Below are 72,089 nucleotides of genomic sequence, written 5' to 3'. Positions count from 1 at the left end.
TGTCATAACCTCCTTTGTATGGCTGACCATTTCTCATTTTTATCATTCTTTATTTAACTTAAATTAAGCCAAATTAGATTTATAGAACTCTAATCTACATAATTTTTTAAATTCAAGAGAGTAAACAATAAGAAGAGTTTAATTAATCACTTAGTTAATCTTTCTAAGAAAGGTTGAAATGTAAAGAAGAGAAGGGGGTGTCCTTTTTATCAAAGGCATAGCATTTGAATTTAGTTCAACATTTGCAAAACATAAACATTAAGGAAACCATAGATTTTTCATTAAACAAGTAAGAGAATTAGCTTACATGGAGCTTGTAAGCTCTCCTTTGGCTTGAGGGATTGAGGGTTCTACTATTGTTTGAAGCAATAGTGGCCACCAATTCACTTTGGAGAGGATTAGGCCAAAAACAATTGAATTCCTAAAAAATTCAATGTAGATGGCTCAGGACAGAGTAGAGTAATAGTGCATAAACACCATTAAGCTTTTACAAAGGGGGAGGCTTCTATTTATAGGAAAAAGTGAGCCTCTAACCAAGCAAACTGATTCTAGAATTTTTCAGATTAGTTTGGTCAATTTTTGACTATTTTTGGGTCAGTTCAGCTTACTTTTTGGATCTAGTTTTGAAATAGGAGAGAGGAGAGATAAAAATCTTATTATTTTTTAGTTTAAAACTCCTCCACATATGTGAAATAGACACCTCCTTGAAGAGCCCCCTTCTCCCTACCAAGGTGTCAAAAATGTATCATTATACCCAAAATATCTCATTTTTTTAGTAATATTCATAGTTTTTTACTAATAAACCTTGTACTCAGTCAACTCTTCATCTTATATGAGCATTTACTCATTTTTGGGTATTTTTCTTTTATAAATTGGATTTATCTCCTCCCCACACTTGGATTGATCCTATTGGCCCATAGGAACCTGAATTGGACCATAATCCCAAAATTTTTAAAAATCCGTACCCTTAGGCTAAGGTCCTTTATACCTATTTTCAATTAATTTCAATTGTACATTGGAAAGTTCTTTTTGAATTTCTGTTTCAGGGGAAACCATTTTAGACACTAGGAGGATTTTTATATCCAAAAATATCTTAATTTTGAATTACCTCCCTCTAGACATTTTCTCTCTCCAAGCCAAAATAGGGTAAAACAAGATCTTTCTTTTATTTCAGAGAGGGGAATAATTATAAGATCAAAAGGGGAGGTTCTTACACCTGCACACCTCAAAAGCTTGAGGGAGGAATCTTACATCCTACCCCGCTTAAAAAACGCGAGATGTTCTCATCTTGCAAACTAGAGGACAACTCTTTCCCTTAAGATCCAACTGATTCTGGGGTTCCTTATAGTTTGGTGAACCCAACAGAATCCTGGGATAAAGATCCCTTATATAGAACTCATCATCAGATAACAATTCTTTCAGATCATATCATTCATATCCTTAACACAATAATGGTCCATTGGGCCGAAATTTCCATGTGAACAGTCTTCCATGGGAATTTCAATTATACAGATTTTTAATTTGTCATCCCTTAGCTTGATCCACTGGGTCAAGTGTTAACAGTAGCAATTTGTCAGCACAATCCACTAATCTCATAGTGTTTTGCTGAACTCATTATCGTCATTCCAGTTACAAACATCATCATAGGGACTCGTCCCATTCATGCTCATTGTGGTTTTGCTCAGCTTATCGCTTTTCAACCAAAATTCAAGAATCATCATTTTTCAATCAGAATCCAAATCAACTCATCAATTCTCAACGAGAGTTTTAAAATCATATCAAACCACATTCGAATTCATCATCTGGATAGCATTTTTGCTTATAATTTCAAGGTCTTAGATTTACTCATATATACTGCCAGTAAAGAGCTACAGTTATACCCTCAGTATATACGGGTAGTCACGGTCCTTAGAATTATAAGGTAAATACCATCATGTCTAGGCCTCAAGCAAGTCAGGGATTCCATATAATTGCGATACTTCCATCTGAAGACCCAATTACCAATTTATGAATTTCAGTTTGAATATTAATTTGTATGAATTTCATCACACAATTCCAACCTTTTACTGTTACTTCATAAATTTTTGATATTTTTGGCTTCTCAGTTATCCACTTTAGTCAATTCGCTCTGATACCAGCTGAAAGATCCCTGTCCCCTCCGCGCAACGAATTCAGGGGTGCTAGCAAAATGGAAGTAGCACTTCTTGCGGGGGACAGGGTCCCTCACTCGGGGCCTCGCCCACGGATATCCGGACAAGAGACTAATCCATCGGTTCTTCCAAAACCGAACCCAAAAAAACTTCCCTCGCCCGAAAAGCACAGGCGATTCCTCCAGGATAAATTTACTCTAATGTAGTCAAGAGCCTTAACTAACAGAACTGATCTGACCGAACCCGTAAGTCCCATAGTCAAATCAAGGAAAAGACTTGCACTTGGATCATAGAGACCAACGCTTTTTTCCTCATTGAGAGGCACACCCGTTGATTCTTTTCCATAGAATAATTTTTATCCAGGATTTACTTCATCTATCGTACCATAACAGAATTGAGTCTCATTTTAGGGATCCATCAGTCCAGCCTAACCCCATCCAGTCCCGTGGGTCAGCCAACTGCCCAACCACTGTAGTGATGGGATCCATTTAAGAATTTGGTTAGGTTTTGTCCCGGGTACGAGGGAAAAGAGTTCCCAGGGCCCCTAGCCGGATATTCATGCAAACTTAAAACTAGTCACACCACTTATACACCCAATATGAAATTGCCTTTTTCATAGATTCAGTTGTCTTTAAAACAATCATTTAATGAAACAATAGTATCACTGATTATAATCCTCCGAAATATCCGGTTGAATCCTAATTTCTAAATTTTCCTTCATCGGTGTACCTATGGCATCATTGGCAACCAAAACGCTCACCACCTGTCCACTCAGGGGCCTTCGATAGTTCCTAGCTCATAGTACCCGGCATTATTTTTCACTTAAAAAATCAAAATGGAATCTCCGTTGAAGATCAGCAAGATCAACCAACACATCCATATAAAAGAGCCATGGACTCATTCGTTGAGGACCAGCAAGGTCAATCAACCAGATCCATGCCCGAATTCAGAAAACAAGTCTTACTCCTTGTTCCAATATCTTCCACGACGTACGTGTGGGTATCTTTGGTGACCCCCAGAGCTCGAGCACCGTATGGTCAGCACCCTCTAGGATCCTTCACAGGTCACCTAGTGCTTCACTCATAGGCCGCTTCCTTAGTCCCTCATCCACCATACCTGAAGCTCACCATTTAAATCGAACCGAGGCTGGTCAAGACCTCGGCTGACCTTGCTACGCGAGACGTCCTTCGTTGACTCTCCATCAGCTGTTGCAACTTTATCAGTTAGGTCTCCAAGACTCCAAGGAAAGTTGAAGAGAGAGAGAAGCTCCAATCTCTCCAATTTGTATAAGTTCTAGAATTTTCCAGCTTCAGTTTGGCTGAATTTGGACAAGATTTGGACCAGTTTGGCTCCCTTTTTTATTTGGTTTGATCATCCAAGAGACAGGAGAGATAAAAATATCTTATTATTTTTTAGTTTAAAACTCCTCCACACATGTGAAATAGGCGCCTTCTTGAAGGCTCCCCCTTTCCTTACCAAGGTGTCAAAAATGAACGATTACTCCAAAATATCTCATTTTTTTAGTAATATTTCATAATTTTTAACTATTAAATCTTGTACTCAGTCAACTCTTCATCTTATGTGGACATTTACTCATTTTTGGGTATTTTTGTTTATTCATTGGATTTATCTCATCCCAACACTTGGATTAATCTTATTGGTCCATAGAAACCTTAATTAGACCATAATCCAAAATTTTTAGAAAATCTTGACCCTTAGACTAAGGTCTTTTAAATCATTTTTAATTAATTCCAATTGCACCTTGGAAAATTTATTTTGACTTTTTGTTTCAAGAAAACATATTTTTGATATTTGTAGAATTTATATATCCAAAAATATCTTAATATTGAATTACCACTCTCTAGAAATTTTTATCTCACTAGGCAAAAACAAGGAAAAATAATATTTTCTTGTATTCAGAATCATGGAATGATTACAGGGGATTGAAGTAAAGGCTTATTCATTATTTAAGCTGAGGAGGAATCTTACATCCTCTCCCACTTGAAAAACGCGAGATGTCCTCATCTCGCAAAGTGGGGATAATCTTACATCGTCTCCCACTTGAAAAACGCGAGATGTCCTCATCTCACAAAGTGGGGATAATCCTTCGCCAACTCTTCTTCTTTCTCCCAGGTGGCGTCTTCTAGAGGGAAGAACTTCCACTTTACTAAGAATATTCTGAGGACTCTGCTCCTGAGAATCTTCTCCCGAACGTCGAGGGTTTTCTCAGGTTGGAGTACCATCTGGCCTTGAGTCGGAGAGATCAATTGTTCGTCATCAAGCATGTGACTCGGGATGGGTACATATTTCTTAAGCAAACTAACATGGAATACATCATGTACCTTGAGATGGGGAGGCAAAAGAAGTTTGTAGGCTAGATCGCCCACTTTCTTTATGACAGCATATGGCCCACAGTATCTAGGAGAGATCTTCTTGTACTTCCCTAAGGATAAGGAACTTCTTTTTGGTCGTACTCGAATGAAGACCATATCTGATTCTTCAAACTCTCTCTTTGATCTCTTTTTATCTGCATACTGCTTTTGTCTGTCTTGGGCTACCTTTATATCTTTACGGATTGTGCTAGTCCATGTCATCAAGCATTTGTCTGGACATTTCGACTCTGATCAATGGGTCAGACCAAGTCAACAGTGTAAGGCAATCTTGTCCATACAAAGCTTTGAAAGGACTCATCCCAATGCTTCGATGATAAGAAGAATTGTAAGCAAATTCAACTAGATGTAAATGGCTTAAGCCGCAGCATGACCGAAGGATATCTTCTATTATCTGATTCACTCTTTCAGTCTGGCCATCTGTTTCGGGGTGATAGGCTATGCTGAGATCCAAGAAAGTTCTTACTGCTTTGAAGAATGCACTCCAGAATTTTGATGTGAATTTGGGATCTCTGTCACTTACTATCCTCCTAGGTAAGCCATGCAATCTAAAGATTTCTTTAAGAAAAACTCTAGCAACATCCACTGCAGTGTTGTTTCTTTCACATGAATCAGATGGGAAACTTTGGTTAGCCTGTCAACTACCACAAAAATGGGGTTGTAACCTGATTGCACTGAAGGTAATCCAGTGACAAAGTCCATACTGATACATTCCCACTTCATTTGTGGAATATCTAGAGGCTACAATTTCCCCCTGGCATCTTGACTCTCTCTGCCTTGACTCTCTGACACATTAAGCATTTTCGCACATGATCAAGTACATCCTTTTTAAGTCCAGGCCAGAAGAAGCTTTTCTTAACAGACATATAGGTTTTTATAAACCCTAGATATCTAGCTATCAGGTTATCATGGGCTTCTCTCAGAATTCTTACCTTTATTCCCTCTTCATTGGGGATATATAGCCGATTATTATAATACATGCATCCTTCATCCAATTTGTACCCAAGAACTCAACTCATTTCCTGAGGAGTCTTTCTTTCCTGCATCTATCAGAAGGATAGCAATAGGGGTAAAGAGTTTTTCCTCCATGATTTTCTCCTTTGCTTCACTGATCAATGGATTTGACACCACTATAATTGCAAGCAAGGAGGCTTTTCTGCTGAGTGCATCTGCAACCACATTTTCTTTCCCTGGTCGATACTTAATTTCAAAATCAAATTCCTGTAGGGTTTGCATCCATCTCCTTTGACGTATGTTGAGATCCCTTTGGGTGAAGATCCACTTCAGACTTTGATGATCTGTCAAATCAAGGTGAACCTTTGTCCCAAAAGATAATGTCTCCACAACTTCAGAGCATACACTATTGAGAGTAACTCCAAGTCATGGACGGCATAATTTCTCTCATATGTGTTCTGAGTTTTCTGGATTCATAGGCCACTACATGACCTTCCTGCATCAGAGCACCACCTAAGGCAAACTCACTGGCATCAGTAACTACTTCAAAGGGTTTGGTAAAATCTGGTAACTTAAGGACAGGGTTGGTTACTAAGGCTGTCTTCAGTTTGTCAAAAAGGCACTCTGACACATTGCAGTCCACTGAAAAAATGTACTCTACTTGAGAAGGTTAGTTAAAGGGGATGTTATTTGAGCATACCTAGGTATAAAGATCCTATGAAATCCCAGCATAGGATGAGAAACTTCTGACCTTGAGACAGGAGAACCCAAAGCTCAGTGTATGGACATAACACCTGTCCAAGAGAAAGATCCTACCTCTCCCACACACATTCACAAAAAGAAGCCTTGCTTCAAGGCTCCGCAACTTTGAGCCACATCCCAAGGCGAGAGGTATGCAACATCAACAAGAAAGTGAGCCCATGATCTCTCTAGATCCTAGAGCGGAAATAGGGCAAAGTGAAAGCCATAAGCAACCACAAATCTGGAGAGCCTTGCTTGTCTTAGGAGTGGTTGATTCATACAAGGCCCAAAGACCCATACAAAACCTAGAGCCAGGTCCATCTTCTCAAGGACTGGAAACATCATAACAAAGAGAAACGACCTACTCGGCCGAGTCTCATCAACCCAGTCCACTTGTATATCAACAATACCCACTACAGGGAGCATACCTATGATACCACATGGGAACACAAGGGGCATAACCTAACCCACCCATAAGACAAGGGCCTCCGATGGTTTATTATCCTCCTGGTCCCACTCTTCCTCCAATCATTCCTCAACCAACACCCACTCCATCCATGGCAGGGATAACACCAAAAATGTTAAGATTAGCCATGGAAATAGGGAGGGGGATGCTGTAGGCATCACGCCCCTAACACCAGTGCAACTAGCATGAGGACCCAAATTAGAGTGGAACAAACCCACAAACATCTCAAAGCTGATCACTAAATTTGATGGGAATGGAGACCCCATCTCACATTTGGAGATGTTCAACCAAATATGTGAAGCCTTTGGCCACATGGAAGATCAAGTTAAGGTGAGTGCCTTTGGCCTCAACCTAGATGGTAAAGCATGCCAATGGTTTAGGTCCTTGAAAGCTGAGGACAAGGCCGCCTTTTAAGCCTTGAAAGAGGCCGTTAAAGTAGGATATTCTTGCTGCCAAGGTATCAGATGGAGTCCGGTGGAGCAGCTGTACAACGTTAGACAAAGGGATGGTGAAACCATCCAAGACTATATCAACAAAGTCAGATATCTCCACTTTAGCTGCAGTGCCAGAGACAAGTTCTCTAATGAGAGATTAATAGGGAGATTCCTTGCACAATTCATTGTATGCCTTGGCCCATACCTCCTTCGAGCAATGTTGCAGGAGTGCTATGGATTTTGAGGACAATTTCAAGGGAGCACGTTCCTGAGAACTCCATGAGGGTACATCAGAAGCGTCATTCAAGAACACCAAGATAAAATCTGACGAAAAGAACAAAGAGTCTACATCTGGACAACAAGTTGAGCAGTTGGCCGCTCCATTAATGTAGCAGATGACCCAACATTGGAGAACCAGCCAAGGTCGGCATCAAGTCGGCCGCCAATCCCATCTCTATCCAAAGAGGGAGCTTGTATGGTACCCGATCTATCAAGCTAACCATACCAGCACGAGTGTCCACATTTGTTGCCCCATCCCACACTCTATTGCACATATTGCCAAAGATGGGGCAATCATGAAGTCACGAACTGGTATCAACAAAGGGCTGCTCAAGCCCGCGCTCTACCTTAGGCCTTGCTGGTAAACCCAAGGTAACCACTGGCTTTGCCAGCACCTGCTCTTTACAATGCACATCAACCAAGTCAAGAAGTGGCCCAAAGAGGAATTCTTAGGGTACCTAAAATGCCCTTACCACCCCTGGTTCTCCACCTCAACCCTCATTGCCACCCACGAATCACCCCAGTTCATCAGCTAACCTCGACATAAATCTTTGAAGAAGGGGACGCGGGGGGAGATTCTAGAAGTTCCTAACTATGAAACCCTTGAGCTAACAAGTACACCCTCTCAAATTCTAAGCCACTATGTGATGGAGGGAGACCAAATGTACCCAAAACGACCACCTACAATGCTACCATTGTGCAGGACCTCACTGAGTGGATGAGTGTCCTATCAAAAAAGGGATGGCAAGTACCTTTGTAGGTGCTTCTGCATTAACCCCTTTATACGTTGGGTGTGGAATTGACCATATGTATAAAGATTGTCCGCTGAGACCTGGAACAAAAGGGAAGACTTGTCAAGCCAATCCCAGCACCAGCATTAACTTGCTAATAAGTGTAAGAGACAGCTTCATCCACACGGTCCCTCTCAACGTGGTAACCAGATTATAAAACAGACAAAGGACCGTGCGCAGCTCATGCTACAGAGCAGAGGCATCAACCTCGTGAGACCAGGGACAGGAAAAGGTTATATCCTCAAAGAATGTCCCTGAATAAGCACTAGAAACTAGATGCAAACCATGAAGATCGGTAAGGGGGAGAGTCAGGTAGTTATCAAAAGTGGTTCGGAAGATGGCACAACACATGCATCAACCTCTTCGTCAAAAGAAGAAGATTTGCTATGCTCAACCACCTAAGCCAAGGAACCAATTGACACTAACCAGCTCCTAAAAAAGCTTGCCAAATATCCTAACCCCATAGAGGAGAAATAAAGACTCTTGGGCAGCCCAAGAATTAGTCAGGGATTGCCAAGCACAAATAGAAGACGAGCCTCCTACTACCTACCTTAAGCCATATCCCCATCAATCTCCCCCAACATGGGACCTGTAGAAGAAGCTCATGTATATTCATTCTAGAGAGATCCCAGGCCAGTCACCCCCATAGCAGCCACCAACAAAAACGGCAGCTCCCACTGTAACAACTAACCCCCACTAGGGAAACCAAGTAGCCAAATATCTCAGAGATCTGGGGGATGACCATCTTAAAAGAACAGATATAGAAATCCCCATCCACATACCGTATACACTTAAGAGCTTAAGATTAAGCCAAAGCGATCTTCCTCACACGAAACAGCCTCCACTCCTAGAGACATTGCTGGTCTCTCTTCCCTCCTCTCTTCTCAGATCCAAATCCCTATAGGCACCTTGCTTCAAGGTAGCCCAACCTTATGGGGAAAGATTTGAAAGATTGAATGGATGGACCCATGGAGCTATATAGCTCGAATGAGTCTAAGAAAGACGTACTTGTTGTACCCCACAAAATCACTGGCACCTCCACAGTTCGAGCAAATAAGCTTGGACAATACTTTGAAGGTGACAAACTCAATGTGGCTTTTTCGATGGCCTCTAGGTCATAGCAATCTTGGATGGGGGATCACGAGTGAGCATTGTTACAAAACAATGTTGGGAAAAATGGGGAGCACGTGCCATGGATGACACCACATTGCTAGTCAAACTTGCCGAATGAAGCCATAGCTAGATCCATTGGTCTACTGAAGGATTTAGAAATAAAGATCCTTGGAACTACTTTACCACCAAACCTTTGTGGTGGTGATGAACTTTGGACGTCAGCCCATTTCTTATGGACTGCATCCTTGGATGATCATTCATGAGGGAATCCAAGATGATCCATGATTAGGATACCAACCACATCTACATTCAAAGTAAAGATCAACCTACGCATGTGGAAGGTACATCCAATGAGTGGCAGAGCCTTTGCGCATGACTTAGTAACAACAACTAGATCCACTGTAGTCCATCTGTGTCAAACATGCCACAAGACACTAGATGATGAGAAGGATAGTGAGGAATGTGCACCTCTTCCGGAGCCAGAAGACTCTAAGAATCGGATGCATATCCGTGCCACCCTAGACATACTTCCTAGACACACGAAAATAAGGTTTGCTACTATGGCACATAGCCAGGAGATCACATCTCTATACATTCTTAGCACCGCATACCTGCCTAATGTTGCCACCACCTAGGAACTTGAAGAGGCCATTAAAGAAGAACCATCAAGGGAAACCCGCTCCCACAGGACTCGCAAGCCCGATGGATTCTCTAGGCCAAAATGATATATCTTCCCTGATGATTTAGATAACCACTCGCTAAAGTGTGTTGGGGTAGTTGAGGCACATGACCACTTCAACCAAATATGGCAAAAGGAGTTTGCCAATAGCTCCCTTCTAGTCCACACGACCACCCCAAAGCTGATGGAGCCTGTTGATCCCAAACCTGAACCGGAAAAGCTTTGCCGCTCTGCGCGTAGAGCACACAATAAGAAGTTAGCGTTGGCAGAAAAAGAAGCCAAAAGGCTAGTAGAAGAACAAAGCACTAGGGGAGAAGTGACCAAACAAAAGACCTCTTTATAGAGAAAGAGACCGAGCTCATCATTCTGCTTATAGAATTCTAGGATTACTTTGCCTGGAAGTACATGGATATGAAAGGTGTACCTCTCAATGTAGTCAAGCACACCATCCCGATGGTTGATGGAGCAAGGCCAGTCAAACAAAGGGCTTATCTTATGAACCTAAAATATTCCAAGATGGTTTGGGAAGAGATTGACAGACTCATTGATGCCATATTCATCTATGAAATAGAGCATATGGAATGGGTATCACTCATTGTGAGAGTGCCCGAACAGAATGGGAAGATGCGAGTGTGTGTGGACCTCAAAAAGGTCAATGCCACAACCATAAGGGATCATTATCCCTTACCCTTCACCAAACATGTGCTAGAACAAGTAGCAGGAAAGGAAGCCTACAACTTCCTTGATAGATTCTCTGGCTACAACTCGGTGTTGGATCGATCCCAAGGATCATCATTAAACAACATTCGCCCACTGAATGGGTCACTTATGCATACCGTGTCATACCCTTCAGGCTGACCAATGCCCTCGGCACCTTCCATCGTCTAATGTGCACGGCCTATAAGGAATATCTTTGGAAATTCCTTGAGGTCTTTATGGATGACCTTTTGTGTCAACTCCTCATGGAAGGCACACCTTGACTATTTATGTAAAGTGTTAGAAAGATTCAGGTTGTTTTGCATCTCATTGAACCAGCTCAAATGTCAATTTGGGGTTAGGCATGGAGGAATCTTGGGACACATTGTTTCTAGGTAGGGAATCTCCATGAATTATAGCAAGTTGTGGCCCATCCTTGAGCTACCCCCACCCCACCAAATTTAAGGGAGTCCAACATTTCATGGCCATGTAGGCTACTATCAGTAATTCATTTTTATGTATGCTGATATAGCTCGACCTCTTTATGGACTCTTGATCATTTCTGAGTGAACAGAGGAATGCCAACATGGGGTGAAGAGGTAGCACACTTTTTAGCCAATGGCTTACTAGTGGACCCCCTCCTAAATAATGACCGTGCCCATTGCCTAATTAACAGAGGCAACCTTCTACCAACTCATTTGCACGCCAACTCTATAGACAAGGGAAAGAAAAGATTCTTAGATGTTGTGTCTGTAAAGACGAATATGTCTTCCTTCTAGAATAGGCTCACTCTTTCTATGCTGGTGGGCACTTGCAGCTGATATCACTACACGCACGGTCAGGTTGTAGTGGCCCACCTTAATAGCGGATGCAACAGAATATGTCAAGCAGTGCGATGAATACCAACATGTGGCAATTCTCCACTTTAAGGACAACATGTCCCTGAATCCTATAGTGTCCTTAGCAACCATTTGAAAAGTGGGGCATTGATTTCATTGGGCCCATCAATCCACCAGAGCCAAATATACTCAAGCTAGATATATAATCGCTCCTATGGACTATTGCACTAAGTGGGTTGAAGCTCGGGCCACCCATAAAGCTAATGCGCAATCGGTTGCAAAATTCCTTTATGAATAAGTCATCACACGCTTCAGTTTCCCCTAGAACTTGTGAGCGACAATGGAATGAATTTCGTTAACGAGGTAATCCAATTCCTCTTACAAGATTTCCTTGTGTCACTCATAGAAAGTCCTCCCCCTATTACCCCCAAGCGAATGGCCAAGCTGAAAACATGAACAAGGTTTTGTGTGCCATTCTAACTAAAATTGTGGAGGCTAGCCACAACGATTGGGAACAAAAGTTGCCGACAACACTCTAGGCCTATAGAACTTCCTACAAGGTAGCTTCCAATGCCACCGCCTTCGGTTTGAAACGGTCATGCCAATGGAGTTCTTGGTCCCTAGCTTACGCATTGATGTACAAGAGAAGCTTATAGGAAATGTCTTAGATTGTCAGCTTTTTAAGCTTGAAAAGCTCGATGAAACACGCCTTCTAGCTGTATACATCATGATTATCGAAAAGCTAAGGCGTAAACGATGGTTTGACGACCAGCTAAAAGATAAACAAATGAACGAGGGTGACATGGTCCTCCTATTTAGCATGAAGACGCATAAAAAGAAACTCAAGCTCAGAGGCTTAGGACCCTTCTTAGTCACTAAGATAACCCCGCAAGGTGCTATGGACATAGAGACACTTGACGCTGTCGAAATGGCAGGCTATTTCAACAGTAGCAAATTAAAATGCTACTATGGCCCACTCACTAAAGCCACCCTACGGACCATTCATGACAAGAAACAACGAAAAAAGGACCATGAAGATATGAAACAAGCCACCCAACAAGAGGCTAAAGAGAGTCAAGAAAAGCTTCGATAAAAACAAATCATGGTCAACATGGCCCAAGTGGTAGACCTCGAAGAGGAATGGGAGGTGAAGCCTGCTCGGCTGTGGCTAGGAATGACCACCCCGACGAGCTTCGCCCAGCAACTAGCTCTTGTCGACATAGGGGATAATTACAATTTGATGTCTTATAAAACATGGCGTTCCCTCGGGGAACCTTCACTGAAAGATATCTCTCCCACAATCACACCAATGGCATCTCAGGAAGTTCAATGCTTAGGCATAGTTACACTTTTGTTCTACATTGGAAATAATCCCTTGGAAGGGAAGTTCTATGTGATGCCTGTAGGAACAATGTGTGAGGAAATACTCTCCTTGGAAGGCTTCTCTACCATGCCGTCGGCTGGGAGGAACTCCCCAAGGCCATCCAGCTCAATGGGCCAGAGGCCATACCAATTTTCATGCCTCCGTTGCCATACCCTCCCCAACCACCACCCGCAAAGTGCCATCAACTAGAACCCAAGGGCAAGGAGCTAACTCCCACATAAGAGGAGCAAGAAGCTGAAGAAGCAATATGCAAGGCTACAGAGGAGGAAAGGCGGAAACATGCCTTTTTTATCAGAATCTTTTTGAAATCCCACCCCCAGATAGCTCAGCTAATTTCCCTCCTCACTACACCAGAAGTAGGCCCCTCCTCTCCTCACTCTACTCATTTTAACACGCTAGAGACTCTCGATGGGCTTGAACAGGTAGAGCTTCTGGCCAAGTCAAGGATATGCTGAGAGTGTTCATTAGCCCATGGAGTAGTACCGAGGTTTGCACTAGGGTTCTCTCATATGGCCCGGGAGCTCATTACACAAATCACAGATTGTATATACCACCAATAGGTGGCAGTCATGGCCCAACAAGAAATGTTACTTGCCAAAGCTCACGAGAAGAAACAGACAACTAAAGATTTGTACACCACCAATCTTAACAACCTCTTGCTCCTCCACAACATGATCGATGAAAAGGAGCAACAGCTTGCCTAAGCCATCGAGACTATCACACAACTCCAGCACCAGCTCTAGCAAGCTCAAGAAGCCACACACAAAGGGCCCCAATGACCTCTCTTTAGCCCAAGCCGTTGCCAGAGACTCCTAGCACCGGGCTACTGTTTTTGCAAAAAAGAACCAAGACCCAGCTTGATTTCTAACGTTGCAAGGAAATCTTGGAGGAGACACTCCGTGATATGGAGTCCGCACGACGTGGCCAAGGCCAAAGGAACACAGCCCCCACCAACACCATATGGCCCTTCCTCCAGTGTAACAGAAAAAGAAATGTGGATGCGCTCATGGATACGGCAACGGAGCTGCCCCTCCTCGCCCTCCCCCCACAAAACCCCTTCCAGCTCCTCAACCTCCACTATCGTAGTGTCCGCCTCAACCTTCTCCAGCACAATATTTTTCTGGACGAGACCCTCTCCCACATGACCTATAACTATCTCCTCACCAAGATCCCCCTCTCCAGCACGACCTATAACTATCTCCTCACCAAGATCCCCCTCTCTAGCATCACCCTCCTACCTCTCTTCTTCTTCCAAGGGCTCGTCTCTTTCACCCACCCCCATATCTTCTACGAGATCCCTACCCACCCTCTCCAAGACACCCTCATTAGCTAGTGTCACCTACTCCACTTTGGCCAACCAACAAAACCAGTTAATCTCATTGACCTCTCAATTCCCGATGGCTTGTGTCCAGATACTCCTACTCCTCCGACACTCTTCAACATCTCCACCGTAGGGGTTGGCACATAGTATTCTACCTACCGCTCCCTTTGCCCACAATGAACGTCCTTCGTACTCCAGTGGCATTCTCATCCTCTAGCAAATGATGCCATGTACAGATGGAAGTAATGGAAGCCAAGGCATCATCCAGTTTGATGACTCGCATGTGGACTTCCCAAAGGACTTTACACCTAAGGAAGCTACGGAGGCAGGAGCCTTTTTCAGTTCGCATGGCCCCAAGGACTTCGAAGACAAAGCTCACGGTAGCGACCACGACGGCCATGATGGAGGAGATGACAACCAAGGGGCACAACCACCTCCACCCTCATCTCCCCCCCCTCATCAACCGCCACCCCCCAGTCTCTCTCAGTAGATCCAAGCACCAACACCCCACCAGCACCCCCACCCCCATCTGGCACATGAACCCTACCCCTCTTCCCCTCCCAATCATCTCCACCACTACGTTTTCCCACCCCACCCACCTCCCTCACCTCCCTCCTTATCCTTGAATTTAGGCATGCACACAGTCCTAACAGACTTACCTTCAATATCAGCAAAGCCTCCCCACATGCTTCATGCCAGCCTTACCCCATGGGAGCCCCTTCATCGCCTACCCCTCCACCCTCGTCACCATCTAATCACCCCTCCCCCCACCCCTAGAAGAAGTTGAAATTTTGCCCTCGCCGCCACTCGAGCATGAGGAAGTCGACCCTTCGCTCAATCCACTCAACTGGTGGGACCCTCTCGAAACAGCGAGTCATGAAAAATGTTCACGAGTCGTGTGTAGTCATTTGCAAACAACAGGCTATCCTGATTTTTCACTAGTCCTAAATATTGATCAATTTTACAATCTTTTGGAGACATTAGAGAGAACTGTTTTTATAACTTTTACAAAATAAGCATAGTTTCAGACTTCTTTTAAAAATTGTATATATTGCTAATTTAAAGGTGCTTTTTTTTCACTTTTCATGTCAAATAACAAAATGGAAAAAGCAAGGTCAATGACAAGATCTAATATTCTTTAAAACTACTAATAATTCACGCATGTCTATGTAATGTATAATACATTCTTTACTTTGAATTACAAAAATATGCTTTTTCTTCTATAAGAACTTAAGGTAGTGAGTACTGCAATCTATTAGTTTACTTTATTTTGATCTAATAGTTCGATTTAGAGTTACAGTCTTTGCAAAAACATAATTTTCAGTGTGTATAACAGTTAGATTTTGAACCATGAAAATGACAACAGTTGTCATTTTCAAAAATTGATGAAAATTTGGATTCTAGAATCCACTTTGTTGACAAAGTGAATTCTGGAATCCAAAAGACTAATGTTTCTATCATGACAATAAAATTTTTATCCAAAAAAAGAAAAATTTTGGTCCATAATGAGCAAAAAATCACTTTTATTAGATAAAAAATTTAGTTTGTCGGGAACGGTAAAAATTTTTATCGATGGAAAAAAGCCAACGGCAGGAAAAAAATTTCGTTGATATTAAAAAAACCCGTCAATGAGAATTTGGATTCTAGAATCCAAATTCTCATCCGATGAAATTTTTCCATCAATGAAAAAATTTCCGTCGACAAAATTTGGATTCTAGAATCCAAATTCTCATCAACGGAATTTTCGATGGGAAAATTTTTCGTTGATGAGAATTTGGATTCCCTCAAGGTAATTTTTTTTCCATTGACAGAATTTTTCCCATCGACAAAAATTTCAATGCATCGACTGAAATTCGGATTCTCGAATCCAAATTCTCATCGACAGAAAAAATTTCGTCGATGAAAATGTTTTCCATCGACGGACTAAATTTTTCATCTAATAAAAGTAAAATTATTATGGACCAAAATTTCTCTTTTTTCAAAAAATTTCACTATCACGATAGAAACTTCAGTCTGTCTCACGGAATTTTGGATTCCAGAATCCACTGTTAATAAAGTAGATTCTAGAATCTAAATTTTCATCAATTTTTCAAAACGACAACTATTGTCATTTTCATGGCTCAAAATCTAACTGTTATAAACCAAAAACTATGTTTTTGCAAAGACTATAACTCAAAATCAAACAATTAGATCAAAATAAAGTAAAGTGATAAATTGTAGTACTCACTACCATCTAAAATTTGACCGTTTGAATTGTTGGATTTCTATCTGAATCTAGAAACATCTTTGCTTTCAATAAACCTTTTCTATGGCCATGGACTCCATATACCTACCTATCTTAATATCAAAATATGCTTAAATTCAACCATTGGATCAACTTTGTATACAAAGAAAATTTATTTTCTTAGATAATGCACTAGTCCCATGTAAGAGAGTTTCATCAAATTATATTAGGTCTAAAAGTAATGTAAATTTTACCACCTATCAGTTTGTAGATAAAGTGCTACATACAACACGCAGTCTAGAAACGTGTATTGGTACAAAACTTATCCATGCTCAAGAGAAAGTATGATCTAGAGATGCTTAAACAAAGCAAAAAAGGAAAGAAAAGTGTAATTCATCGACCTGTAGACATGCTTAATTTGTATGATATAGAAATTCTTATGTATGGATTTGAGTTAAAAAATTATGTGGACACTTGCAAAAATAATTGATATTTTTAAGCAAAAGGTCCAATGACTCTTCTAGTTGATTGGAAGAGTTTCTTCTCCTTTGTAATTCTTTTTTCAAATTGGTATTTTTGGATTTAGAGTAAAATGTAAGTAATATTTTATGCATTTTTTTCCACAAAAGTAGTGGTTTTTTAAAAATGTTTGACATGAAAGTATGTCTTTTGTCTCCATAAATTTGAAAAAAGGTACATTTTTTGTTTTTTTTTCAAAAATGGAGTTAAGTGAATGTTCGCACAATTTTGTGAACATTCATGACTCGTTGTTTCGACAGAATGGAGTCTGAGCAGGCCATCCAAATTTTGCTCGGTCGACAACTCCAAGAGGAGGCGATGCCAATCACCGGCATCATGGATTGCATGGACATCCATGTCCTGTCTCCGTACTACATAGAGGCCAAGTATCGCACCTGGTGATGAGAGCATCCACCTCGACAGCAAGGAGACTACTATCAGCCACCCATTGCTGCTCGCTCCATAATTGTTGATCTCATGAGCGAGCAGCCAGCCTGGAGGTGACCCTTTCTACTGAAGCCCTTCATTCGGGAGACATATTGCAAGGCATTGCGCCCCCTTCGCATCAACCCAGAGTACCTGCCGATAAGAAGAAGGTAGGCTTGGAACCTCTTCCACGAGGAGCAGCAAAAGAACCCAAAGCTGTAGTTCAACTTTTTGTGGCTCGCTCCTCCAACGCCCCAACAACCCTGCACAAAAGGGAGGGGGTATGATAACCACTCTGGTTAACATTACTTTTCAAGCATGGCTACGATCATTGTAACTCATCTTTTGTAACCGCGCAAAGCGCTTAATGTTAAAAGAGACATGGGATGATTGAGCTTACGACTTGTGTAATGCCTGTCATAGGAAAGAGTTGTACATAGAGCTAGGAAGACTAGTTTTGGGCCCCCAATTATAAATGGGCGGCAAGACATTGTAAACTAAGAGCTCTTGTACATAAGACATTTTAAAGGGACAATCCCATTAGTCTCATTTACGTTTTGCCTCTCTCTCACTCACTCTTATGAGCTTGTGGATGCATGCTTGCTTGTTGTTGCTTGCATGCTTGCTTGTTGTTGCTTGCATGCTTGACTGTTGGTGTGTGCTTGTAGGGATATGGTGCTCTAGCTTCTCTCCCCTCTCTTTGCTCTCTACCAAAGTCCCTCTTCCATACATGTGGCATGGAGTGAAGGTTGAGCTTTCCACCATAGCTCCCTCCTTCTTGCTCTCTACCTAGCTCTTGAATCTCTACTTGGGTGACACAAGTAGAGGTGGAGTGAACCCTTAGCGGCTTCACATCAAGGAGTTAACCCCATTAGGGTTGGCTAAGTGCACATCTCCAAACTCGACCCTTGCATGTTGTTTCTCTTCTTCTTTCCCTCTCTATTGTGTGCAAGGTAATATGTTAGGATTAACGATTGGTCTTGTGTTCGACCAACTATGATGAACTGATAGATTTACTATAGAAAGGTGATGTATTTGTTGTTACTGATGAGGGTAAGCGAGGGAGTAGACTACTATCTCATGAGTTGCACTAGGTGAAAATGCATCCTCAACCAAGATACGACGGATGATCATGGGTTTTCTTTTGATGCCCACAACATGATTGTGGCAAGCTAGTTCTACTAGTAGATCTGACATCATTGGGGAGTCTTGAGTTCTAGGAGGAGTTAGAGGTATTTCAATACTCTCATTGAGTGCTTGCGATCAGGCTCACTCTTGATCGAGTATAAAGTCAAAAACATGGATCTTACCTATGTTTTCACCTTTGAGTGGATGACCATGAGAGTATTCTGGAGCATTTGAGACCTAGAGAGGGTGTTGATGGCTAGATATCTGATAAGGAGTCTACTTACCAACATAGTACTTTGTTCATTTCATGCTCGGGGGGTGCACTGTGAAGAAATCATATGTATTACGTGTGTTCAAGGAGTATTTAAAAAACCCCTTACACTTACATACTTTTGTGAATAAAATGACCCCTTTTTCTTTATAAACTTATGGTTTTTTTTTCTAAATTTGGTTAAAAAACTCCCTCTTTAAATGTAATTCCATAAATTTTTTAAATTAATATACCCCTCCTGATGAACTCACATGCTACACTTACATATTTTTAGGTGAAGTCCCTAGGATTTCATGGTTATACTTTTAGAGACATTTCATATTTTTTCATGTTGACATTTCTTCTATCTCGATTTTTTGTTTTTACTTTATCAGTGCGGTTGATCTTGATTTTATCTTTGTACTTTATCAGTGCGATTGATCTTGATGATCGATTATGCTATGTTGATCATGGCTCTGAGTAAGTGTCTCTTTTATTTTGTACAACAAATTTGTTTTAAGATTTCATATTATTTATGGTCCTTCCCACATGCTGGAACATTTGGTCACCATCGAACGATGTTTGGGTACGATGGTAACCAAACTTTGCAAGCATGTGGGGGAGGTCCCCCCACATGCTTCCAAATTTTGGTCACCATCGGATGATGTTTGATATGTAGTGCTGCCCCACATGCTTGCAAAGTTTGGTCACCCCATCAGATGATGTTTGATATGTAGTGCTGCCCCACATGCTTGCAAAGTTTGGTCACCCCATCAGATGATGTTTGATATATCACAAGTAACGAGTGTGCATTTTTCAAGTCTCCTTAGTGCTTAAGAGGCCCTGGAAATTTTTCTCTCTTTCTCATGCCATCCATATCATTGTACCTAAACATCATCGTCTGTTAGTGTAATCAAACTTTGTAAACATATGGGGAGGGTTTCCCAGGGCCTATCAAGCACTAGGAGACTTGAAAAATGCACATTGGGTGTCAATTGGCATATCAAACATCATCCAATGGTGACCAAACTTTTCAAGCACGTGGGGGAGGACCACATATCAATCGTCTACCCCTGCACATGCTTAGAAATTTTTATCCTCACCAATGGACAATGCTTTGGTATGATGGCATGAAGAAGAGCAAAATTTCAACAGATAACAGGATAGCCAAAGTGCAATGAAAAAAAGCCATAAACCTTAGCTTTTCCCACTTTTGGGGTATTGCTTGCTTTTCCCACTTTCGGGGTATTGCTTTACATATTTTTAACCATATCAAAATCCTTAAGGTTTGTACAAATTTTAAAAAAAACCTAGCCCAAATATAAATGCTAATGGGCCTTTACACATGAAATAACTTTGTGCACATTTTCACATATAATAATCTTGTGCACATTCGCACATTCCATTAAGATGTTTCCTGCATAAATTAAATTAAGCATATTTTTCTACGATTATTAATTCATAAAAAATATGATAAAAGATATACTTGTAACAGTCCTCCCGTTTGAGGAAGTAACTGTCCTCAGTTGTGTAGAAGAAAAGTGCTACAACAACAACATTATCCTCGTAGTTATCGATGTCATAATCTGCAAGGTAAACTCTGAGAGGTCCGAACATGGCTCAGAGGAACAAAGGCATGGCTCAAAGGTTCTTATGGACAAGGAATACCAACAAGAAAACTTGTGCGGCGATACCTAAATTGGTGATCCTCACACTCATCATCAAATCAGAAATAATATGCACAAAATAACCTATCAACATGAAATGACATACAATTCTAATATATGATTCACAAAAATGATCACCATCTTCACACCACCGCTCAATCCACCGGTCATAAGACACCTCAATCTGTACCCTTGTATAGTGTGACACCTCAATCGGTACCCTCGCACATCTCGTTGGCTATACTCATAGACATTGTCCACATTAGTTAAATAATTTATTGAACACATCAATTAATCCCAACGTCATCTTGAGCTATAGACAACCCATAAGTATTCAAATAATAGCCACACACATGTTTTCCAGGCGTAAGCAACCCGAGAATCACCCCTCCATAATACAAACTAACTAAAACAAATAGTGGAGGCCCACATGCATGCTATATATGGGTGCCCCCATTATACAGTTGCATAAATGCATGAGAGGATGGCTTCATGATTGGTGTGGAAGACTAGATTTACACATAATGCATATGGAATGAACCAATCAAATGAATGTATGTAAGCGAATCTAAGTGTCCCATACCACATAGGCACGTTGCACATACACACATAGGATGGTCAAAGATACAAGACATAAATGTGTATGGAGTAAGTATATGAACCAAATCTGATGTCCCATACCATTATATTAATTCTATACATCACTTTCTTCAGAATAGAAGTTTGAGGCAGAGTGGCCAGTTCCCTCTAAAACTTAAATTCCGACACAAATTTTCTCTATCTACAAATTTTATTTAAGTTACTGAACTTGAACTACTCTTAATGTTGAATCTATGGTTTATTAATTAGGCTCTTAGGTTGTAAAAATGTTATAGTGTTAAGCTATGGCGGACATTGAGACGTATTACTTTTTACGTCATATAATTATTTTACGTATTCTGAGTCATGGGCCAGGCTTGTCGGCACCACATGTAAAGGGTAAGGGGATTGGGTGATCGCCGATGAGAGGCGCACCTCGAATTTCATCAGGATAAGGGGTTAGGATCGACCAGCCATGTGTGGGCACCCATGTGTGAACGGCCAGGTCACATATAAAAGTCAAATGTAACCTAAAACCTCTCATTCTCGGAGTGTTGAATACAAGGAGTGCTCTTGCTTCATCTTCTCCATCTCCTTCCCTAGGGTGTGTGTGTGTGTGAGAGAGAGAGAGAGTGTTGAATACAAGGAGTGATCTTGCTTCATCTTCTCCATCTCCTTCCCCAGCGTGTGTGTGTGTGTGAGAGAGAGAGAGAGAGAGTGTGTGTAGCAATCGAGCATTGCGTGGCGGCACGGCGGTAGAGCGACGACGACGGCTCCTTCATCGTGGCACGAGAATCCTTCACGACAGTGGTCTGAGCGGTGAGTGACACACCATTGCTCCCTGTTTTGAGCTTGCTAGTTTCCTGGTTGCGTGCTTGTAGCCATTCGTGGCTTGCACACGACGGTGCTTGGCAAGTCCCTAGCTCTGACACGTGCTTGTAGCCATTCGTGGCTTGTACACGATGGTGCTTGGCAAGTCCCTAGCTCCGACACGTGCGACAAGAGCGTGCATTTTTGGCGTCGCTGTCGGGAATTGCCCTGCACCAAGCTCTAGATGCAGCTCGGGCTACTATTTGAAGTCTATTTTATCCTGCAAGAAAGGCAAAGAGAGGAGTGTTTGCGTGTATGCTGCTATTGTGTGCAGGTTTGTGGAGCTGTGTGTGTGTTTGCTGCTGTTCTTTAGTCATTTTTCAGTTATGTTTTCTTCACTTTCTGCACATTTCAGTTGTGTTAGCTGTTAGTGTGTACGTGCACGTGTGTAGACAGAGGAGGGTAGAAGATCTGCTACGCGCTGTGCTGCTGTGTTGGCAGCCGCAGAGGGCGCCGCGGTGGCAAGCGGCCAGCCCTAGGTGCACATGAGCTAAAACAGAGCTAAAACATTATCCTTAAGATTTATTTTTCTAAAAATATTTTTTAAGTTAAAAAAATTAAAAAAATTAAAAATTTAAATCAACCCAACCCGCATGGAAAGAAATTTTTTATTGAAAAAAAAATGAAAAAGAAAAAACCCCCAATTGACCCCGACCCCGGCCTTGGTCTCTTGATATATATATATATGTAGGACAGTGAGCCTCCATAGCTTTCTCTCAAGTGAAAGCTTAAGGGGAGTGAAGCTTTATATATAGTTTACCCCCCAAGGAGTGGAGTGGGCATATGGGACAAAGCCTTCACCTTTCCCCCCACAGGCACCCTTGGACTTTCTAATTTAAGCCTCACACCTAGGCATAAATAGAGTGTTATGAGGGCCACGGGAGCTCCGGATAGGCAAACACGGTGCTGTAAAGCACGCTAGGACCCCTTGAATGATACGCTCGTCTTGAGCTATCAAATGCCTTAGTCCAGTTTCGACCATAATTAAGGGGGTAAAAACGGATTGAAAACAAGACAAAAACAAGTAAAAACGGGGTGCGAAACACCTAAGAAACCACTTATGTGGGCTTCAAGGGTAGATACTAACGCCCGTAGGATACCCACGTTACATGCATCTATGCTCTGGTCGGGTGCTAGAGTTTGAGCAACTAGAAAGCGTTTCAGTTTATGCAGGCTCACACCATCCCTCCACGTTAGCATCTTGGCCTTCAGTTGGAACCCAAGGAAGTGCAACCAAGATCCACGACGAATAGCGGGGCTAGTGACTCGTCCTCTGACTCTGAAGTCATAGAAGGGCATCCTACCCAGAACTCTGAGGAAGAAAAGCCAAAACGTGCCAGTTTGGGCCCCACAACCTGGATCTAGCATGCTTAGTCGTCTAATAGAGACTCTTAGTAGAGCTACGCACTCTGAACCTGCGACAAGTGAAGTAAACGAAGGAGGCAGGGAAGTAGATTCGCCATTCACATCTCATGTAGACCCTGCCCTCCCAAAGAGTGTCCATGTGAATATTCTACCCACTTCATTTAATGAAGGCCCTACTGAGCTACCACCTTCTGACGCTCTTCCTAAAGTAGAGGCCCCTAGAAGTAAAACAACAAGAAGTGACATTACGTCCACTTCGAGAGAACCTTTTGGCACGCCAATAAAGGCAAAAGACTCCTATGACTCTGATGTTTCTTGTGTCCTTAAGCTCTTGGGATTAGCTTGTTCTTAGAATAGACACATTGTGGTCATCTGTTTATTTATTAAGCTTGGTAATTTTCCTTGACTTAGGCCAACTGTAGACCTTGATTAACCTTCGACACCTTGCTAACTCTTGAATTACTTTCAATAGTTTTAAGCTCATGTTAATTTGCTACGCTAGCTCCTTAATGTGACCTCTTAAACTAGGTTCTCATGGCATACTTCCATTGTGGTCTAACATGCTTGATTTTATTTTTGATACACTCTATATCTTTTGAAGACCAAGCATGCTTTCACTCTACTTCCCTATTTTGCAGATACAATCTACCACAACAAACCCTGTCGGACTTACCGTACCATAGCTTTCGAGGACGGAATCTACATCAGGAAGGGGGGCATGTTAACCTATGGCAGACATTGAGACGTATTACTTTTTATGTCATATAATTATTTTACGTATTCAGAGTCATGGGCCGGGCTTGTCGGCACCACATGTAAAGGGTAAGGGGATTGGGTGATCGGTGATGAGAGGCGCACCTCGAATTTCATCAAGATAAGGGTTAGGATCGGCCGGCCATGTGTGGGCGCCCATGTGTGAATGGCTAGGTCACATATAAAAGTCAAATGTAACCTAAAACCTCTCATTCTCGGAGTGTTGAAATACAAGGAGTGCTCTTGCTTCATCTTCTCCATCTCCTTCCTCCCCAGCGTGTGTGTGTGTGTGTGTGTGTGAGAGAGAGAGAGAGAGAGAGAGAGAGAGAGAGAGAGAGAGAGAGAGAGAGAGTGTGTGTGTAGCGATCGAGCATTGTGTGGCGGCACGGTGACGGTGGCGGCTCCTTCTTCATCGCGGCACGAGAATCCTTCACGACGGCGGTCTAAGCGGTGAGTAACACACTATTGCTCCCTGTTTTGAGCTTGCTGGTTTCCTGGTTATGTGCTTGCAGCCATTCGTGGCTCACACACGGTGCTTAGCAAGTCCCTAGCTCCGACACATGCGGCAAAAGCGTACATATAGAAATACTTATGAAAAAGTTGTATAAAAGGAAGTGAATATATACATACCTCCATCGTTGTGGTGGTGTCATTGAAATTATTTGTCAAAAGAATTTTGACACTCAAAGAGACGTGAGTTGTTAAACAAAATTCATGAGAAATTTAACATTATAATAGATAAATTGATTATGGATAGGAAATACTAACCTTGAGTTGAAAAGCTGCTAGATAGGAGGTGAGATTATAAATGAAGAGTAGATAAAATTGATTTTTCAATACATCAAAAGTTTAAGCACAAATATAAATGTGAATGACTAGTAATAATTCTAACAATCTTGATTAAGTAAACAAGTCTAGATGATGAAAGATTAATTTTCATTTGAAGTTAAAATAAACTTGAATAATAAACATGAAACTTAGCAATCATAAGGTTGAGGTAAGCGTAAGAGAGTCGTACCTTATATATATTCGATTGCAATGATGCTCTAACATTAAGAAAATTGAGAAGCAATGCGAATGGATTGAAATATAATTATTTTTCCAAACGTAACTAGGGTTATATTAAATTATGACTTTATAATAAGAAATATAACTTATAGTAGTATGATTTGAAATTCTATGTATAATTATTTAAGCATGATCATTATTGTAAGAATAGGGATGAGAAACTGACTTGGAAGGTGTTTAAATCACTGTTTGAAAGATAAATTTACATAGAAATATTGGGAAAAAAATTATTTACTAAGTTATAGAGGGTAGAAACTTACTTGTAAGTGTCGAAAAGCTTTGCTACAAAATATAACATTAAAAAGACATAAATATTGTAAGCATATGTGATGTTTTAATTATGGAAAATGGAGGAACTTACTTGGGAGTGCTGGAATCATTCTAAAAGAGAAATATTATTGCACATGCTACATGGTACCAAAAAATTTAAAAGAAGTTCCAGAATTTATATATCTTGAATTAATTACTGTCAATTTTAAACACATAATGCAATTAATGAATGGGTTGAATACGTACTCATATGATGTTGGGGAAGCACATCTACATGGTAAAAAATCCTCTACATCTTTCGGCATCGATCGTGAAAAAAGATGCACCACGTGTGTTGGAAGCTCTCAGTGGTGTGATGCACATTGATCCCCACCTGAGTGCCTAGTGCCCCGACAATAGAAAAAGGTAAAAATGGCGGGTCTATAGCACAAAAACTCGTAGGGCTGGTGGAGGCCGCCTCCCCTGGTCTTAGAGACAACCTCGTCCAGCACCATCGCCGGATGGTGGCTAGTGTAGTCAACCTGCTCTCCCAAGACAAACTCTATGTACAACTGCTTTAGAAAGTAGATGGGGATCTATCGATTGTTTGACATCCTCTATATGTGGCAACATAGTGATTATAGATATGTGCCACCATAAGAGGATGAGAACACCATGAAATAGTAATGGGCTTTCTTACCCCAAGCCACATCCCATGGCTATCAAGAAAAAGGTCCAAATATGCTCCATCTCTAATAGGTCCAAGCTCACACACCTGATGATATATCAAGTGGAGCAAAATATCCACTCATCTACAAAAACAACATCGTGAAGGCTATGAAGGGATGAGAGCATCACCATAAATTGTATGTCTCTAGCACTCCTATAGATAACCACTAACTCACGGTCTATCTCTACAATGAGGTCCATAATCAAAGAGATACCCTCCTAGTGTGACTCCATGCTAGACCCTAAGCCTTATATAAACGAGCGGGCCAATGTGAAAGGCTACTAGTGTTAAGAAAATACTAATCTAGCACTAATGAATCTTTAAAACACCACTAATGTTGGATTCAAAGCTCAATAATGGCACTTCAATCCAAGAGAGAACACAAAGGAGGAGAGAGTGACATAGTGAAAACGACGTAAGAGAATGAGGGGGAAAAAATACTTAGGACTTTTATAATCTCGTTCGAGGTCACATGGCATAACTTTTAGGGTTTACAAAATGAACGGCCCTGATATATGCATGGTTTTACGGTTGGTAAAATGAACGGCCCCGATGTATGCGTGGTTTTAGGGTTGGTAAAATGAACGGCTTAGATTTGTTGAGAGTATCTCAATTGAGATACATGGACGGCCTGATTACAACCATGTATCTCGATTAAGATACATGAACATCTTAGATTTGTTGAGAGTATCTCGATTGAGATACATGGACAGCTACGATTACAACCACGTATCTCGATCGAGATACATGAACACATGAGATTGCATCTCAGTATCTCGATCAAGATATATCAATGGCAAAGATCGCATCTTGATATCTTGATCAAAATATGTCAATGGTTTGAGATCACATTTCCATATCTCGTTCGTGATACGTGGGATGGTTGAGATGGCATCATTGTAAATGCTAAATATACATCCGAGTGGGCAATCATGCATATGTTGAGACCGAGATCCCTTGTGACATTGATGTGGATCCTAGTGGCCTTAGTATCTCGATCGAGATATCCAAGTGGCGGTGACATGTTTTAGTAACATGGACCATGATCGAGATACGAGAGCCCTTCCGAGGCTACTGGCATAGCGGTTATTGGTATCTCGATTGAGATATTAGGCTATTGGCTTGGGGGACACATGTCAAGTTATTAGTGATGTTCATATCTCAATTGAGATATCGTGCCCGTGAGTTTTGCTTCTTGCATTGATGTCCTATTTTCCTTGAGAGTGAACGAAAGTGACTACCCTTACCTTGCATCCGCCCCATCTACCGCATCCCATCCTATGCGGTAGCATGCTTGCTCTTTGTTAGCACCATCTTTAGGGTTTGTTGCCTGCTATGTAGTCTTGTTGCAGGTAAAGCTCATCTAAAATGTTTACATCATTGCACATATGTTGGAGAGAGACTCATGCCTAGAAACTTGTCCATAATGTTTAACATCAATGACACTTGTTGGATAGACCTTAATGTGCTATGACTTGGAACATTTATACTATGAGGTATCTATAGATGTAGAGCTCTAAATCTATAGACCTTAATGTGCTTTACGACTTGGAACATTTATATAATGAGATATCTATAGTAGATGTAAGCTCCTACTTAAGAAGTAGGGCTTAGAGAAAAGTATTAAGCTAGGATCGATTTGAGTAGAGGTGGCATGCATCCACATTGCAACCTCCATTCATGGGAGTTACCCTACTTTGATCTCCAGTCATGGGAGTTAATATCGATTTGAGGAGAGGTGGCATGCATCCACATTGCAACCTCCACTCATGGGAGTTAATATCGATTTGAGCAGAGGTGGCATGCATCCACATTGCAACCTCCATTCATGGGAGTTTCACATCTAGTATCATGGAGTTCACAACTAGTTAGAATAAATCCATTCGAGCATGGTACATGCAGCAACAAGTATTCCTTTCCTTTAATTTCTGATGAAGTATGGCTTGAGGTTCTGAAAGGCACGGAAGCCGATGACGATTGAGGGATGGTGTGCTTTGAAATTCATTATTAGTAAAATTAATATTGATAAAGTCTTCAATTGAAAGTTAGCAACCATAAACACACACAAGAGATTTTCAAAATTCCTAAAGTAGAGCTATATGCTTTGTGTACAACATGAAGCGCAACTGCAACTCATAATAGGTACAATGGGTGAAGGTTCTACTAGATGCAATATAAAAATGCGATGTCACATAATGTGGGGATAATCAACTCACACAAACAAAGGCTAACCAGAGCCTCTTTCTCTTTGGATACTACATGAGAACAACTAGTGCAAACATCGATGTGAAGAATGGAATCTGACATGTTATAGGCTTGCCTTGGGAAGAGAACCAATGCAGTGGCATATAGGTCGGCTTCCCTCCTAAAGTTTCAAAGTATAGTGCATGGATTGCTTAACTTATAGTGTTTCTTTTTGCAAGAAAGATGCAAGATTGTTTAACTTATCGTTCTTTTTGCAAGTAAGGTGCAAGTTTGTTTAACTTATCGTGTTTCTTTTTGCAAGTTAGGTACCTTGTTTTCTAAGAAGGTCTCTTTTAAAGTTGCCTTTGGGCAAAATTTTTCTTTGCCCTCCTAGTTAAAATTTTAACAAAAAACAATTATCTATTTAAGTGATATATTTTATTTTTTAAAATTACACAAATAATACCATATATAAGTTTTTTTAAAATTACACAAATAATAACCATATATTTCCTTGAAGGGTGAAAAAATATAAACCCGTCTCTTGCTGAATGACTGCGAGCGTCGACCTTCATTTGTTGCCGCAGACTGCTTGCGTCCACATGACACGAACGCAAGATTCCTACCAAAAGCGAAAGCCTTCTCTCACTTCCAGCTCCCTCGCGTGTCTTGCCAGCCACTTCGTTTGCTGCCGCCTCTCTTCTCTCGGAATCATCAATCGATTCTCATCACACACGCCTATCTACATTCGTTCTGGACACTAAGACCTCGCCTCTCCTCCACAAACATTAACTATCTGCCTTTATACCAAAGCCAGGTCAATATTCATCCGTGTACAGGTGGTTGATCTCTTGAAATCAATCTGAGTGAAGCAACCCTGCACATGAATGAACGCGTTCCAAGTTGTTGCGTGGGCCGGTGGCTTGCATGCGGTGAAAGGCGACTTCTCCTAAATGTAAGAGCTACCAACACGACAACATGTCCTCCTACCGAATTTGCGAAGATTAGCGGCTTCTCTCTCTCTCTCTCTCTCTCTCTCTCTCTCTCTTTTACATTTATATTGTCTCCAGTCAGTGAGTTGCGCGTGCGTGTGCAAACTACAGGCCCCTGTCTTGCCCAAATGTTTCCGTTTTCCGTTTGAGAGAGAGAGAGAGAGAGAGAGAGAGAGAGAGAGAGAGTACACAACCCACAGGGTCGAGTGTAGATTTCATGCTTCTAATAAAATGATAGCCTAGGTTAGGTTGCTCTATGAACAAAAGTTAACCTTTCCTGTTTGGGCTGTGCAGGACTATTATCTAGAGGTCACATCTTTCTCATAGATCAATGTACCAGGCCAATTGTACATCTGGCTTGATACATCAGAGGACCATGGGCCCTGAATACCAAGGCCCCGATGCCTCGGCCCTGTCTTCTTGCATGTCTGTTAATGCTCTTGGACCTAATGGGGTTGGTTCTCCAAAGCAACGGTTGAGGTGGACATCTGATCTACATGACCGATTTGTGGAAGCAGTAACTCAGCTTGGGGGTGCAGACAGTGAGTGTGCATTTCTACTCATATTTCATGTCTATAATGTAGGGATTTATGGGTATGTAATAGAAGCCTCCGTAAAGGAGCCTCTTTCAAGCAAGATGACATATACATAAAATGCATTGAATGTTGATTTACATTTTATAATTTATGCTGCTGTCATTATGGATGCTGAATGCTGAAAGATATTATGCTACCTTAATTTGTAGCTGATGCAGTTTCAAGATATCCTTGAAGATCTGCATATGAACTCAATAGCAAGAGAGTGTCATAGTGACAATTGTTACATGTACAAAAGATGCCTCTACTTTCACTTTTGTGTTTGAAAGATGAGTCCTTTAGGGCAAGGAACTTTCAAGAATGGGAAGGTTTGATAAGTAGGCCTTTCAAGAGATGAAGTGGAAGGGTGTCTTGTATTTATAATGGATGAAAAATGTCTTTGATGCATCAATTTCTTTTCCCTTTGATTTGTTCCGTAATGCTTTATTTTGTGCCAACATTTTAGCATTCAATAGATGGGCGACTAAAGAAATACGTTTTCCATAACCCTCAAATCAAATAGTAAAGCATTTAGAGTCATTTTCTTACAGTCTCTAAATTATTTGCAGGGGTTTAAAGAAATTTCGAATTGTTGGGCTGTCATAAAAAATATGGGCCTAGAAAATATGGGCCAGCGCCAAGTCACGTGCACCTTGCATTGGGGTAAACAGTGACACACTGGCATGATCATCGGTGCAACATTTGTACAGAAGTAGTACCTTTTTATAGGAATATTTGTCGTATGCCGTGACCCCATTGTGAGTCCTCAGTCCAGGGACAGTCAGGCACGAGCAATGTAGGTTAGTCTCCGAGCCTTAGAGGTTAGTCAAGTGTCAGTCCTTTTAACCCACTTGGAGAATTCATCAGATAGTGCATGTAGAGTCGGCCCTAGAAGTAGGTATACATCAGTAGGATTAAGCCTAAAGCATGGCTTTGCCTATGGGCTAGCCAAAGGGGCCAGCCATGGGCTTTATTGGCCTGTCCAAGGGCTAATCATAGCCCTGGGCCAGCTGACCAAGTATTGGGGCATTAATATGCTAGTCGCCCAACATTTACAGCGGGCCAATAGCTCTATGCTGGTCAAGTTCCAGTCGGCCAGCTGCTGTAGTCTGGCATGACAGCAAAAGCAGCTTTTTCCCATGCGTAGCATTTAATACAAATTTGTCCATTTTGCTACTAGTCGACAGCTTCTTCAGCAGCATAATGACATATAAAAGCAGTCACATCATTACCATTTCTTCATTCAGGTATTCAGCAAGTACAAGCAGCAGATAATCATCCAATCATCTCAAGGCTATCAAGGAAGATCCTCTTTAACATTTAGCCAGCATATGTGCAGTCTCTGGACTTGCATTAGTGGCCCGAAGAGTCTTCAGTAGAGCCTTGGATTGGAGGATACTCAGTTGACGTACAGTCTTCCTCGTCCTTGCGTTGGGCATTCATATTGCTTGTTTACTCAAGCATTGTACAACATTCTCCAAAGAATAATATAAGCAAATACTCTTGCTTGCGCCGCCGGAAGGGGGGGGGGGAGAGCGAGTGGGCTTCAGTGGGTATTTGGGACCCAATAAGGTGTCGTTTACTTCACTCTCTCATTCTCTTCTCTCTCTAATCTCTCACCACATAAAGGTATAAAGAAGGCCCAAAAATAAAAGACTGGCTGAACCTGTTTTGGCTGAGATAGATCTCAACCCTTCACCTTCAAACCTTCACCCTTGCGTTAGCTTCTCCCTTGGCTGTCCTGGCCCTTGAGTAGCTGCAGCACTTTGTGAATTATGAGATGAATTGACCTGATTTATGCAATGGGTATTTATACCTTTCTCTTATGCTGGTCGGCTGGTTTTACTCTAGTCGGTTGACTAATAAAAGCCTCACGACTGCATCACATAGCATTAAATGCTGGAAAACCATGCGCATTCAGATATGGCTGGCTGGCCAGCATGCGCATCTGACATGGGCTGCTGGGCAGCCTGTCAGCTGCCTATCCAGAGGCCCTAGGGCTGGCCGACAGCCCCTCCAGCCCCTCCAGCCCATCCCATGGTTGGTGGGCACAGCCAAGGCCCTCCTGGCCCTTTGGGGGTGATTCTACACCTCCCCCATGCCCACATAACTGTTCTTGGGGCAGCCCTATGGGCTGGCCCCATTCCTACATGCAAATCCTACTTGTCTACACATCGGTTTGGCATCCGGTGCCATACCAGATACACAGAACCACTGACATCATTCCAGAGGGAGACTCACAGTGCGGACTGGCACTGTTTCATGTGCAGGACAATGCACACCTGACCTCGGACGATTGGAGTGGAACCCTGGTTGACTTGTCCCGGACTGGGCTTGCATGGGACTAGTTTTCCACCCCAGGTCCTGCACCTTCTGTACAGATATGTCTACGTGGCATCCAAGTGAGGGATGCACGTGACAGTGGGACACGGGAAGAAAGATTGCACTAAGTTTCGGTCACACCTTCGCCATCCGCCTCTAATGCCGTTTAGCTTTTGCCCGCTTTGAATTCAGTATCACCAATAGTATTTGATGATAAGCATGAGGGTGAGTGAGGTCGAGGGACAGACAAAGACTCTCATCTGTGCCTATGGCACTGTAAGGGGACTACAATTCATTGTCCTCTTTGACATGGGCAGTTCTGAGGATGCCATCTCTCCACAGTTGGCAAACAAGATGAGCTGTACCTTGGTTCCTTATCATTTAGATGTGGACGGGTTTACCCTTTGGTATGAAGGTACACACATTTCTCACAAAACTCAGCGGTTTGAGTTTCAGGTTCAAAGGGCCATATTCCAGCAGGATTTCATTGTCTCCCCTCTTTTAGGGTGCGACATGATACTCGGTATACGGTGGTTGAGACAGTATGCATCAATTCCTGATTGGAGGCAGGACACTTTCACTATTGTTGAAGGTTTTCCTGAGCTCATCATGATTTGTGAGGATCGGAGCATTCGTGGAATTCCACCCATTTCCCACATTCAGGCCCAACGAGCTATCAGAAAAGGACCAAAGTGTGCGTTACTATATATCCACTCTCAGTCTAATGCAGTTCAGATAGCATCCGCAATGGAGTAGCGGATGGTTGGTCTTTTGTCTCAATACAGCAATATCATTCTGCGAGACAACCTCCCACCCAGTATACCTGAGGACCATCGCATAGAATTGGTTCCTGGGTCAGAACCTCCAAACAAGTTTTCCTACCATCTTTCTAAGGCATTGGAGAGCGAACTGGAGCAGCAGTTAGCCCAACTACTCTGGTCTGGATTTATCCGACCGTCATCCTGTCACCATTTGGCCACCCAATTGGTCCACCCGTGCTTTCTCATTATGTATGTACATTGGACTGGCGTCCATGGCAGTTGCATATGCTCAGTGCCGAGGATTGATGCCACTCATGTGATACTATGGACTTGGCTTTCCGTTGGGACTTATGCATGTGTGTACATGTCCATAAATGCCTGGAGGATTGGTGTTCCATTGGGTCTGGTACCTCGTGTACTTGCCTGGAGTACGCCTATTTTGGTATAGTCTCATGAATGGGGATTCTCAATACTAGTGCTGCATTGCATAGCATCTTTATGTGCTTGCTTGCAATTGAATTTGCATGTTGTTTTCATGCTTGCTTGACCAATGTGTAGTTCTTAATAAGGGGACGCCCGCCCGTGAACCGTGTGTGTGAAACTGTCTGCTGACATGGTTATGTGGCATGTGAGAGGCGGTAAGTATTGGTCATAAATCTAGCCTCAGGAATTAGCATTCATTTATAAGTGAGTGTATACACACTTCATTAAGTTTTGGGCAACCAAAACTCACTTATAAATTATGACCAGCCTTGTGTTCGCACACACTGATGTCCTAAGGTGGACAAAACCCAATGCCCACCGCCCAAACCTTATCCCCTTTGTACAAAGGGAGCAACCAGCCATGTGTCCGTTCCAACTTGCACCACAAGGCACTTGTCCTCTCTACCTTGACACCTAGGGTGGACATCTCATCATCTCTCTCTTTCCTCTCTCTAGAAGTTGGCGCCCTTCTTCATGAGGTCTTTTGGCTGTATTTTCTACGACTTCTCCTTCCCAACTCCATATCCAAGCTTGCTAGTGTGTTTTCCAAGCTTCCAAGAGTGTTTCTAGGTGGTGTTTACTCTCCCACACACTCCCAATAATTAAAATTCAGCAAAACAGCTCTTATATTTGCTGTAATTTCTGGTCTTTTTACTGAAAACCCTAATTTCAGCCTTCCTTTCTCAAGTTGAATGATAGGGGAAGCTTTCCCAAGGTTCCCTTCATCCTCTTGAAGACTTTTGTCACGAAGGATCATGACAGATTGAAGATTTCAACACTCCAAACGCTTCCATCGCGAAGACTTCCGCTGTCATTTACTCTACTTGCAATTGGTAAGTGTTGATTCTTAAATATGGAAGCAAGTAGCAGGAGGGAGGAGCAGGACTCCTTGTTCACATACCTTGTGTAGTGTTCTCTTGTTCTACGTGCTCTCTTGGAGATTGTTGCTACCATGTGTTGGTGAAACAATAGAGGGCAGATGGTAGGGAACATGGGCACTTCAAAGGGTAGTGTGAGTTGCATGTCTACACTGACAACCACATTGTTTGCAATACTGTATTCATATGCATTGGTATGGAAATCTGGTGAGAAATGCCCATGACACTATGTTCTTGATTCTCCCAAGATCAATATACTTTATTTATTTGAGGGAGGGGTTGGCCGATCCGGCTCATTGTGCATCTCTTGTCAATTCAACAAATTACTTCTTGAATTGAGCATGTTGTCCATTAAATCTTGGTGTATTTACTAGCATTGTGCTCAACCAAGTTACTTATCCTCCCCTTTTGCTACTCCCATTCTGTTTGTCCAGAAGAAGGATAAGTCCGCACGCATATGTGTGGATTACAGGATGCTCAATAAGCTAACAGTTAAGAATAGATTCCCCATGCCCAAAATAGACATCCTAGAATGACTCAATGGTGCAAAATTTTTCTATAAGATAGATCTCAAGAGTGGCTACCATCGGGTTTGGATCTTCGAGGCCAACATTCCAAAAAGTGCCTTTAGGACTGAGCATGGCCACTACGAATTTGTGGTGATGCCCTTTGGACTCACCAACACGGCAGCAACGTTCAACAAAATGATGTCTCAGGTTTTTTGAGATCTCATTGGCAACTGCGCCTTCATCTTCTTAGATGACATCCTTATTAGATTTTCCCTCTTTTTTGTGTCTTGTTGCTAGCCGACTGCCCTTTCCTTGGCCGACCAGCAACGCCTTGACTATATATAGCATTTGCCTCACCATTCAGTCTTTTGTACCACTTCATAGATCATATCCGGTACCACTTTTGTTGCTGTTGCTGTTGCTGTTGCTGTTGCTGGGGACTGCACAACATCTTCTTTTTATCATCAGCTCTTCAGGTCAGCACATCAGCGTTTTACATCAGGTCACACCTTGGGACAACAACTCACTCTTTGCTATAGGTTAGCACATCCGCATTTTATATCAGGCCACACTTTGGGACAGCAGCCCACTCTCTGCTACATACAGTACATCAGCGTTTTCTCCTATAGTTTACCTTGGGACAGCAGCCCACTCTCTGCTACATAGAGTACATCATCGTTTTTCTTCTACAGGTTACTTTGGGATAGTAGCCCACTCTCTGCTACAACACATCATCGTTTTTCTTCTAGTTTACTTTGGGATAGCAGCCCTCTCTGCCCACCATCTCACCTCATCGGGACGGTAGTCCTCTCTGCTTATCTTCGACACCGACCACCTCATGGAGTGCCTTTGCCTCATCAGCTCTGACATCCTCTTTGCTTCTGCACTGGTCTACTTCTTAGAGTCACCTCACATTAGAGGGCTCTTGTACATATGTTCACTCACCATTATATATAGACTCACTCACCTATTTCATGCTGTGTTGTTTTGCTCTGATCTCTCGTACATCTGGTCCTTTCGTCCTTTTTCCCTCACAATGTGGCACATGTTTTGCAACTCTCGTAGGACAATGAGTTGTTTATCAATGCCAAGAAGAGTGAGTTTGGAGCACTAGAAATCCATTACTTGGGATACATCATCAGTTCATTAGGTATTAGCCTCGATCTTGAAAAGGTACATGCCATTCTCAGTTGGGATGCTCCCACTACAGCCTAGGAAATCCACTCATTTGTGGGTCTTTGTTAGGCCTACAGCACACACACGGACAATTTTGCTGACCTTGCAACACCTCTCACTGACTTGCTCAAGGGCATGAAGATTCGTCGTCAGAAAGTGTCTTGTCACGGGCAAGGCTCTAGAGGCATTCCAGGCAATGAAGAAGGTTGCCCCTGAGTCACCAGTTTTGAAATTGGTATCATGGGATGATCCTTTTGAGGTGATTACCGATGCCAGTAACCTTGCCATTCGAGCTGTTTTATAGCAAGATGGTAGACTAATGGCTTATTATAGCCGTAAGTTGAATAACACCGAGAAAAATTATTCGGTGTATGACAAAGAGCTTTTGGGGGTGATGCTCTTAAACATTGGAAGAACTTCGTGTATGGGAGGGACTTCACAGTTAAGATAGATCACCAGACACTTAAATGGTTCAAACCATGCCTAGTGCCCAATGGAGTGACAAGCAGTCCAGATGGAGTCAATTGTTCCAACAATTTGGGGGAATGATTGAATACGTCCCTAGCAAAAACAACCCCTTTGCCGATGCTCTTAGTCGAAAAGGCACAATCCAGACATTGCAGAAGTCCACAGTGCTGGAAATTCAAGGCAAAGACTTGGACAATATGAAGGCACAGTATCCAGATTCGAAAGAGTTCGGGACTCAATATCAGTTGGCCCTCAGTTCAGAACCAGGCCACTACAGTATACAAGATGGTTGGTTGTTTTTCAAGAACCGTCTTTGTGTACTCAAAGAAAAGTGCCAAGTCTTTCTCCATGATGTCCATGACTCTCTTGTTGGAGGTCATAGGGGTATCAACAGTACCTTGGAGAAGTTAGAGAGGCCATTCTATTGGCCTAAGATGTAACGGGATGTCTACCAACACGTCCAATCATGTCAGATATGTCAAAAGGTGAAAGTTCCTCATATAAAACAGGCAGGGTTACTTCAGCCTTTGCCTATTCTTGAGGGACCCTTGTTAGCAGTCATCTCCTGTCTGTACACACTGTCAGGGCCTTTGTTGTGGGTGTGCCCGCGCGTATTTGGTGTCTTCCCATTTTTCCTCACTCTTCGTATTTTTTCTTATTTATTTGGAGCTGTGTATGGGCTGTTGGCTGTGCCCAGATGGCTGGCCGACTGTATCTGTGATGCCCGACCTTTTTTCAGTGCTGGTCGATTGCTTCTTTTCTGGCCGACTGGATATTTCTTGGTCGTGGGCTGCTGTCGGTTGATTCTAGGCTGGCCAACCAGCAGCCAGGGGCCATATAAAATGGCTCCTTGCCCTCACACTTCATTATTCTATATTCCGGGATTTTATTGGTGTATATAGCAGAGTTACACTAGCTTCTCTTTCTCTCTCTCTCTTTCATCTGTTTGTTGCTCTCTATAGCAGTTGTCTTCATTTCCGCTGGGCATTCTGACATGGTATTAGAGCCCCAGGTGGCTTGAAGCTTGGAGATAGTGGGACGTTGAGGGTTTGCTGATTGAAGTGCTGATTGGAGACTGTTTGGGCTGTACGGGACTTGGAGATCAGGTAGAAGGCGGCCATCACCGTTGGATAGCCACCTTGCATTCTATTGCAGCCTCTTCTTCTTCTTTTTTCCCACCCACCCTCCCTTCACAAGACCTTGTGAACCCTTGAGATGGCAGATTTGCTTGAGATGGCTGAGAAGCACGTGAAGATCCCGACACTCCCCACATTCCTGATGGACCGCCAGCTGGACAGGAACAACTATGGCATATGGAAGGTAATGATGGAATTTGTTTTGGAGTCCTATGACTTGGCTGATTTCATTGTTGTTGGGGTTCCACGGCCGGAGTTGGAAGAAGGGGAGTTACCCTCTATTCGGAAGGAGGAGACGCAGGCACAGTTATGGGATAGTGTGAATGCCCGAGTCCGTTCTTTCATCTTCCTCAAGTGCACACCACAGGTGATCAATCACATAAAGCATATGATGCTGGCCAGAGGAATTTGGCAGCATTTGGCTTCTCTCTACAATAGGGTATCACCCATGAAGAGAATCTCATCGCAAAGAGGCCTGAGCCGTACGCAATGCGACAGGGCTCAGTTGCATGACTCTATTTGACGTCGTTGGCGAGTCAAATTCAACCTATTAGTAGCTACGTCCCAAAGGATGAATGCCTGTGATCTTTGTAGGCGCTCCAAGGAGGCAACCTTGTAGAAGATCTTTGAGTTGTCCGCACGTTGGGTGGCTACCAACAATCTTGCACACTAGAGTGGAAGTCTCTAGAGATGCAACTGTCGTAGTGAGGAGTTGGAGGTCCGCTTCTGAGAAGGACAGGCAAGGGATGGCAGCCTCAGTTGGGGATGATGGAGTAGCTGCCATGGAGTCCTCCTGAGGGGTGAAGACCAGAAGGGGCCGAGGCTTGCCAAATGAAAAATGCCCAAGAACAAGAGAAATTGCCTCAAGAAATGGAGGGAACGGAGAGATGGAGCCGAAGGGGAAATGGAGGGGGGGATTGGAGAGGCTGCGGGGGAGGGAATGGTGGGGGGATGGAGCGGAGGGAGGAGAAGGGGGGAAGGAGGCATAGGTGGAGGGAGGGGAGCAGGCGGGGGGCAGCGAAAGAGAGACAGAGGGGGAGAAGAGTAGCGAGAGAGGGAGGAGGTGCAGGAGGGAGGGGGGCAGAGTGTGCGGAGAATTGGCGGAAAGAGGGGGCGGGGAGGGGGGGTGCAATCGGTCAGAGGAGGCCAGCAAGGGGCCGGGGGGGGTGCGGGCCTGTAGGGGGGCGCAAGCGGAAGAGATCAAGGCACAGGCGTGAAGGAGGGGGGGGTGGGGAGCTGTGCTCAAGGGGAGGGGTGCACAAGGAAAAGGGCGGGGGTGCACAGGTCGAAGGGAGGGAGGGCAGACAGGCAGGGGGCGAGAGAGGTGGCAGCAAAGGGGGGCTGTAGGCAGCACAGAGGTTCACGCTGGGGGGTGGGGGCTCTAGCTCTCACAACGTTTTTTTTTTCATATCACTGTGTTCTTTTGTATCATGTGATTGCAGTTTAGAGTCCATATCACTGTGACTAATGAAGGTCTGTCAGGCATCATCTCCATCACTGTGAAGGGAGGTTTGTTGGGTATTTCGGAGTTAGTTGGTGTGAACACTCTTTGGCTGTGAGTAGCCCTTATTTGGTTTGTCAAAAAATAAGGCTTGATGCCTATAAAAGCATGTCCTTGGTGGCTCTATAACAATGAGCATCATTTGAGTTGTGCAATCTCTCTCTCTCTCTCTCTCTCTCTCTCTCTCTCTCTCTCTCAGGAAGTAACAACATGGACGAAGAGGAGATTGTCGCCGAACTCGGAGGAGCCGCCGATGCTGCATTTCATACACCCCCTTCTGTTAAGAAGTTTTATGTGAGAAAAGGTAGGGAATGGACACTCTCTCCGGGGTCAAAGCGACTGGGGAAGACATCCAAGAGAATCGATGAAGCAATGTATGATGAGATACACAGATTGGTTAGGACAGAGATACGCCGTGAGGAAGTTAAGCAAGAAATATAGCAAGAAACACATGCCTGTTTGGCTGAAACGTATGCAGACATGTATGCAAAGATGAAGGGCAAGATGCAAGCCCAAGTACGGGTGGAATTGCAGGTTGTACAAACTTTCATGCAGGCTGAAATCAAAAAAGAATTGCAAGAGGAAATGCATGCAGTGATTGCAGAGAAAGACAATATGATCTTGGAATTAAGGGCAGAGCTGAATGCATGCAAGGAAAAGTTAGACCATCAAAATGAGGGACAAGGCATGGCTGCAACACCTCAAATGTAGGAGAAAATAAAAGAACTAAAAATACAGGTGGAGAAGGAGATAAGAACCTTGGCCGAGGTTGCACAACGCACCAAGGCGGAGGTGGAAGAAAATGCTAAGTGGATTGATGTGGTAAAAAAGCACAAGGGAATGCCTGACAATAAAGTGGAGATGATGAATGCAACCCTCGAAGAAGAGGCTAAACGGCGAGCCAGAGCCCTACATGTACGGGTTAGAGGGTGGGGGTAGAAAGACAAGAAGATGCTAAGACACTGAGTACAAAGATAGGAGCCACAGAGATTCCTATAGCAGAGGCCTGGAGAGTGGGAAAGGATGCCACTAGAGCACAAGCGTTGATATTGAAATTTGCAGATATGGATAAGAAGAAGGTCTTTCTCGCTGAGAGGGCCGCGCTTAAGGGAGAGAAAATTTATCTAGATGAGGATCCTACGCCGGCCCAGGTAGCACACCGGAAGGAAAACATGCCTCGAGTGTTCGAAGCACGTAAGGAGGGGAAGTGGGCTGTATATAGAGATGGGCAAGTATTCATCCACGAGCGCCAGTCATCCTGACGGGGCACGGCCTATGGGACCTTGAAGTTATCGATGTGGAACTGCAATGGAGCCCTACGGGTAGATGCAGGGTACTTTGAGGACACTTTCAAAGGCCGGGATATTGCCATGTATACAGAGACACACCAATGTGCATGGAGTAAATTACCGGAGGCTCCTGGGTATAGATGGGAATCGGTATGTCGACCCCAACCACGCATAGTAGGGGGGACTAGAGGAAGTGGGGGGGAGCAGTATTGTTAAGGGAGGACTTACGGGAGGCAGTACATGTGATGCATAGAGGTGTAGACGCACACTACATGTGGATCAAAGTGAGCACAAATAGACCTCGGGACATTTACATTGCAGTATGCTACTTCCCACCGGCACATTCTAGATACGCTACGCCGGGAGAATCACCATATATGCCGCTGTACGAGGACATCATGAGATTTGCAAGCTTGGGAGATGTACTACTAATGGGGGATTTTAATGCACGTACAAGCCGGGAACAATCAGCTCTCTATGCTACGGATGAGCCCATGTACCGCGAGCTAGCAGCAGATGAGATAGGGATGCAGAGATCTACCCAGGACACAGGAGAGGTCACAGAATATTGGAGACACTTCCTAGCTTTGGGGAGTGCACGTGGGCTAGTTATCTATAATGGCCTATCCTGTTGGCCGGGTTCAGATGCTCTCACATGCTAGAACAAAAAGGGAGGAGCTAGTACAATGGATTACCTGATGGGCTCACCTACCTTGATACATGATATATAGGATCTCTCCATTTCGGGCAGACCCATTGGGATAGCAGCAGACCATGCATATTTGACATTTTCTGTGACTTGTGGATATGTTAGAGGCACACCACCCTCTAGTCATACCAGATACCCAAGATATCACTTTACTCGGGAGACCTCTAGGGTATATGGCTATGGCAGTGCAGTATATGATGGTCTATTCGCTCTTGACCCGAGCAGTCCACTTGATGAGCTTACGAAAGAGTTGGCAGATGTATTACATGGTTCAGCAGCCTATGCTTTCCCGTATACCCCCCCTCTTTCTACCCCTCCTCGCCATATGGCCCCACAGAATGGTTGGTACGATGATGAATGTCGCGAGACTCGTGACTGCTTGCAGCGGGAGATTACCCTTGGCATCCACACACACAGACAGGCTAGAACGCTCTTGTGCGGAAGAAGAAGCGGGATTACTTGGCCAAGCTTGAGATGGAGATATACCAACTATTTTTGGGGCAAGACAACAAGAGGGCATGGAAGATGTTCCATGAGCGACAGCCACCCACACCTATCATAGCACCTGAGGCATGGCATGAACTTTACATGAAGTACCAGGGCAGCCCCCCATCCCTCATCCGTCAACGACTCGCCCAGGTCATAGTACTTTTGTCTCCATTCGGATGGTTTTGGATGCTATTGACAGACTATGTAATGGAAGAGCCCAAGACCAGGATGGGCTGGTGGCAGAACATTTTTCACATGCCAGAGATGTATCGGCACCACTCCTAGTACACATGTCTAACAGGGCCATTTGCAAAGGTTTCCCAGACAGTTGGTCGGCACATACTATTGTACCTCTATTTAAGAGTGGTGACCCCATGATACCAAGGAACTACAGGACCATCATGATTGGCCATTGCTTGGCCAAGATATTCGGATCTATTTTGGATCGAGAGCTGACTAGATGGGCTGAGACACATGGACTCAGAGCACCTGGGCAGGTAGGTTTCAGACGAGGTTTCATGACTTTGGATCACATATTTACCCTTAGGGCTCTCATTGAGGAGGGACGAGCATGGGGGAAGAGGATATATTTATGCTTTGTGGACTTCCGCAAAGCCTTTGACACGGTGCCACGTGCCAAACTCCCGAGGAGATTGCATGACATTGGTGTTCTTGTGACGAGATGTAGTGGGGCATTTATGCATTATATGAGGTGGTAGAGTACGGACTCCTGGAGGCATGTTGGATACAGTGATTAGCACCATTGGGGTGAAGCAATGATGCCCATTGTCACCCACCCTTTTTGGACTTTACATTGATGAGATATCCGACTACATTAACAGGGTGGGGGGGCAGGGGGCCCGTCTGGCAGGGGTTTGGATACCCATACTGCTATATGCTGATGACATTGTACTTATTGCAGACTCCCCTGAGGGTTTGCAATAGCATTTGGATGCTTTGCAGTCGTTTCGTGTAGATAGGGACCTCACAGTGAACCTTGGGAAGACTAAGATTATGGTCTTCAATACCGCATAGGCTTGGGTGACTAGATCTGACCATCAGGTCACTTTTAGAGGTGAATCAGTGGAGTACACCAGATCGTATGTGTACCTAGGAGTCACATTCAGCGGACCACAGTTCTCTATGAGGCAAGTAGTAGAGGCTAGATTGGCACGTGGATATGCAGCCCTAGGGGCACTAGAGAGACAATGTGCCTACATTCAGTTTCAGGAGCCGCGCACCAAACTCTGGTTGTTTGACACATTGGTCACACCTACACTCTTATATGGCTCACCCATATGGGGACCCAGCCTCTACCACACGAGGAGGGAGCCGCTTGTCGACTAGGTCGGACCAGAGAGAGATTTCTATGATGGATGGCAGGTACTAGAGAAACCACTGGTGACTATGATCGCACACATGATTCGGAGCAAACCATCGGTACCTCACGAGATTGTCAGAGCAGAAATAGGAGCCGCACCAGTGGTTACCGAAGCCCTGTTCCACTTAGTGACATTTTTGTAGAGGATATGGGAGCTCCCCAGACAGAGATACCCACACCTAGCACTTATCTATTCCAGGCAGTTAGCGGCGGACGACGATACACGATGTTGGTACACCCAGATGCGTACCTGGGTGAGATTACATGGCATGACGATTGATGCACTCCCTCCATTTGATTACAGCCTGGAATGCCCCTTCTTGGACCTTAGTGGCTTTGAGTAGAATAGGGTGATCAGGATGGACATTGTGAGGCTAGATGCAGAAAGGACATGGTCCAGCCCCCCCCCTACCACTAGCACGAAGATGGCCCACTATCGGGACCATTTTCTACATCTCTCCCCAGATGGATTTGTGACACGGTCTACATACATGGACACCCATCTCTCACATGGCATTCGTATTGCCATTGGACAGATCCGCACTTCATCACATCAGCTGAGGGTAGAGACTGTAGATACGAGGGGATGAAGCCAGAAGACTGCATTTGTCAGCTATGTCACTAGGAAGTGGAGTTAGAGGAGCACTACATATGCCGATGTACTGTGTACTATGAGATACGAGGGAGATACTGGTCTCTCTTCCGAGAGGGTTTTGGACCATTATGACATGTGATGGAGTTTGAGGATCAGAGGTGTTTGGGGCTTTTCTTATTGGAGCTCAGATGCCATTGAGAGACTCTCCTCTATGAGCTAGGAGAGCACACCAGGATCCACCCCGCCAGCGAGCCATGACATATTTTTTCAGGGCCAGGACCACCTTGGCAGATATGACCAAGACCTCCACTACCCCCTCGGCGAGCCAAACGTCCCATAGACGTCCTTAAGGAGGAGTCACCCTTGACAGAGCCATAGCACTTTGTCGAGCAAGACGCTCATGCTTACCAGGACCTCGTTCATGGCCGCTTCATCACTAGTGGATCAGAGCCATCAGCACCCGCCACAAGAGACGACTGTCCCGCCACTTTAGTTTCTCTATCTTACAGCACCCCATGAGAGAGATATTGGGATGAGAAGATTACACCAGTCTTATGCTAGTTGTAGATATTATACACTTTTGTTGTACCTCAGTAGGAGTATTTTCCTTTCATAGCTGTTTAGGACTGTTTTAGGACTTTTTTAGTCCTTTATGTCTTACTTTTGATGAGACACCATCAGCTATGTACTATGTTTTGGTAGCCTGGGTGATAGCTTCCGCATCTACACCACTGGCATGGTTGGTGAGATTATGGGTGATTTGCGGCCAGTGGGATGACAGGCTGTGTGATAGCCATTTTGGATTACTAGAGACTGGCATAGTTGTAGCGCCAGCTCATTTAGTCAGGTTCACATTATGGACCGACCCTTGTATGTTGTAGTAGTTGAGTACTAACCCATATAGTGTGCACTCTTATCTTTATGTTATGTTGGTTGAGTAGAGAAGAAGAAGATAGAAGAAAATTCAGCCATCCATCCCTCTCTTGTGTCTTGCTCTCTCTTGTGTGTGTGTTTACTTGCTAGGGTTTGAAGCTCTCTCTCTCCCCCACATTCTCTTTATGGTATCAGAGCTTGGTTCGTGTGACAGCTAAGGAGGCAAGTAAGACAAGCCATTTAGACAAGCCATTCAAGATCTCCATTGTAGTTAGGGAGAATATTCCCAACTTTCGGGACTTAATATCTATGCTGGTCATAGAAGAAAAGGTTTTAGGTGAGGATTCGTCACAAAGCAAGAACACATCGGAACAGGCCTTCTACTCTAATTTAGGTAGAGGCAGAGGTAGAGACCATGGTCGAGGCCAAGGTGGTGGCCGATAAGGAAATCAGGACAACAACAGTCCAATGATTCACAGTAGCAATCATACACAGGTGGAAGAGGCCAGTCTAGAGACAGGGGGAGCCAAAGAGGCCGAGGTGGTTGGCAAAGAAATCAAAATGCAAATAGCATAGAGTGCTATTATTGTGGCAAACCAGGACACATGGCAAAGGACTGCTACAAAAAGCAGAATGACATTAAAAGTGGAAAGTTGCAGCAAGGCAACTACGCACCATCTAGCAAACATGGAGGTGATGACAGAAGTGAGCAGCTGTTTGTGATGCAGCACATGCTTAGTTTCATAACAGGGGATGTGTCAAGATCTTAAGATATATGGTATGTGGATTCTGGCGCCTCTAACCACATGACCAGTCATACTGAGTGGTTTAGAGAGATGCAAAAAATAGAAAAACCAGGTTATGTAGAAACAGGTGATGATACTGCGCATCCCATTGCGTATGTTGGTAAAGTGCCATTGTCTATGCAGGATGGCAAAATGAAGTACTTGGCTGATGTACTTCATGTTCTAAATATTACAAAGAACCTAGTTTCTGTTGGACAGATGGTTGAGCAAGGTCTACAAGTGAGGTTTAATACTCAAGGATGTTTTGTGGAAGACTTCAAAAATAAGTGTCGCTAAGGGTAACAGAAATGGCAGGATGTTTACTTTGGATGTAAACATGCCTGAGATAAAGGCAGCCATGTTTGCGCATGGAACAGGTGTCATTGCAGATATTGACATATGGCACAAGCGCATTGGTCATGTGAATGTACAGCGCGACTAAAGTCTATGCAGGCCCACAATATTATTGCAGGTTTGCCAAAGTTTAAGGTTGACAGTAAGCATAAGGTATGTGAAGCGTGCCAACTTGGTAAACAGGCCAAACATGCTTTCCCACATGAAAAGCATGTCAGTGCAAGGCCATTGGATGTCATACATTCAGATGTATGGGCATCGACCAAGACTGCAACAGTTGCAGGTTGCAGGTACTATGTTACATTCATTGACGACCACACTAGGAAAGTGTGGGTTTATTTCATGAAGGAGAAAAGTGAGGTGTTTACTCACTTTCAGAGATTTAAAGCCTTGGTCCAGAAGGAAAAAGGCATGCAAATAAAATGCCTAAGATCAGATGGTGGGGAAGAATATTTCTCCAATGAGTTCAGTGATTTCCTGAGAAAGCAGGGAATCAAGAGGCAGTTTACGTGGAGGTACACTCCGTAACAGAATGGTGTTGCAGAAAGGAAAAACAGGCACATTGCAGAAGTGGCACGTGCCTTGATGGCTGAAAAGAATATGCCATATTACTTTTGGACAGAAGCAGTAGCAACTACTGTGTACATTATGAACAGGACACCCACTGTAGCTGTTCATGGTATGACTCTTGAACAGAAGTTTAGAGGCATAAGACCGGATGTGTCTCACTTGAAAGTGTTTGGGTGTATTGCATATGTACATGTTCCTGATGAAGTGAGAACAAAGTTGGATCCAAAGACAGAGAAATGCATCTTCATTGGTTATGCTATGGAGCAATAAGGTTATAGATGCTATAACCCTACCACTCGTGAGATGCGAGTAAGCAGAGATGTTGTCTTCGATGAGATGAGTAGTTGGTATGCACCAGAGAAGGCAACAGAAGATGCAGATGTAAGAAGTGCTGATGTTGCACCACATGTAGAGCAGCAATCACAGGTGTTGAGTGGACCTGGGGAGTCCTCGAGCAGTGGATCCAATGTTAGCCTATGGTCAGGCAGGTTGAGGAATGATGCAGGTACACATGTATCACGGAAAGGGAAGGAAAAGGTAGATCAACCTTTTGTGCCTGATCTATCAGCAGGTAACTCATATGCGGATGGTGACTCTACTGGCCCTGAGCAGAGCCTTGATGAGGAGCTTGGCATTCCGTCTGTGGTTACTCTTGGTGTAAGGAGAACGAGGGCTGCTTTGAGGACACCTGGCAATGATCCAGGTGTACGTAGGTCTACGAGGGTTAGATACCCTGTTGACAGGTTGAGATATGATGGATATATAGCCTATCATTATGCTTACATGGTAAAAGCAATACAGGAGGTTGAACACTTGCTTTGAGTAGGCAATTGGAAATAAGAAATGGGAAGATGCCATGGATGAGGAGATGGCAGCATTGGATGCAAATGCAACATGGGAGTTAGTGCCTTTGCCTAAGGAAAAGAAGGTAATCGGATGTAAGTGGGTGTATAAAGTCAAGCACAATGCTGATGGTTCAGTGAGCAGGTACAAGGCAAGATTGGTTGCCAAGGGCTATGCGCCGACTTATAGCATAGACTATGATGCAGCCACCAGGTTATGAGAGTGATGCACATCCAGATTTTGTGTGCAGGTTACGCAAAGCCTTGTATGGCTTGAAATAGGCACCCAAAGCATGGTCAAACAAGATCGGGGAGTATCTTGTTACCATTGGATTTCAGATATCCAATGCAGATTTTTCACTATATGTGAAAAAGATAGATAGAGGGATCATGCTATTAGTCATATATGTGGATGACTTGATTATCACTGGTGATAGTGATGCAGACATACATGATGTCAGGATGCTTTTGAAGCAGAAGTTTGAGATGAAGGATTTGGGTGAGCTGCGGTATTTCTTGGGCATAGAGGTGGTGAGATAACTTCATGGCATTTTGCTATTGCAGAGGCAGTATGGCTTCGACATGTTGTCCAAGTATGGTATGACAGGCTGCAAGCCTATTTCAGTGCCATTGGAGCAGAACACAAAGCTTTTCGCAGATACAAGTGAGCTTTTGGAGGACCCCACTACATATAGGTGCATAGTGGGTAGTTTGATCTACATGACCATTATGAGGCCAGACTTGAGCTATGCTGTTGGACTTGTGAGTCAGTTTATGTATGCCCCTAGGAAGCCACACTTGGATGCGGCTAGATGGATCCTCAGGTACATAAAGTCCACAGTTGATTATGGACTTTTCTATGAGGTTGGTACAGAGATACAGTTGCATGGGTACACAGATACTGATTGGGCTGGTATTATTGCGGACAAGAGATCTACCAGTGGTTTTATGTTCTCATTTGGGAGTGTTGCTGTGAGTTGGAGCAGTAAGAAGCAGCCAACAGTTGCCTTGTTGAGTACAGAGGCAGAGTACAGGGATGCTGCTATGGCAGCTTGTGAGGTAGCTTGGTTTCAGAAGCTACTTGATGACATGGAAGAGCCCGTGGATAGGACAGTTTATATATATTGTGACAACATGAGCAGCATACAATTGGCCAGTAACCCAGTATATCATGCTAGAACGAAGCACATTGAGGTGCATTATCACTTTGTGAGGGAGAAGGTTCTAGCAGGAGATGTAGATCTGGTATATGTCAGCACAGAGGACCAGGTGGCTGACATCTTCACGAAGGCATTGGGCACAGAGAAGCTCTACAAGTTTAGGAGCTTACTTGGAGTGCAGTGTGTGGAGTTGAGCTGGAGGAGGAGTGTTGAGATATCGAGCTCAACTAGTGTTATGGCGGACATTGATGACGACCCGCCTAGGTGATAGCTTCCGTATCGACACCACTGGCATGGTTGGTGAGATCATGGGTGATTTGCGGCCAATGGGATGACAGGCTCTGTGATAGCCATTTTGGATTATTAGAGACTGGCATAGTTATAGCGCCAGCTCATTTAGTCGGGTTCACATTATGGACCGACCCTTGTATGCTGTAGTAGTTGAGTACTAACCCATATAGTGTGTACTCTTATCTTTATGTTATGTCTGTTGAGTAGAGAAGAAGAAGATAGAAGAAAATTCAGTCATCCATCCCTCTCTTGTGTCTTGCTCTCTCTTGTGTGTGTGTGTTTGCTTGCTAGGGTTTGAAGCTCTCCCTCTCCCCCACATTCTCTTTACTTTGGCCTTTCACAGACGTTAATATATCTTTCTTTCTTTCTCTCTCTTTCTCGTTTGCTACACATCTCTATCTGTCTCTCCCTCTTACTCTATTTCTCTATCTCTGAGCACCAATTCATCATGGCTTGAGCCTCCATGTCTCTCTTGCACATGCTCCGCTCCTGGTACCATGAATGCTAACAGCTACATGTACATATTTTTGGAGAAAGGATTGTGCTTACGATCTTTGCTTTCTTAGCTTGAACTTTATTCCTGGTTAATGAGACCTTGCTGGTCATATGAGCTTGGGAATTAGGTTGGTGCATCGTGCATTGTGAACCATCATTTGTAATATTGATATGCACTAGCCATTGAATCTCTTTTCTTGGTAGAGATACAGGGTCCTTTATTGACAAGGTGTCAGCAAAAATGTGGATGATGTTACAAATTAATATTTAGGTAGGAAAACAGATCCTTGTGCTGCCCTCAGAATAATCCTGTTATTTGCACCTTTTATACCTGGTTCTGTTTAAAAGATGTGATTTTATGTTTGTGCTACTTGTGCTCTTTGGAATCTCTAAGGCATTCCTGGCTCCCATTTGTTTTCTAGTCCAACAAATTTCTCTGTTTTTGTTCCAAATTTACTTTTGAATGGAGGGATGCAGTACCAAATTACACTGTTTTACTTTTGTATTGGGGGTTTGAAAATCAATCATTGCTTTGCAGGGGCTACTCCAAAGGCTGTCTTGAGAGTCATGAGAGTCCATGGCTTGACAATTTATCATGTCAAGAGTCATCTGCAAGTAAGTATGACATATGATGATGATAACTAATTCTTACTGTTAGATCTCTCAGGTGTAGAATCTTCACTTAAATACTCAAGTTGTGTCCTACCCTGTGCATTTCAGAAATATCGGCTTGCTAAGTACATGCCGGATCCAATCATCAATGGTACGGGCAATTGAGTACAGCCTTGTTAGAGAATCTTGATTGTGTGCATGAATACATGATGTTGTCATCTAAATTTTCCATCACTCTATGCAGTTGCAGGATCAGAGCAAAAGGAAGGATTGGAATCATTATTAAATATGGACTCTTCATGGTGAGTATAAAATAACTACCTTCCATCTCCTATCAACATTTGTTAGTTCAACATGTATGGAGATGTCCATATTGCTCATGCCATAGTTTTCTACTACCCAAATTGGCTTGGAATGTGTTTCATCATAGAACTTATGCAAGTTACCCTTGGCAATGACCTTGTCATCTCTGTCAAGAATGATAGGACCAATCTGGTTGAAGTGAATCCATAGATCATTGTTCATGATGACCGAGACATAAAAAAGATTCTCTGATATTTGGGAGTCAATCCCTTCTTTAGACATGAGTGAGATAGTACTTGTATCTTTGATAGGGCACTGTGCACCATTCTTACTACCACGATAATGTCATCTCTCACAAGCCTAAGGGTGGGATACCAAGTGGCCGTATGTCTCGAAGCTCTACTGCCGATGATCCAAGAATCATCTTAATATGCTACATTTGCTATATCATTGCACATATTCTCGATGGCCACCAACAACTCTTACCTTTGCAGCATTATAATTCTTCCTTGGTTTTCAGATTGTCGTTTTTGACACATGCTTGCTTTTTCCTCCACTCTTTAGCTGTGTGTCTTTTCTTGTTACAATTTAAGAAATTAACTTTTTTCTTGTTCTCTGACGAGTTAGAATCCTTACCCTTCTTCTTTTGCTCACCACCATTGAGACTCCACATCTACATCTGCAGGTACGGAAACCAAATATTAATGGGGAGGGTGATTAGGGCGTTCTGTATTAATGGCTATGTTAGGCGCTCTTTGTCCGCAATGAGGAGGGGGGTTGGCAAAGCATCTACTGAAGAGTGGTTCAAGCTTGAAGAAAAAGTTGCTGCAATGTTTTTTTCAAAAGATGTGTCGAGCTTGCGAGAAGAGGAGCCTTGGTGAAGATCCATCAGACGCTAGAGGCAGGGATTGTCACGGGTGGGGGTGCCATTGAAGCTTGCCCAGGAGTTCCATACTTTGAATGATTTGGTCAGTAGTGCCTAATCTGCTCTTATGAAGGGGTTGAATCGTGATGTTTTAGGCTAGCTTGGTCCAAGCAGTGTAGCCAACACTCCCGGTGCATAGGAATTTGCGGATAAGCCTTTGTACCTGGCCTATGTATGAGCACGAGAAGGACTGACAAGACATGATGTACCACCTGTGGTGGCTAGGAGGACCGAGTTGGCCCCGGGAGCCCACTGTGCCAGGGAAACCCAAGTTGTGCTTCAGTGTAAGGGCTTTTGACAAATGCTCAAGAGCAGGGTCTATCTGTTGGTTTGGGGTAATGGTAGTGGTAGCTTGGCATCCTAGGAGTGCATTGAGGTGTCCTTGGGAATCTACTGATAGGTCTCTAACGGTTGCCAAGTTGGGAAAGGGGAGTCCATCCAGACTGCAGGATTTGTGCCAATTAATTTTTGCCTGTGAGAAATCTCGATCACAGCTGCAAAAAGTTGTAGGTTCTCCTCTATACGGGTGAGGAAGGTCTCCATATTGTCAGCAAACTTGGGAGTCCAAGATCTTGGTCTGAGGCCTTGTAAGCTTGTATCTTGCCTATGGCACAAACACGAAGAAGAAAGGGGCTAGGGGCAACCCTAGCAAACCGAGTGGGAGATGAAGAAGTGATGACCCCATGTGCCGTGAATTAGTACCCGGCTGTGTGGTAAGGAGTAAAGAGTCCCGACACTCCCTTCACCTAGGTGGCTGAAAATCTTATAAAGATCATAGTGCCCTCCAGCAAGGGTATAACAGGGAGGTGTGTTGGAATTACTTAAACATAAACATGATTAAAGGCCACACAACATGGCATCTCATAACCACAACATTGACATGGCGCTGCTGCATCCGATCATAGTCACCTGTGAAGTGCTCCCACCACCCACCAAGGATGTGGATGATGTCCATCCAAATTAAGTGGATAGTCTCTGCCAACAGGGTGACAGTTCCATCAATGACGTGGCTCTATCAGGCACACCAAATGTGCCATGCGGTGATGCTTCTGATGAGCTCCCATCTCTGGCTGACAAAGGATTCTGAGGTCTACTAGGGCACTCGGACCGAGGAGGTAGGGATGGCCGAGATCAAAAGTGAGTGAGCTAAAGGGCGCAGTGCCTAAGGAAGTGTAGAGAGCTGTCGGGGCAGGAGGGGGGGGGGTGTTTGGGGCGGTGGTGTTCCTGGGGGCATGACTTGGAGTGGATGTCTTTCTCTCACCGGCTGGGGGGCCTCTGGGGATGGCTGGGTTTGAGTAGGCTCTTGTGGCTAGCGTCTCTCATAATGTATTGTCGAGGACTGTGGGAATGATTGAAGGGGCCGTCGAATCCTCTAGGCTCTTAGAGAGTGGATCCTGTGATAACAGCATTGGGGGCAGGATTGCACTACGTGTCCCTGGCCAGGGAGCTCCATGAATTCTCTCCTCTGTGTAAGTTGAAATAGGTTCGAGAGGTGTTGAAGTAGATTCTGTGTTGAGGGTATGATCAATCGGATGGATGGGAGGCCTGCAGCCTGAGCAATGGCAGCTGACCTACCTGATGAGGAGATACTATGAGCTGCTTCCCATCATTATCCATCACGTGGAATAGCTTGTAGAATCCCCTTAGACCACAGCGTGGATTCCCTTCCTTAGGCTGAACACCCTCTCTTGAGGAGCATCAGAGTGAGTTGCAAATAGCTGAATTTCATGTAGTCTAGATGAGCACGAATGCCTTCTGGAAGTGCAGGAAAGTCAGGTACCAAAAAATAGTGAATATGCACTTGAATGAAGAAAAATAAAAAAATAAAAGAAATCTCATGCAAATTTTCTGTGGTTTAATCACAGTGGCATCGAGATAACTGCTGCACTGCAAATGCAAACGGAGGTTCAGAAGAGGTTACACCAGCAGATTGAGGTTATTCTTGTTTACATTGTGATGAATTTTACTTGTAGGCTTTCCTAAAAGGCCTCTTGTAGGGATGCTTGCAATTTGGTCTACAACTTTGGAATCTCACTGACACCAGACTGTTGAAGCAGGTACAGAGGCATTTGCAGATGAGAATTGAGGCTCAGAGCAGATACCTGCAGAAAATTCTGGAGGAGCAGCAAAGAATGGGTAGTTCTCAAGAGCAGTCAAGCTCTCTACCTGCTGCACCTCTTCCTTCTCCCGTCCAACCACTACAAGCAATTACAAGCAAAGTACAATCTTTGCCATCTTGTTTAGCTTTAAAAATATCTTCACAAGAGAATCACAGGTTGAGGGCAGACACAGATGGAAAGTCAACCATATCAGATATGCCATCACAAATGCTAAATGTGAAGCAAGAGCGGCCAAGAGGACCAGGGCAATCACAGCACATGCTATGCTTGCCATATGGAGCGTCCAAGAGACCTGCTGTTTCAGCTCTCTCTCCAGCTCAGAACTCAAACCATACTCCATCCAAAAAGGCACGTTCAGGGGATGAAAGAGCAGAGCTGCCCTCTAGACATTGTTTGGAAGAAAGAATGGCACACTCAGAGGCTCATACACTTCCATCAGAGTATCAAATGTTGGGGTCACACACTAATTTAACCTTCAACAGAACTACAATGCCAATCCGTTGTGAACGTCCTCTCATGCATCTTGGAGCTCTTGTCAAAACGCAAGAGCAGCAGCAGCAGTTGCATCCACAGCCAAATCACGAGGACTCTGATTCACCACAACCATGCCATCCTCCTCCACCCTTAGGAAACTCTCAGTCGATGGTGCTTGTGCAGTCTCATTCGGAGTCCCATCTTCAAATTCCATCCTTATCCAAAGAAATAGGCCGTGACTGTGTGTTGGAAGCAATTCATAGTCCGGAGGAATTACTACCCTCTCCTATGTACTTCTATGACACATGGAATCATGAAAGCCCATCCGACAGTCATTGTGGCCAATGACATCATGGCCTGCTGTCGAACACTTAACCTTTTTTTATGACACTGTTAAAACTCACAAAAATTAAGTAACCCCTCAAGAAGGAAGGTTTCTAAAGATTAGCCTCACCAGAAATAACCATAATCTTACTAGACTTATGCCAAAAATGACTCCTTGTCATGCATTGTCATGCATTGGAAAACTAATCCTTGGTAGTTGTGGAGTCCATTAATCCACTTTAACTTTGATGAATAAACAGTACGAATTTTGACACCTTCTGGAGCGTTCGCCGTGGTAATAATGCTCATATATGTGCTCAAATCAACATCATTTGACTTGAATTTGGCCCAAACTTTGACCATGAACTGTTCTCACAGTTTGCGTGTGACCCATCTCGGACCAACTTGCTAATTTTAGAAGATGCTATTTTTGGTAAGTGATCTATTCTCAACTAAATTCGGTTATTAAATCAACATCATTTGACTTGAATTTGGCCCAAACTTTGACCATGAACTGTTCTCACAGTTTGCGTGTGACCCATCTCGGACCAACTTGCTAATTTTAGAAGATGCTATTTTTGGTAAGTGATCTATTCTCAACTAAATTCGGTTATTAATAAAGACATGAGATCTTACAATCCCTTATACCATTGGCATGCTTTTGGAAGTTGCCTATCAACATCTGCTATTTTTAGGCATAGTAAAGCACTCGACTCCCTGCGCTAATTGGGTACTCTTGGCTCACATTATTCACTCCCTTGGATGTAAAATTTAGGGTCGACGACCAATTCTTCCAGATGCGCATTCGCTTTGTCATGTGCATTGAAATATGTCTATCATGCCACTGTCGTGGCCATGCATGCGTACTCTTAATCCATTATTAGGCCAAGCCCCAAGCGAAAAATAGAGAGACTATGCCGCATACTCATTTTCTTTACTCATCATCAGTGCTACACAGTAGTTTTGACTCGCATCTCTGGCGTTATGTACCTTTCTTTAGATGTGCTTCTTGAAGAACTTGGGGGTCTTCCTACTAGTAGCTAGTGGCAATGATCACTCCCTCTGGCAAGTTTTCCTATGCAATGTGGGTTGCCAAGGGAGCGCCGATCTTGATAGCATTGAACTTCAGCTACCTATCTTGAAAAAATAATCTTTCCTCATATTTTTTCACTGATTGTCTCTCACACACAATTCTTGTTGTTGTTTGATAGCCTCTCTAGTCCAATGAGAGAAGAACACGCATTGTGCGAATTACGGCCATCCTCTAGAGCATCTCATCTCGTGAGAGAGGAGCTTTTGCATCTGACACACTCCCATCTAGTAGTGTGAGAGAAGAAACACACATTGTGCAAATTTTGGCCATCCTCTCCTCTCATCCCCTGAGAGAACCTGCATGTGCTCTATAAAAGAACACTCTCATCTAGTGAGTGTGTGTGTGTATGTTTGTGTGAGAGAAAGCCTTCACGATCCTAACGTGAAGAAGAGAGCTAGGTGGATTTCGCCATTAACTTGGCAAGTCGTCATCCAGCTTGAAGCACGTGTTGGAACATTGCTTGAAGCACGTGTGGAAAGGTTGGTGCCATCATTTTTCTTGTGCTTATCATTTTTGAGGAAAATCGTGAAATTTTACAAATTAATAAGAGAAAGTGTTTGCCATCACTACACAAGTACATAAAGTCAAACAAACCAACCGTTTTAGCCATGGATAATAACAACTAATATTGCACCCGCGCGTTGCTGCGGCCGACCAAGGTTCCAGAAAAGAACTATTCCCTCTCTACAACCATCTCTCTCTCTCTCTCTCTCTCTCTCTCTCTCTCTCTCTCACACACACACACACACACACACACACATGCCCTCTCCCTCTCTCTGTCACATACACACGCTCTCAAATGTTGAAACTCTCTCTCTCTCTCTCTCTCTCACATGCACACACATATACACATCTGCTCTCTCTCTCTCTCTCTCTCTCTCTCTCACACACACACACACACACACACACACACACATGCACACACTCCCTCTCTCTTCTTACACTCTCCCACACATAGAAGCGCTCTCTCTCTCTCTCTCTCTCTTTCTCTCTCTCTCTCTCTCTCACGCATTCTTCTTGTTGTTTGATAGCCTCTCTAGTCCAATGAGAGAACACGCATTGTGCGAATTTCGGCCATCCTCTAGAGCATCTCATCTCGTGAGAGAGGAGCTTTTGCATCTGACACACTCCCATCTAGTAGTGTGAGAGAAGAAACAAACATTGTGCAAATTTTGGCCATCCTCTCCTCTCATCCCCTGAGAGAACCTGCATGTGCTCTATAGAAGAACACTCTCATCTAGTGAGTGAGTGTGTGTATGTTTGTGTGAGAGAGAGCCTTCACGATCCTAACGTGAAGAAGAGAGCTAGGTGGATTTCGCCATTAACTTGGCAAGTCGTCATCCAGCTTGAAGCACGTGTTGAACATTGCTTGAAGCACGTGTGGAAAGGTTGGTGCCATCATTTTTCTTGTGCTTATCATTTTTGAGGAAAATCGTGAAATTTTACAAATTAATAAGAGAAAGTGTTTGCCATCACTACACAAGTACATAAAGTCAAACAAACCAACCGTTTTAGCCATGGATAATAACAATTAAAGACCACTTCTTGAGAGTGCCAAACTTGGAAATTCTCAATCAAAATCAAATGGAGGACATTCTCAAAGCTACAAACACTTCAAACACTTCGCGAAAATGCCTAATGCCAAGACAAACCAAGAGAAACTCCAATCAAAAAATGCTTTTGATTATCTAATAAATAGAGAATTCAAACCCCAGAATAAAAAATACCAAGTAAGCGGTCAGTACCAAATGAAATGGCCTTCCTTAGTGTGCGTGTGTGTGTGTGTGTGTGTGTGTGTGTGTGTGTGTGTGTGTGTGTGTAGGCTAAGAGCCTTAACAATGACGGTAAATCGATCAACAGGGCATTTTATTTCTTAATATGTGTCACTTCGTGACAACACTCTCCATGTGGTTCATGTGTCGGTCAATTATTGGATGGTCTAAACGGTTGTTCACATGTATTAGTGTCTATGACACATGCACATGCACATAGGACATGGGTCTGGCCCACTCTTAAAAGAGAAAATGTATGAATATAATTATTTTTCCATTTTCATCACATCATGTTATATAAACACAATTGTTATGTAAACACAATTGTCATATAAACATCATGTTATTTTCACCACATCATGTTATATAAACACAATTGTTTTTCCCTTTTTATCACACCAAACTCTCTCTATCATCAAACTTTGTTTATGTCGTAGTATGTATGCATGTCAAACCCATATGCATGCTTAACCTTCTATGACGAACCTGAAGATTTCTTTTTCTCCCGTGGTACATCAACGTATTTGAAAACCTTGAAAAAATAAACAAAGAAACAAAATACTATTTTTTTGCATATATATATATATATATATATATATATATATATATATATATATATATACACATGTATATTGATACATACATACATACAAACATACATACACACACACGCACATACATTCTTTTTATATTTTTTATATAATAAATATAAATGTACATATTATGTACATATTATGATATGTTTATAATATAAATTTATGATATGTATATTTTTTATATAATAAATATAAATGTACATATTATGATATGTTTATAATATAAATTTATGATATGTATATTTATATAATAAATATATATATTAATTCTCTCTCTCTCTCTCTCTCTCTCTCTCTCTCTCTAGACCATAGATATATATATACACATCATATTATTTATAATATATATATATATATTCATATATATATATATATATAAAAGCTTGAATATCTTGATTTTATCCATAACATCTACATAATATTATAACCTCTCTCTCTCTCTCTCTCTCTCTCTCTCTCTCTCTCTCTTATTAGATTTACTGTAATTTAAACGCATTATGCTCCTTTTATGATAAATATATGTATTTATTATATAATATATATATATTTTTTATTATATAATAACTCTATAAACATAAACATATTTATTATATAATACATATATATATATATTTCTAAACTTATTATGAATCCACTATAAAAAAATATTTATGATATATTATATACATATTTATTATATAAATATATATTTTTAGTACATATTAAACACATAGTATTATATTAAATTATTATTATTATATAACTAGGTTATCATATTAAATTTTTACTTTTAATATAATTTATATTTACCTACATAATAAATATATAAGTTTATATTTACTATACATTGATTATATTAAATATATTTATTTATTTTATAGTAATCAAATACTTATTATATAAACATATATTTATTTACATTATATTTATATGTATATTAATATATATATATATATATATATATTCATGTATATAAACATACATACATATATACATACATACACGCATGCAAGCACGCGCACACACACACACACACACACACACACACATACATGCATACATACACACATACATACATACATATACATATATATTTGTATATGTATGTATGTATGTGTGTATGTATGCATGTATGTATGTGTGTGTGTGTGTGTGTATCTTTTATTATACTTAATATATATATTTATTTATATATATGTGTGTGTGTGCGTGTGTAATATAAATATATATATCTTTTTATAATAAATATTTAATTATTATGAAATAAATATATTTAATATAAAACACACACACACACACACATATGCACACACATATATATTATAAATATATATGTATTTAAATAATAAACATAAAAAGTATGTATATATATATATATATATATATATGTATGTATGTATGTATGTGTATGTATGTGTGTGTGTGTGTATTTAAATATTCTCTCTCTCTCTCTCTCTCTCTCTATGTATGTATGTATGTATGTGTGTATATATGTATGTATGTATGCATGTGTATGTATATGTGTGTGTGTGTGTGTGTATTTTTATAATAAAAAACATTCTTTTAGGCATTATTTTATGCATAAAAATCAATAATGATAAAAGTAACACTTTTATAATAAAAAAATTTCTTTTATGCATCCTTTTATGCATAAAAATCAATAATGATAAAAGTAACACTTTTGTAATAAAAATTTTCTTTTATGCATAAAAATCTATTTTGATGAAAGTAACACTTTCATAATAAAAAAAATATTCTTTTATGCATAAAAATTCATTTTGATGAAAGTAACACTTTCATAATAATTTTTTTTCCCTTTTATGCATAAAAATCCATTTTGATGAAAGTAACTTTTTCATAATTAAAAAATTATTCTTTTATGCATAAAAATCCATTTTGATGAAAGTAACTTTTTCATAATTAAAAAATTATTCTTTTATGCATAAAAATCCATTTTGATGAAAGTAACATTTTCATAATAAAAAAAGTTATTCTTTTATGCTTAAAAATCTATTTTGATGAAAGTAACACTTTCATTAAAAAACAATTATTCTTTTATACATAAAAATCCATTTTGATGAAAGTAACACTTTCATTAAAAAAATTATTCTTTTATGCATAAAAATCTATTTTGATGAAAGTAACACTTTCATAATAATAATAAAAATTATTCTTTTATGTATATAAAAAATAATAATAATCAATATGCATGAACATGATACTTTTAGAGTATAGAAATGATAGGGATTACTCTTTTTAGCATAATAAAAGATAATACTTATTTCCAAAAATTTTGCCATAACCTCCTTTGTATGGCTGACCATTTTTCAAAATTTTCTACTTAATTTGTCTTAAAATTTTAACTCTAATTGATTTAAAGTAATCTAGACTAATCAAAATTCACTTATAAAAGAGAAAACATTATAAAAAGTTTAATTCTAACAATTATCACTCAACTAGGATAAAGAAGGGTTGATTCTAAGAAGAGAGAGGGAAAAAGCCTTTCGATCAAGGCATAGCGTCCATTTAAAACTAATCATTTACCAATATTCATGGGAATTAGTCATAGGATTAAGAGAACTCTTATCTTGATATAAAAATTCTTTTATGCATCATTTTTTGCATAAAAATCGATATAAGTGAAAGTAACACTCACAATAAATAAAAAATTCTTTTATGCATCCTTTTATGCAAAAAATTCAATTATGATAAAAGTAACTCTTTTATAATAAATAAAAATTTCTTTTATGCATCCTTTTATGCATAAAAATCAATAATGATAAAAGTAACACTTTTATAATAAAAAAAGTTCTTTTATGCATCCTTTTATGCATAAAAATCAATAATGATAAAAGTAACACTTTTATAATAAAAATTTTCTTTTATGTATCCTTTTATGCATAAAAATCAATAATGATAAAAGTAACACTTTTATAATAAAAGCTTTCTTTTATGCATCCTTTTATGCATAAAAATAAATAATAATAAAAGTAACACTTTTATAATAAAAATTTTCTTTTATGCACCCTTTTATGCATAAAAATCAATAATGATAAAAGCAACACTTTTATAATAAAAAAATTTCTTTTATGCATCCTTTTATGCATAAAAAATAATAATGATAAAAGTAACACTTTTAATAAAAAATTTCTTTTATGCATAAAAATTCATTTTGATGAAAGTAACACTTTCATAATAAAAAATTTTATTCTTTTATGCATAAAAATCCATTTTTGATGAAAGTAACACTTTCATAATAAAAAAATTATTCTTTTATGCATAAAAACCCATTTTTGATGAAAGTAACACTTTCATAATAAAAAAATTATTCTTTTATGCATAAAAATCTATTTTGATGAAAGTAACATTTTCATAATAAAAAAAGTTATTCTTTTATGCATAAAAATCTATTTTGATGAAAGTAACACTTTCATAATAAAAAAAAAATTATTCTTTTATGCATATAAAAAATAATAATAATCAATATGCATGAAAATGACACTTTTAGAGAATAGAAATGATAGGAATTACTCTTTTAGCATAATAAAAGATAATACTTATTTCCAAAAATTTTGCCATAACCTCCTTTGTATGGCTGACCATTTTTTAAAATTTTCTACTTAATTTGTCTTAAAATTTTAACTCTAATTGATTTAAAGTAATCTAGACTAATCAAAATTCACTTATGAAAGAGAAAACATTATAAAAAGTTTAATTCCAACAATTATCACTTAACTAGGATAAAGAAGGGTTGATTCTAAGAAGAGAGAGGGGAAAAGCCTTTCGATCAAGGCATAGCGTCCATTTCTCACTTCAAACAATCATAAAAATTAGAAAAGCATAAAAATCAATAAAGAAAATTACAAGATCTCTACTTACATAATTTCTGGGAGCTTTCCTTTAGCTGAATATTCAGAATCTGAATATTCTCTCTCTCTAGGTCAAAAATAGGTAGAAACAAGATCTTTTATGTTTCCGAAGAGGGATTTGGTTACAGGGGGGAAGATGTTGGACATCTTGAGAGGCTGGGGAGGAATGTTACATTCCCCGCCAGCTGTTGCAACCGAACTTCCCTTAGAAAACACATATACCAAATGCTCCCTCCAGCATACTGGCGTAAGACAGTCTTTTAAGAAAATAGGGTTTCTATACAAGTTTTCCGTTTTGATTTTCTTTTGAATACAATGAGTATATCTTAATTCCGTATCCAAGACTTCTAGATCATGGGACTGGATTCTCAAGCAGAATTCCTCGAATTTTGAATTCTTAATCCTTAGATCAAAATCAAAGGTCTCAACTTAGTTTCAGATTCGGTGGGTGATTTGAGTACAGATTCAGGAACTGGTCACATCATCATTTCTTGAAACTGACGAAGGAATTACGTCTTGGTCAAAGTCTGATTCAGGTTTTGAGTCTGGAACGGTTCTTCTTGAAAATGCTAATATTTCAATTGCTACTTTACTAAATTTAAAACTAATCATTTATCAATATTCATGGGAATTAGTCATAGGATTAAGAGAACTCTTATCTTGATATAAAAATTCTTTTATGCATCTTTTTTTTTGCATAAAAATCGATATTAGTGAAAGTAACACTTTCACAATAAAAAAAATACTTTTATGCATCCTTTAATGCATAAAAATCAATAATGATGAAAGTAACTCTTTTATAATAAATAGAAATTTCTTTTATGCATCCTTTTATGCATAAAAATCAATAATTATAAAAGTAACACTTTTATAATAAAAAATTTCTTTTATGCATAAAAATCAATAACGATAAAAGTAACACTTTTATAATAAAAATTTTCTTTTATGCATCCTTTTATGCATAAAAATCAATAATGATAAAAGTAACACTTTTATAATAAAAATTTTCTTTTATGCATCCTTTTATGCATAAAAATCAATAATGATAAAAGTAACATTTTTATAATAAAAAAAATTCTTTTATGCATAAAAATTAATAATGATAAAAGTAACACTTTTATAATAAAAAAATTCTTTTAGGCATTATTTTATGCATAAAAATCAATAATGATAAAAGTAACACTTTTATAATAAAAAAATTTCTTTTATGCATAAAAATCAATAATGATAAAAGTAACACTTTTATAATAAAAATTTCTTTTATGCATAAAAATCCATTTTGATGAAAGTAACACTTTCATAATAAAAAAATTATTCTTTTATGCATAAAAATCCATTTTTTATGAAAGTAACACTTTCATAATAAAAAAATATTCTTTTATGCATAAAAATTCATTTTGATGAAAGTAACACTTTCATAATAATTTTTTTTCTTTTATGCATAAAAATCCATTTTGATGAAAGTAACTTTTTCATAATTAAAAAATTATTCTTTTATGCATAAAAATCCATTTTGATGAAAGTAACATTTTCATAATAAAAAAAGTTATTCTTTTATGCTTAAAAATCTATTTTGATGAAAGTAACACTTTCATTAAAAAACAATTATTCTTTTATGCATAAAAATCCATTTTGATGAAAGTAACACTTTCATTAAAAAAATTATTCTTTTATGCATAAAAATCTTGTAAGAAAGCATTATGGGCCCAAGGCCATGGACAACTAGTAAGTAGGTGTGAACTCTTGGGTGGAGTATAAATACCAATGTAAATGGGATTATGGCTTATTCATGATAATGTTATTTGTTCCAAGAATCAATGGTGAGCTTCTCCCGTGAGATGCTAAGTGGTGACTCCTTCATGAGCCACTCCCTTGGTGAGGGACTAACCCACCCCTGTTACTTTCTTTCATTGGTATCAGAGCACATGATTTTTAATTTTTCTTTTCTTCTTCTCATTTCGTGAAATTTCTGCTTCATTTGATTCATGGGGGAAGGGGATATGGCTAAGGTAGAGTTTGTGGTTCAAATCTGAGCACATGGACCTATTTTTTTTGAATGAGTGGACCAAATTGGGAAAAATTTCTAATCTTGATTAGCAGTTGTTAATCAAAAACGTTTTTTTGTTTGGGAGCTTTCTTGCAAACCCTAGCCATGGAATCTCAACATGAGCAAAGGGCATTGAGTCTCTCATGTATCTAGCAATGTTTTATGAAGTATTTCACCTATTTTCCATGAGCAATGGGGCTCCCAATGTGGCTGAAAATCACTACCAAAGCTGCCCACGTTTTTCACCAAAGTGACCCTAATCTTCATCTCCTTCAACAAATTCAAGCATTAAGGCTTCCCGGGTGACATTGGTGAGTTGCTCCATCACTTCATTACAATTTTGAAGCATTCTTTCAAGCTATGGAGTGAATTAGGGTTTTATTACACATAAAATCCTAATTTTCAGAAATTGGACTTTAATCATGGCCATTCATGCTGCTCTTTATGCATTATGAATGCTTGAATGCTACACATAGCCATTCAATGCTATGCCTTGCATATTGGCATAAGTAAGCATAGCTTTTGGCACATTTGGGGGATTGAATAAAATGTTTTGGGTTGGAAGCCGCTTTTTGGTGACCCCGTTTTCCATTGCCGGTTGCACGTTTTTGGTCATAACTCTCTCATACGAACTCCGTTTTTGGAGTTCTAGTACTCAAAACGACCGGCTCGTCGTCCTCTTCGAGACGAGCTATAGGTCTTGAGGTGCAGGATTCAGCAAGTGCTCTCTGTTTTCACTTTTGTACTGGATTTTCTAGTCCCGAGCGGGAACTCGCGCCCAGAACGCGACCCGAGATCACCGCTTCGTGACACTTGGATGTTGTTGATGTATGTGGAAATGTATTGACATTGCCATGAGTGGATGTGATGAAGGAAGCACTATGAACCATGTATTATGATATGAATGAGCATGAGTCATGCTATAAATCAATTGTAAGTCAACTCTACTCATTCATTTGAGCTTGTAACCACATTCCACTCACGATTGTACCCCACTTTATTCCTAGAATCTAAAATGAAGTAAGGGTACCTTGGCATTTGGAGGAGAGGCCAAGGGGAGAATGTCTTGAATCTTCCTTGCCGTTAGTGCCGGGTAACGCGGTAAGGAAGAGGATTAGGTACTTGGTGGTAAAGAAATGGCCTCAACCTTCACCTTGGAAGTAAACTTGGTGAAGGGGTGAGAAGTGCTTGGCCGAGAGATCGGCAAGCATCGACGCGCTTCATCGACCACTTCATTCGACTTGAGCAAACAAGCAAATCCTCTACATCGACTTCTTATGCAAAAGGACAAAATTGATGCCATAAGGTCACATGCTCAGATGGAAAAATGATTGAGGATTGATTTGCTTACAGTGGTCAAATGCATAAGGATTTTAATACTTGATTGAGATGCTTTGATTTGATTGAGATTTGGTGCAAAAAGAGGGGAGACCATGGCAAAATTTTTGCAAAATTTACCTACTTGCAGCCAGGACAAATCCTTGAATTTCTAGGGTTTTTCAAAAGCTTTTCAAATCTGTCCTAAAAGCCCTTCAATCTACCCGAAAACCTCTTTCAAACAAGCTAAAGATCACTCAAATCGGAGTAGTATTGAGCGGTCAAAGTCAAGAGTTGACTTTCAGCTAGAACAATTGACTGGTCAAAGGCTGTTGACTTTTTCAAATCTATTTTTGGGGATCCTTACTCGTCTCGTCAAGAGCTTCGCATCGATATAAAGATCACCCAAATCGGATAAGAATTGAGCGGTTAACATCAAGAGTTGACTTTCAACCGGTATAGTTGACTGGTCAAAGGCTGTTGACTTTTTCAGATCTGTTTTTGGGGATTCTTATTCGTCTCATCAAGAGCTTCGCATCGATATAAAGATCACCCAAATCGGATACCGTTTGAATAGAGGAAAAAAAAATCAAGTAAGTGGTCTTTGCAAGGAGGATCAATTACGCGCATGGAAATGACTAGAGGAGGTCAAAACAAGGGAGCCCGGAATGAAAATGATCAAAGACAACCGGAAGCAATGATGGCAACGAGTTCATCAACGAGGAATGAAGAAAGTTCAACCATAAAAGCACCATCTCTAGATGAATCTCAACCAGTGGAAATGCCTCAATCTTTGGGAACTACTCCGCTAACAGTGGACATGATGTTAATGGCTATGGAGAGTATGTTTCAAAGGATTGAAAATAACCAAACAAATCGGCAACAACAATTTGGTGAACACCTCATGGAACGGTTCGACAAGCGACACCACTACTACCTGGATGACGTGATGCAAAGAGGGTTAAAAGACTTGGAGAAAGCCATAAGTGCATTGGCTCCTCTCAAGCTCAACCAAGAAGCCGATATGAATGCAATGGATGGTGTACATTATGATGCCAAACATGATGGAAAGCCTTCTATGCCAGAAGAGAACAAAGTAAGACAAATGATGCCACCTCAAATGATGCCACATTCTTCTTACATGGACAAGGGCAAGAGACCTATGGGTGATGCTTCTTATGAGAGATCCAATGCCAGTATTCCAAAAACTTCATCCTTTATGCAAGATGCAAGAAGAGGGTATGAACAAAAGGGATTTAAAGATGCAGGTGATTTGCAAAAAGATGAGCAAATGCATAGACACTTGGGTGAAGGAAGAGGATTTGATGATCCAAGAGCACGGCAGAGGGGTTCAAGAATGCATGGCGATTTTGACAATGCTGTGAAGGACAAAATCATATTTAATAAGTTCAAAGGAGAATCAAATTCTATCGAAAACTTTGAAGAGTGGGCAAACAAGATGGATCTCTACTTCGAAATCAGCCCAAGGAGCGAGATTGCCAAAGTCTACTTCGCCTCACTTCATCTTGAAGGTTTTGCTCACACTTGGTGGAGGAGGAAGCAATCTCATGGTTATGTCATCACTACTTGGGAAGAATTCAAGAATGACATGGCAGAAGAGTTTACTTCTCGCATGCAAAGGGACAATCACATTGTGGAATGGGACAAGCTAGAGCAAATCACTACCGTGAAGGAATATTCTCATAAGTTTCTAAAGCTTCTATTATACTTGGACGACTTTGATGAGCATTATCTTGTTGTCAAGTATATAAGGGGCTTGAAAGCTCCTATTGGTGGTGATGTCAAGTCTCATGAACCCGCCACTTTGAAGAAGGCAATGATGCTTGCAGAAATTCATGAAGAGAAGTACTTGACAAAGTGGGCTAGCAAAGGGAATATCAAAGGGGAAGTGATCACAAGGACTGACATGGGTTCTCATGCAAACACAAGACCTAATCTTCCAAGATTTCCTACCGTGTATGGTAGAGGGTCTAATAGACTTCCATTTAAACCACCATTTATGTCCAACAAAGCTACATACAATGAGTCCAAGCCAGCAAATGGGGGTTCAAAAAGCAAGGTTATCAAGGAGGACCGTTTGCATGAAATGAGGCTCAAAGGTCTATGTTTCAAATTTGGAGAAAAATGGAACAAGGACCACTTCAAATCCAAGGATATGTCCATAAGCTACATTATCACTGAGGACAATGCTAATCATGAGGAGGAGGAATTCCTTGAATGCAATGATGCCTTAGAATGGGGAGATCCTCATGAGGGTGGAGGTTCTCATGATGATGGTTTTGATGAAGAAAATCCCGAGTTTCCTTTTGATCCGGGTGGGAAACTAAAGTTTGCTCATGACAAAATGGATGATGGGATGCCTCTATGCGTGTGGAATGAAAACAATAGTGCACATACTACCTTGTGTACAATCTCTCATGATGCTTATGCGGGAAGTAAGGGTGCCAACACATTGAGATTGAAGATCAAGGTGAATGGGAGAATGGCATATGCACTCATTGATACTGGAAGCACGCATAGTTTTGTCAATAAAAGGTCTTTGAACACTCTCAAAATGCAACCAACTTCTTTACCAAACAAGCACATGGTGCAAGTGGCCAATGGTGATTCAATGGGTTGCAATATGAAGTGTCAAAGTATAGAATTGGAGTTGTCCAAGAGCTACTCTTGCAAAGTTGATCTTTTGGTGATTGAGTTGGGACCAATTGACATAGTACTTGGATGTGATTGGCTGTCCACTTTGAACTCTTTTACCATGAACTTACAGAAAAGTTTCATGAGTTTTGTGCATCATGGAGGGGTTATTACATTGAATGGAATGCAAGGGTCCAAGCTCTTCATGATCAATGCTACTCAAATGAAGAAAGAGTTCAAGAAAGAGGGCTATGTTTATGTACTACAGCTTTGCAAAGAGGAAGATAATAGCAAAAAGGATTGCATCGAAAATGTGGACATGGTTAAGCTACTCAAGGATTATGAAGATGTGTTTACCATGCCAAAATCAATGCCGCCAAAGAGGAGTGTTGATCACGCTATTGATTTGGAACCAAATGCCAAACCAATCAACAAGCCTCCCTATCGTTTGTCAAAGGTTGAAAAGGAAGAGGTGGCAAAGCAAGTCAAAGAACTCATTGACATGGGATGGGTTGAACCAAGTCAATCTCCTTTTGCTTCTCCGGTGCTACTTGTGAAGAAAAAGGATGGTACTTTTCGCACGTGCATTGATTACCGTGATTTGAATAAGATCACCATCAAAAATCGTTTTCCAATACCAAGGGTGGATGATCTTTTGGATGAGTTGAAGGGTGCCACATGCTTTTCAAAGATTGATTTGCGTTCCGGATACCATCAAATAAGGATGAAAAGTGGTGATGAGTTCAAAACAGCATTTCGTACAGAAAGGGGTCTTTACCAATTCATGGTTATGTCGTTTGGATTATGCAATGCACCGGCAACTTTTCAAGCATTGATGAACAAAGTGCTTCAACCTTTCCTCTACAAGTTTGTATTGGTCTTTTTCGACGACATACTTATCTATAGCAAACATGAGGAAGTGCATTTGAAGCACGTGAAAGAGGTTTTGGAGGTCTTGAGGCAAAACAAGTTGTATGTTAAGGAGACAAAATGTACCTTCATGGCACATGAGGTGGAATATTTGGGTCACATTGTGAGTAAGGATGGCATTTGTGTGGATCCAAAGAAAGTGGAATGTATTAGGAATTGGCCGGTTCCTTCAAACACTACTCAATTAAGGGATTTTTGGGGTTATCTTCATTCTATAGGCGCTTTATTGTCCACTATGCAGAAATTGCAGCCCCAATGACGGACAAATTGAAGAAGGAAACCTTCTTTTGGGATGCCATTGCCAACAAAAGCTTTGAAGATATGAAGAAGATGCTCACATCAGCACCTATTTTGGTATGTCCAGACTTCACCAAACCTTTCACAATAAGGGCGGATGCAAGTGGAAGAGGGATTGGTGCGGTACTTTACCAAGACCATGGAGTCATTGCTTATGAAAGTAGAAAGCTGAATGACAAAGAAAGAGAACTCCATGTGTATGAGCAAGAGATAATTGCTATACTCCATGCTATCAAGAAATGGCACCATTACTTATATGGGAGTCATTTTTATGTGAGAAGTGATCATAGGGTGCTGAAGTATTTCCTCACACAACCCAATTTGTCTCCTAAGCAAAGAAGGTGGGTAGCAACACTACAAAACTATGATTTTGAAATCACATACACAAAGGGCAAAGAAAATGTGGTTGCCGATTCCTTGTCTCGTATGTGGGCCTGCTCATTGTATGCTATTTCTGAGGTGCATAAAGATTGGATCATGGAGATACAAGAAGAGTACTTGTTTGATGAACAAACCTCACAAATAGTGCAGAAATTACAGCAAGGTGTATGTGAAGAGTTACCCCATTATGAGCTGAAAAATGGTCTCCTCTACTACAAAGGAAAAGTCTACTTGGTTCCTACTTCATCATTTATCAAGAAGATCATGGAAGAGATGCATTGTACTCCTATGGCTGGTCATTTGGGTGTCTACAAAACCTTTGATGCAATAAGGAAAAGTTTCTTTTGGAAGGGGATGTGGAAGAGCATTCATGCTTATGTAAGTGGGTGCCGGTCATGTCAATTGAATAAGGATCCTACACATAAACCGGGAGGTTTGCTTTAGCCACCATTGCCCATTCCCGAAGGCAAATGGAGTCATATATCAATGGATTTCATTACTAACCTTCCGCGCACAAAGAAAGGGTGGGATAGCTTGTATGTTGTGGTGGATAGATTGACCAAAGTGGCCCATTTCATTCCTTCCAAGGTCACATATTCAGCCCAAAATGGTGCCAAGCAATTTGTTGATGGGGTTTTCAAGTTGCATGGTATGCTGTCACAAATTGTGAGTGATCGCGATGTCAAATTCATGAGCACTTTTTGGAGAACATTGTTTGAATATATAGGAACCAAGCTTACTCCAAGCACCGCCTATCATCCCGAAACCGATGGTCAAACAGAAAGAGTAAACAAATGGGTGGAAACATATCTACGCCACTATTATCATGATACTCAAAGCACATGGGATGATTGGTTACCTTTGGTTGAGTTTGCTTACAACTCAACATATCATGTGAGCATTGGCATGTCACCCTTTGAGGCTTTATACGGTTACAAGGTCAATTTGCCTATGTTGGTGGGTACATATGAGACTTCTAACCATAATGCTAAGGAGGAAGCTGAAAGGATGCAAGCTTTGTTGCAACAATGCAAAAGTAATTTGAAGGTTGCACAAGAGAAAATGAGACAATATGCCAATGTTCATCGAAGACCATTGGAATTCAAACTGGGAGATTGGGTTCTTTTGAGAATACCAAAGTCAAGATATGCGTCTTTGAAGGGAAGCACCAACACCAAACTAGCTCATCGCTATTATGGTCCTTATCAAGTGATACGAAGAGTTGGGGAGGTTGCATATCAACTCTTACTTCCATCTACAACAAAGATTCATGATGTGTTTCATGTCTCTCACTTGAAAGGATATGTGGGTATGATCGATCAAATGGTTGATGAGTTACCTCCAATGAATGAAGAGGGAATGATTGAATACATTCCAGAAGCTATCTTGGGTACAAGGAAAAAGGTACTTCGCACTCGTACCTTGGTGGAGTATCTTGTTCAATGGAAAGGTTTACCTAAGGAAGAAGCTTTATGGCAACCTATTTCAGCATTGGAGGGATATGAAGCATTGATAGAGCAATATGGGTTGGTGTAAATTCAGCCACATGGAACATTCTTCTCCGAATTTGGGGTATTCATTTGAGGTTTCGAGGACGAAACCATTGGGGACGGGATGGTTTGTAAGAAAGCATTATGGGCCCAAGGCCATGGACAACTAGTAAGTAGGTGTGAACTCTTGGGTGGAGTATAAATACCAATGTAAATGGGATTATGGCTCATTCATGATAATGTTATTTGTTCCAAGAATCAATGGTGAGCTTCTCCCGTGAGATGCTAAGTGGTGACTCCTTCATGAGCCACTCCCTTGGTGAGGGACTAACCCACCCCTGTTACTTTCTTTCAAATCTATTTTGATGAAAGTAACACTTTCATATTAATAATAAAAATTATTCTTTTATGTATATAAAAAATAATAATAATCAATATGCATGAACATGACACTTTTAGAGTATAGAAATGATAGGGATTACTCTTTTTAGCATAATAAAAGATAATACTTATTTCCAAAAATTTTGCCATAACCTCCTTTGTATGGCTGACCATTTTTCAAATTTTTCTACTTAATTTGTCTTAAAATTTTAACTCTAATTGATTTAAAGTAATCTAGACTAATCAAAATTCACTTATAAAAGAGAAAACATTATAAAAAGTTTAATTCTAACAATTATCACTCAACTAGGATAAAGAAGGGTTGATTCTAAGAAGAGAGAGGAGAAAAGCCTTCCGATCAAGGCATAGCATCCATTTAAAACTAATCATTTACCAATATTCATGGGAATTAGTCATAGGATTAAGAGAACTCTTATCTTGATATAAAAATTCTTTTATGCATCATTTTTTTTGCATAAAAATCGATATAAGTGAAAGTAACACTCACAATAAATAAAAAATTCTTTTATGCATCCTTTTATGCAAAAAATTCAATTATGATAAAAGTAACTCTTTTATAATAAATAAAAATTTCTTTTATGCATCCTTTTATGCATAAAAATCAATAATGATAAAAGTAACACTTTTATAATAAAAAAAGTTCTTTTATGCATCCTTTTATGCATAAAAATCAATAATGATAAAAGTAACACTTTTATAATAAAATTTTTCTTTTATGCATCCTTTTATGCATAAAAATCAATAATGATAAAAGTAACACTTTTATAATAAAAGCTTTCTTTTATGCATCCTTTTATGCATAAAAATAAATAATAATAAAAGTAACACTTTTATAATAAAAATTTTCTTTTATGCACCCTTTTATGCATAAAAATCAATAATGATAAAAGCAACACTTTTATAATAAAAAAATTTCTTTTATGCATCCTTTTATGCATAAAAAATAATAATGATAAAAGTAACACTTTTAATAAAAAATTTCTTTTATGCATAAAAATTCATTTTGATGAAAGTAACACTTTCATAATAAAAAATTTATTCTTTTATGCATAAAAATCCATTTTTGATGAAAGTAACACTTTCATAATAAAAAAATTATTCTTTTATGCATAAAAACTCATTTTTTATGAAAGTAACACTTTCATAATAAAAAAATTATTCTTTTATGCATAAAAATCCATTTTGATGAAAGTAACATTTTCATAATAAAAAAAGTTATTCTTTTATGCATAAAAATCTATTTTGATGAAAGTAACACTTTCATAATAATAAAAAAATTATTCTTTTATGCATATAAAAAATAATAATAATCAATATGCATGAAAATGACACTTTTAGAGAATAGAAATGATAGGAATTACTCTTTTAGCATAATAAAAGATATTATTTATTTTCAAAAATTTTACCATAACCTCCTTTGTATGGCTGACCATTTTTCAAATTTTCTTACTTAATTTGTCTTAAAATTTTAACTCTAATTGATTTAAAGTAATCTAGACTAATCAAAATTCACTTATGAAAGAGAAAACATTATAAAAAGTTTAATTCCAACAATTATCACTTAACTAGGATAAAGAAGGGTTGATTCTAAGAAGAGAGAGGGGAAAAGCCTTTCGATCA

At 40.9% G+C, this 72,089-nt stretch overlaps 1 protein-coding gene across 3 annotated transcripts; it reads left to right on the top strand.

Moving 5' to 3' along the window:
- Nucleotides 1-28,804: 28,804 nt before the first annotated feature.
- On the top strand, nt 28,805-53,917 carry LOC147621978 (uncharacterized). 3 transcript variants are annotated; one of them, XM_086823003.1, is made up of 7 exons: nt 28,805-29,204; nt 29,551-29,783; nt 49,422-49,498; nt 49,604-49,646; nt 49,740-49,797; nt 52,589-52,658; nt 52,781-53,917. In XM_086823003.1, coding segments are annotated over exons 1-7 (1,368 nt in total). In that variant the 5' UTR covers nt 28,805-29,202; the 3' UTR covers nt 53,666-53,917. The 3 variants fall into 3 exon arrangements, with proteins under 3 accessions (XP_086679129.1, XP_086679130.1, XP_086679131.1); XM_086823004.1 differs by having other exon boundaries at nt 29,536-29,783; XM_086823005.1 differs by having other exon boundaries at nt 29,536-29,783; nt 49,579-49,646.
- Nucleotides 53,918-72,089: the final 18,172 nt, after the last annotated feature.

This window comes from Cibotium barometz, chromosome 29 (assembly GCF_041138505.1).
Source record: "Cibotium barometz isolate CiBa-2024 chromosome 29, ASM4113850v1, whole genome shotgun sequence".
NCBI lineage: Eukaryota > Viridiplantae > Streptophyta > Polypodiopsida > Cyatheales > Cibotiaceae > Cibotium > Cibotium barometz.
The sequence above is the reverse complement of the archived record's forward strand: the minus strand, read 5'-3'. Positions and strand labels throughout refer to the sequence as shown.

Coding starts and splice junctions, on each gene's coding strand:
- LOC147621978 (XM_086823003.1), top strand. Junction 49,647..49,739: donor GCCGGATCCAATCATCAATG/GTACGGGCAATT, acceptor CACTCTATGCAG/TTGCAGGATCAGAGCAAAAG. Junction 52,659..52,780: donor GGTTACACCAGCAGATTGAG/GTTATTCTTGTT, acceptor CTGTTGAAGCAG/GTACAGAGGCATTTGCAGAT.